This window comes from Gordionus sp. m RMFG-2023, chromosome 2, assembly GCF_954871325.1.
Source record: "Gordionus sp. m RMFG-2023 chromosome 2, tfGorSpeb1-WG-v2, whole genome shotgun sequence".
Taxonomy (NCBI): domain Eukaryota; kingdom Metazoa; phylum Nematomorpha; class Gordioida; order Chordodea; family Parachordodidae; genus Gordionus; species Gordionus sp. m RMFG-2023.
The window spans coordinates 34,169,210-34,233,042 of record NC_088776.1 but is presented as its reverse complement, the minus strand read 5'-3'; the positions used below and the strand labels follow the sequence as shown (position 1 = coordinate 34,233,042).

The 63,833-nt window shown below is 26.0% G+C and overlaps 1 protein-coding gene and 1 long non-coding RNA gene across 3 annotated transcripts; one reads left to right on the top strand and one right to left on the bottom strand.

Moving 5' to 3' along the window:
- Window positions 1-17,831: 17,831 nt before the first annotated feature.
- LOC135924939 (uncharacterized) lies at window positions 17,832-18,489 on the top strand. The gene is made up of 3 exons (XR_010571455.1): window positions 17,832-17,942; window positions 17,988-18,108; window positions 18,153-18,489. It is a non-coding gene; the product is annotated as an uncharacterized LOC135924939 (long non-coding RNA).
- An 884-nt stretch (window positions 18,490-19,373) lies between these two features.
- LOC135924937 (E3 ubiquitin-protein ligase ARIH1-like) lies at window positions 19,374-59,544 on the bottom strand. Of its 2 annotated transcripts, none has more exons than XM_065460078.1 (14): window positions 59,223-59,544; window positions 59,112-59,179; window positions 58,991-59,066; window positions 58,838-58,939; window positions 55,240-55,332; window positions 51,538-51,593; window positions 51,058-51,124; window positions 50,559-50,665; window positions 46,732-46,846; window positions 46,137-46,325; window positions 38,617-38,700; window positions 25,058-25,237; window positions 23,252-23,364; window positions 19,374-19,865 (listed from the first exon to the last, which is right to left on the bottom strand). In XM_065460078.1, exons 1-14 carry the CDS (start codon window positions 59,430-59,432, stop codon window positions 19,784-19,786), a joined length of 1,542 nt encoding a protein of 513 aa, XP_065316150.1. In that variant the 5' UTR covers window positions 59,433-59,544; the 3' UTR covers window positions 19,374-19,783. The 2 variants fall into 2 exon arrangements, with proteins under 2 accessions (XP_065316150.1, XP_065316151.1); XM_065460079.1 differs by having other exon boundaries at window positions 59,358-59,541.
- Between the last annotated feature and the right edge of the window lie 4,289 nt (window positions 59,545-63,833).

Genomic DNA, 63,833 nt, shown 5'->3' with positions numbered 1-63,833 from the left:
ATCTCAATAACATGCCCTTATATTAATCAGCACGATTATATTTAATCAGCATGAATAATTATTATTTATTTATCACCAAACAATTAAACTATGCATATACCATTTTCCTAATTCAGACAATCATTCATAAGTTCAATATTTTTATTTTCCCCATTCAGATTTCTTTTTTCATTAACATATAAATATATTGCAATCAAATAAAACATTTATACAAATAGTATTAATCATATATATTATGAGAACAATATTACAATGATCATTATATAAAATCCATAAAAGCAGCCATCATTCTAGAACTTTACTTCATCTCCGAAAACCAGATAATCCAGATTGTAGATTCTTCGATATCCACCTCCGTGTTCGGTAGCTAATCACTACAGTTTGCCTACTTTATTTTTATTATTTTGAACAAAACAGGGAAATCTAGATGCTGATTGCCCTTCTTCATATTCATTTGACCAATCTCTCTTATCATATAGATATTTTTCTCTGGGTTTTAAATTATGCGAATGCTATTTTTTTAGAAATTTTTTATTTTTATTTTTTAAGAATTATTTTATAAATTAACTAGAAATTTAGGGGTTGCCATGCCATGAATTTTTGATGAATAGCTTCATGATTCTCCAACCTCCCATAAGTTCTATTGGAAGACTTTGAGCTCGCCATTTGCAGGTCTTTACCTGAAATGCATTTTTTAAAAGATAATTTTGGTTTACACTTTAAAAAGGTTCTTAAAAATTTTAGTTATAATTAAAGATCTGCACAAGTAGGCCAGGCCTAATTTTTTTAAAAAAAATTTGGTTCGGGTTGGGTCGGGTGTAACATATTTTTTTAAAAATCGGGCCGTTGAAAAAATTTTAAAATATAATTATTCAGGAGCAAATATTTTTTTTGTAAAATAAAATATTTTACTTTATTTGGGGAAACTAAAAGCCATATCATGTATCATTTATTTTGTGTATAATATTTTTCAATTTATTTTTTCTAAGAAACAGGGCGCTAACATTTTTATTTGGAAAATAAAAACATTTAATTTTATTTATTTGGAAACTAGCGCCATCTGACATATACCTTTTATTTTGGGTATAAAAATGAAAAAATAAATAATAATTTTTTTATAAAATCTAAATTATAATTTTTTTTATATAATTTAAAATATAATATATAAATTAAAAAATTAATGGATAAAATTTTTTTTTAAAAATCACACAAAGAATGGGACATATAATTATATGCCCCATTTAGGATGAAGCAAAATATGGGAAAATTTTGAAGATATTTTTAATGATAAAAATAAAAAATTTGACTATGTTAAATGTAAAAAATGTAAAGTATATTACAATATAAAAGTATATTTGGTAATTATTACTTAAGATATCACGAGTAAGAATGACGATTCATCAATTCCTAAAATAACATAGTATATTTAAAAGAAAACTATAGATTTATGATCTACTATTTAGCCAAGGACATATGTGCTATTGACTCGATAACCGGAGATGGCAAGCTCAACATTTTATTCTAATTGGCTCTATTTATGGTAATACTAGCGAGATTATTCCCCATCCAACTACTTTATCAAGAAATGCGATAGTTATGACAGATCAAATTAGAATAAATTTGGTGAATAAAATAAATGGTCAATCACTTTATAAAAACTGGTCTGCTACCATTGATATCTGAACAAATTCCTTCAAAAAGTTTCCTATTTGACCGTTTCTATTCATTATATCGAAGGTGAAACTTTATATAAACATGTTTTATTTACTAATAAGTTTAAAGAAGAGAAAAATACGGCTGAGAACATACATAGCTATGAATTTTTCCGCAATTGGAATAATTCTCGATCAAGTGAAAAATATAATATTTATATCTGATCAAGGAGCTAACTAATATAATTGAGCCCTAGAAAAATATACCAGATTAAATAACAGCACACATCTGTTAAGTACAGCTCATCAAAATAACTTTAAGGAACAATCCTTGGAAATTATTGCTCTTAATATATATTAAACCCTAATTTCTACTAAAAAATCAACCAAAACAAAGCGGCTTGAATCAATTTTTGGAAAAAACATTACAGATGGAATTCGATACTATATATGTTGAAATCTATTTATAAATATGATAAAATCGTCAATTTTTTCTCATCCGATATTATTTATAAAATATAAAAATTGGAGAATATTTTTTTTTAAATTTGATTGATATTTTATACTTTTGATAAAGTTATTAAAGACTAGAAGGAGATACTAAGCCTATTTTATATAAAGTACTGTTATGCTTTAATAATATTCTTCACGAGGATTTAAATGATATTTTTTAATAAAACAGTGAAATAAAACAAATAAAAACCAATTTAAAATTTTTTTTATTATCTATAGCTAAAATTTTTACTCGTGTGTTTTTATTGATTGTTTTGACTAGCTATAAAAATGGGTTTGTACATTAGTAATCACATTCTCAATGACCAAAGCGGAATTCGATTCGGTATATATCATTGTTAGGGCAGGGCAGCGTCTACATGACAGGATTTTCACTGGATGCAAACCCCCTTCAAAAACCTTTGCCTACCCCCCTAAAAAATTCCCGCCGCCTATCATTATTTTCACCTATTTATTTATTGATACTCTTTTCAAAGAATTTATAAAGGATAACTTAAATTAATCTATCTCTACTACCAACTATTGATATTTTGTGAATATAAAGAATTTATTTCTTAGATAATAAATTCAATTAAAACCTCCATTATTTACAATGAATTAGTTATTATGCCATTATGAGCTTGCTGAAATATCTAAACCTTTTAAATTACATTTAAAAGGATAGTTTATTTGGAAAACAATGTGTATGATTGTTTGCAATATATAGATTTGGTCGATGAATTGTATTATAATAATACTATAATAAAAGTATTAATTTTTACAGCAATAAATTTTGTCCTATTTCATCTCAAAATTTAATAGATAACCCCCCAAAAAAATTATCCTACCCCCTCAAAAAAATAGGATGCAAACTGTTCCTACCCCTCCCGCTCATGTAGACGCTGGGGCAGAGTCATGGAACGGCGTTCCATGAGTGAATATATGGAACGGAACCGGAACGTGTATTCCGGAACCATCCCAGAAGGGTCCCGGAGTTCCTAAAATACATATAAATTTTTTATTAATTTCTATAATTAAAGAAATAAATTTTTTTATTCCAACTAATAGGTACATATATTAAATCCTTTTTATTTTCTTTTACAATTTTTTTTTTATAATAATAAATATTCATTAATCATAATACTTATGAACGACGAGAAGAATAGGCGGCATGGGAACACATTAAAAAATTCAAGGATGAAGATTTAAATATAATAAGTAATTCGGATAAATCTTCTGAAGAAGGACATGAATATGATGAATTAGAAATGTTTCTTAGGCCCGAATAAAAGAAAAAAAATTACAAAATTAGTTATTCCACGTGTAAAATGTAGCCTCTTTAAAGCTAAGTACATTTGCCGTATGTGGATCTTGGGCAAGTCATTTATATTGATAGGTCTAATATATCTGCTGTCTACACTTGAATTCTACCGTTTATATAAAAATGTCAACAGAAGTTTGATCTAGGTGAGTTAGTTCCCATTTATTGTGTATTAGTAAAAATAAGCGTTAATAATATCAGTTGTCGTGTTATATGTCTCTAATTGTATATACATTTTTAGTATTCCTACACCATTTTTAGATTATGGTATTGTCTATCAGTCTAACATTACCTGGTTTTTCCTCAGATGAGACTTCCATCATAGTATACATTATATACCTACTATCATTTTTCCTCTGTTACATAGGCAAAAGATTTTACCACATATTGTTAATTGTTCCAATCAAATGACCAAATATATTTTCCCGGTTGTAACGAATTGTATTCTAAGTTTCCTTTTGTTTATGCTGATATAGAAAGTGAATGTTAAAGCTTGCATACATTACTACTAGCTTGCTATAAATCTTTTGAAATAACAGGATTTGTTTTGAGTTTAAATGGAATCTACAGATCTCTGTTATCTATTTCGTTTATACAAGCTTGTATAATTTGGTCTAATACTGCGTGGTATCTGTTTAAGACTTTTATAAAGATGCGGTCCATAAATAATTGACTATTATTATTTTTGATATTTTCCAAATCCTTGACCAAGTGAAATCATATATTACGATAAATTTTATTTGACCAACTATGTGGCGCATCCTCATTGCTAAATGTGATGTTAGTATCTATTTATGTATCAAATATATTATTGCATATAATAAGAAGATATATATCCATTTCTTTTACAAAATCGTTTATTTATTCAATCTATTGCAATAAATTGTTGCCTAAAACCAAATTAACAAAATACAATTACATTACATATCCCACTCCGGAAGTTTAGTGGGTATAATAATCTTGGTGATGAGAAAGGACCGATACTATTAGATGATAAGATTAATGTGGACTTAACCCGGGTGATCAGATTGTTAGGATTCCTATTCATTCAGACTGATAGATTACAAAATGTTCATTCTAATTTTATAATCTCGCTATACACTTCCTTTTGTGAGGCATGGAGGAAAAATTCTGAAAAATGCTAGAATATTTGAAAATAAAATAAAGTACATAATGATCCTATATTGCCTCAGGATCAGCCAGTTCAAACCCTAACTCCAATGCTATAGTCATTTCTCATTGCCAAAACCTCACCTTGTATCTCGCATACCCAAAGGTGCAGTAGCATGGTAAAGGGTCCCTATTTGAAATTAAAATAATCTTTGAAATAATTAGCATTTCTGATATTGTTATCAGGGGCGTCGCTAGCCTTTACAATCTCAGGGGGCTCAACTAAAAAGCCCCCCCCTCCCCATACCCCCAATTCGCTTTTACCCGGCTTTCGGCCGGGTTTTATATTAATATATTATACTTTTTTAAAATTTGCTAACTCTAAACAATTATTCTGAATTTCATATTTTGTCATTTATTATATTTTGCATACAAAATAAACTAACATATAAATAATTAAAACAATTCAAGACATATCTAAAAATAATATTTTTTAATACAAAATCTATTTATTATAGTATAAAATATTTTCGATGGTTGATATAAAAAAAATTTGTGTTTATCTAAAGAATTACAAGTGATAAAAAAGGTTAATTAATTCATACATATGCCTTAATTAATAATGGTTTTTAAAAACCACATAAGGCTATATAATTCTTAGCAACTTGCATTGACAAAAGGTAATGAAATTAATATAACTCTCTGTTACCATTTTAGACAATGTTTTATAGAATGGACTAATAAGAAAAAATTTATAGGCCTTACCCAATTAAAAATTCTCGAAGAGAATATAAACGATCAATCCAAATCATAAAACTATATGGTAGTTAGAGCTTCCTCTTAGATGACATGATGGAAGCTAGATAAGTAATCGAGAAAATTATTGTGAGATATTAAGTTTCTAAAAGATTATCTTCCATTTTTAATGATATATAAACGACTAGACAATTGACAATTATTGCATATCTAAAATATGCAATCCTCTCAGCAGCTGTAGTAATAATCTTAAAATACATAGTCACACAAATAATAGATGCTGGTTAATTTACAGTCATAGCCATGACACCGATGGTAGCCCATATCAGAATTTATTATGTTAGAATTGATAACACAAAATCATTAAAAAGCTTTAGAAGAAATTGTGCAAATATATTGAAGCCTTGAGTTATTTCAAAGCAAGGATGACATATTAGAAATGAAACATTTTGTAACTATAAAATAAGAACCAGAGTGATATTATGAAAGCAATTAAAATTTTATATATTGGTATATTATATCTTAAAATAATAGTAGTTTGTAATAATATCTAAAATATATTCGTATTAAAAATTTAACTCAAAACTGTTTTTCAAAGAAGAAAAAAATAGCTTTCCTAAATACACGTAAAAAAGAAAAGAAAAGATATCTAATTTATTACATCCATTGTGGGATGAATTATAAGATGTTAATTATAATAATATTTTAAATAAATAGATGGCGTTAAATAGTTAAATGCAAATTGTTACTTATATTTATTATCAAAACATTGATTAGTAAAATTTTAAAAGTATTAACTGTAATATATTATATAACTGTCAAATACGTCTGCAAAAGTGGCATTTTACCTAATATTTTATAAATAATTATATACTTGTAGAAAGCCTGTTAAAAATGACGGGGTATGAGATTTTTATTCATTTTTTACGATAAATGTCTTGCCAGGTCCAAGCCATTATTAGGAAGCATCCAAAATCTCATAATTATAAAAAAGTTTATCAAGCCTAGCTTAACCCTTAATAATTTGTAAAAGATATTCCCAAGTCAGGTGCAAGCTAATATTAATTTTGAGGTTCCAAGCCCAGTCGTATCCAATATAATTTTGAAAATTTTTTCCCACTGGAGATAGTTAAATTTTTAATTGATTTATCAAGGGGAAATATCTGATTTACCAATTAGTCTAAGATGTAAAAAAAAACATGTGAATTCCCGTATTAAGGGAAACTGGGAAGGCCTGGGAAAACAACTTATTAGAGAATCATGATAAATAAAATAAAAATAACCGACTCTTATACTTTTTAGTAATATGATCAAAAATTATTTCTAAAAAATAAATTGTTGTTTATTATATAGGGTTATTGTTGCTTTTTAGATAAATTTAATGTAGGTCTTGCATTACCGAAATTATTTATCTATTTTTATGTTAAGTAAAAAAAAAATGATATCTATTTAAATTACAAAAATGCCATTAAACACTAATGAAACTTATATGCATATTATTTATATAATATTAAGAAAATATTTTTTATTGACATATAAATTTAGGCTATTTTTTTTAAAAAATAATGAGGAATGATTATTATTTTGTGTATTTGATAAAATTAAAAGCAAATCCTTGTTGAAATTTTAATTTTTGATGGAAAAAGCGACTAAATAAATCTGGGCGGTCGTCGGGAGAGGAAACAATTAATGTATAATTTCATATCATTTAGGGTTGTAGATGAAAGTAATGACGGATTACCAAAGCAGTGTACAAAACACATTACGTCCTGATAAAGATGATGCATATGCCTATGCCTTGGGATACTGGTAGAAGAAGAACGCAAAATTGATATTTCTGTCAATGTCAGCATTGGTATCCCTCTCTAAAATAGCATCATGAACGACAATGTTAACTCAACCATAAAAAGGTAGTAAGAATTGTTATAAAGGCCATGACAGAACTACTGCATATTTTTCTATTAATAAAGTTGATGAAATTGGCCGTACTGCACATTCAAGTTTGAACATTCCTCTAAATATTCAAAGTTTCTCAGAGAATCGGATAAAGTAATATTTATATTAACTCCTAGTGAAGTGAATGATAGTACGGAATTGAATGCTTATATTTGTTAAAAAATAGGCAGAGGTGGCATAGGGATTGTGGTAGTGGTGATAGAAATATCATTTGGAGGCAACTGGGTGAAAATAAAATAAACATATAGATATAAAACATAAGATAAAAAAAACAAAATAAACCTCCAGAGGAGTTCATTTCAAGCATAGTTCTTTATTATTTTGGCTACCAGTAACTCTATAACGGACAAGGCGTTTGTTTAATTGTCATTATTTTCTTTACTTATCATGTTTTATAGCAATGTGAGGGATTAAGGTTGGGTTAGCCTAGACAAATAAAGAAATCAGGCAAAACCATTATATGGGTCAATATTAGATGCAAATATCTAGTAGTTGGAGGGCTATCATCAAAAAAGTTTTTGGGGGGACTTATCTAGCCTATTATGATATTCCAAAGGTTTATTTTGCATTTGTTCATTATTAATGGCTGATATATCAATATTTGAACAATTATAAAGAGGAATAAGATGGGGATAGTTTTCTATAAAAAAAAATTCTCTAGTTAATTTTATAAGGTAGGAATAAAATAAAATACCATTCCGAGAGACCAATTGGCAAACTTAAAAAATAATAGGATCCTTGTGAATAGGTATAGAATAATTTAAATAATATATAAATACCGTAATATGTATTTTTTTTGGAATAAATATAAAATCCTAAAAATAGAAAATCCCGTTTAGTATTTTTTATTGAAAGAATAAAAAGGAGTATTGTTAAAAAAGGTAGCAACCTTAAGTATATATATATAATTTTAATTGAATTAAAATAAATATTGTAATATATATTAATTTTTTAGAATAGTTATAAAATCCATTTATAATTAAAATAATGTACTATGTATATTTTTTTAGCATTATACAAAATATTCAGCAGGGATAATAGAGCAATGGTGGATCCGACAAAATGGTAAGCTTTTAAAAAATTAGGACCCTTAAAAATTGTTATATTAATTTAGTTAAATATTAAAAATGTACTTTGTATATTTTTCAGTTAGTAAGATAAAATATTCATCAGAGATAAAAGGGCATATTGAGCGACCCGACAAAATGGATAGGCTTAAAAATACGTAGTTAAAATAATATAATTTATTTAAATTATTTATTTTGCGTTGTTAGTATATTATTTTGGGATTCACGATCCATGTAGAGTTTCTTTTGTTGATTGACCTTCCATCTTTTTCTTTTATTAATGACGGATAAATCACCACCTGCACAATCAATAAGTGAAGTTAAGGCAGCGCTAGTTTACTAAAATAAAAACAAAAGAATAATTTAAAAAATATAAATGCATTGAACCTGAAGAGGAGTCAATATTAGGTTCAACTCCCTAGAAATAGTGGGAACATCATCAGAAGCTAAAATAGATGTATTCTATAATATAAAAAAGTATAAAAAGAACATTTATACATTTTTAATATATATAGAAGGATAACTTTATTTTGTATTGTTAGTAGATTTGGTAGGGCCTCACGATCCCTGTAGCGTTTCTTTTGTTGATTGAACTGCCATCTTTTTATTTTATTAATGACAGATAAATCATCACTTGTACAATCATTAAGTGAAGTTAGGACAGGGCTTGTTATCTAAAATAAAAGAATAGTTAAAAAAAATATATTAATGTATTAAACCTGAAGAGGAGTCAATATTAGGTTAATCTCTCTAGAAATAGTGAGAATATCATCAGAAGCTTATTTTAAAATGAAAAGTATATTTTTAGTATATATAGATGAATAACTTTATTTTGCATTTGGTAGATTTTATTGGGCTTCACGTCATATGACCCAGTATAATTTTTTTTCTTGAATATGAGTTCAATTAAGAATTGAATGATAATAATTTTTTGATAAGCCCAGCTTTCAGCTGGAGTGTGTAGCCTGAGGTAGGGAAATAAGAGAAAATTAAATGGAAAGAAAATAGAGAAATTAAAAGGGAAAGGAGGGTAAAGATAAAGAAAAAGGAAATTAAAAAGTGAAGATGGGAAAGGGAAATGATGAGAAAGGGGAAGATAATAAAATAAATTAAAAGGGAAAGAAAGGAAAAGAGAATTTTAGTTTTTTTTTAAATTTTGATTTTTCCCATATTATTTGAGACTGTTGTTAAAATAATGAATATTAGTGATATCTTCAGTAGGGATACATATGTTGTCGGCATAGCATTTTTTGAGTTATATATATCTTTATAAAAATATTAACATAAGACTAACATTTAACATTAAAAAATCCCAATCTAGGTTCAAGCCTACAATATTTGGAAAAAATTTCCAAGAATCCAAGATTTTAATAATTTAAAAAGATTTTCTCAAGCCCATTTCAACTCCTAATAATTTTGAAAACCAAGCCAATATTAATTTTAAGAAATATTTTTTAAGTCCAGTCCAACCCATAATAATTTTGAAAAAAATTTTCCCAAACCTAGAGATATTAAATTTATAATTAATGAATGAGAAATATCTGATTTACCAATTAATCTATGAGTTAACTCCTAGTTAAATATACAAAAAAAACATGTGAATTCGTAATAAGGGAAACTGAGAAAGCCTGGGCAAACCACTTATTAAAGAATCATGACAAAATAAGGTCTGCCCTATATTATAAGAAATAAAAAAATATTACTCGTATAATTGGAGATAACTCCAAAAATAAAGTTTTGGAGAAAAAATATCTGACGTACTAGTTAAATTAAATTTCTATAAAAAATATTAATACTTTGTAAATAATGTATTACTTTGACATCGATTATTGGAGATAACTCCAAAAATAAAGTTATGGAGAAAAAATATCTGGCGTACAAGTTAAATTGAATTTCTATATAAAATATTAATAATTTGTAATATTTTGTAAATAATGTATTACTTTGACAGGTCTCCTACATTTGCTTAGAAAACTTAAGTAATAGGATCATCTGTTTATATAAAATAAATAAATAAAATCAACAAATAAAAAAATAAAAATAAATACGTACCGATGACATGATGTAGCGATGACATGACGTAGCGATGACATGACGTAGCGATGACATGACGTCACGATGACGTAGTGAGGACATCGGAAAATTATAATATAGATAATAGAGGATTATAAATTATATGTCTACTTACTTTTTATAAATAAATCTCTTATACTTATTTGGATTTGGACCTTAATAATAATTTTAGAAATAGACATGATAATTAAATTTAAAAATCAATAATATAGTTGATTAATGATGTTAAACTTGGCTAATTACAATTAAATTTGTTAATTACAATTAAATTTGTTAATTACAATTAAATTTGTTAATTTTCAATTAATAAATGATTATATTAATTTAATTAGGGTTATATAATAATTTAAATAATAAAAGTCAATTAAGATTCAACTGTTAATGCTAAATTAATATTTAGTGAGTGATATTGATATATTTTTAACACAGAATTTGATCACAAGCTGGCATAGTGTAAATATAATTTATATGTATTGATCTAATCTAATAATTAAAATAGTATTCATTTAATAAAAATTTAGATAGTCTTATTAATTTTTAAATAATAAAATTAAATCTATATATTACTCAATAGAATTATAAAAGAAATTGTTCAGGGAGCAATTAAAACAATTTATTTTTAGTTCATGAGGATATTAAGGAATCATTAAAAAAATATTTTTGCTTCAGGGGGCTTGAGCCCCTGCGTGCACCCCCCCCCCCCCCTGACGCTACTGATTGTTATTAGTTCCTTAATGTCCCATAATCTGAAATTCATTGACCACATAATATAAGTGAAATTGGCTCTAGTATGGTAAGTAAATAAAAAATATGAGTTCTCGAGCGTTGCCAACTATCAGTCAATCAATCATATATTAACAACTGTTAAAAAAATATATCGAAATATAAGCAATCAAGTCATAGACATAGCAAAATATAATAGGTCTAGAATAAGTTGACTTAAAAACCTGCAATCAAATTTACGGGGAAAAAACCAACCTAATAGTGATATCCCCCTTAGTAAAATTCGGACTACGCCTATGGATAGAAGATTTATTAGAAATACATTAAGATACTTCGTGTTCGTACTATTCCAACAGGTAAAGTTACAAATAATCTAAATCTTATTAAATATTTTAAATGTAACAAATGTTTTTTTTTATTTAAATTTCTAAATTGTAGAAAAAAAGTGAATATCATGCTGTTATAAAGCCACGTTTATAACCTTGAAAACTTATTTACCAAATATTATTCATTTTTTTAAATTATTCAAATTTATTGGCAAAGAATTATATTAACAAAAAATTAAATTTAAAATATAAATTTTATTATAAATTTTATTGATAATAGCTTGATATCTCATGAAATAACCAATCTTAGTAAAAATTTAATGTAATTAAAGATACTAATTCAACCAGGATTTTGAATATTCATAACTTTTTAATCATTATTAATTGATGTGGGAAGTGAACTCGTATCGAATTTAATTTTTAAATGTTCCAAATTTACATAAAAGATTTATTTTTTAAGAAATTATAACGCCGCAATATGAACGTTTTTGTATGATCCATATATATTTATTGAAAGTATTTATTTACAACTTAAATATTGACCTATAAATATTTTGCACTGAGATTTGTTGCGATAAGCTCATTGATAAGAGTGAATATGTTTAACATTAAATAATTAATTAATATGAAGGTAGACAATTTCTACAAATAATTTGGATTTATTTTTAAATCTATGTGCCTTAACAATTAAGCTAGAGGTTTGAAGATTGTATATTATTTAATCAAACCCAATTCTTAAAAAAGGTGTAAATATTTATAAATAAAATATATAAGGGAAAACAAACCATATTCATTTTGAACCTTTTATTTTCAAAGTTTAGCATTTTTACTTTAGAATTGATAGATTTTTATATTCTGTGATACAATAAAACCTTGTTATAATTAATCTCCAAAAAGACAGAAAATTTAATTATTTATAGCGAAAATCAATCTAGACGTGATACAGTTTAACTTTATTAACTGTTCCAAATATAGTTATTATTATTAACTTTTATATCGGGTGCAGAGAAAAATATTCTCTTAATTATTTTATTAATTAATAAATTAAAAAAAAAATTGTTTTAAACGAAAATAATAAATAAAAAGCCCTTTACTCTCAACCCTTTACTCTCAAAAATATAACTTATCAATCCAAAATAATCCTTTCTAATAATATTAAATAAATATAATAAACATTACTACAAGTCATCTTTATTCATATTAAATCTTCCCCAATCAATCCCGTCTTCAATATCTCCACTCCAAATCCAAACAAAGAATGTTCTTTTTTAACAACAACCCATGTGATAATCTCGTTTTCCCTCCATCCACCAGGAAAACTTAATTCCCCTGTCAGAAAATAACTGACATTTGATGTATTATATTAAATTTATATATACTTTTTTTCAACAGCTACAACAAAATTCTATCACAAATCATATTTATATAAGTGTAAATTAAGAAAAATAATATTATAATATAAATTTTTTTACCTATAAAAAAATATTATGAGATAGATAAAGATAACAAAATTTAATAAACTATATCGATAAGTTAACTATAAACAAATATTTAATATTATGCCAAATAGGCTTCTGATCAAATCTATATTATAATTTTCCGATGTCCTCACTACATCATTGTGACGTAATGTCATCGCTACGTCATGTCATCGCTACGTATTTATTTATTTTTATTAATTAATTTATTTTTTACAAAAGCAAGACTCGGTATAGTCTGATATGATAGATTTTCGGTAATATTTTTTGATGGAATAATTAAATGAATAAATAAAATATATATTTTTTTCCATACATATATCAATAACACTAATATCTCCCCATTTATTTTTCTCCCTACTTATTCTTTACTACTATCATTTCAGTGGATCCCAACTTATCCACGAGAGGTACCATCAATCCTCTTTAATTAAATGGGCCCTGTCAGTAGGGTAAATTACTGTCAAAATTTTTTTTAGTGGATCTTTACTTATTCACGAGAGGTACCATCATTCCTCTTTAATTAATTGGACCCTGACAGTAGGGTAAATTACTGCCAAACAGTGGATATAAATCCACTGCACTGGATACGCCCTCTTTTGGGTGGGGGAAGCCACTTAATTGTGTGTTTCCCCAGTGAAGGACAAGACAAGCAAGACTCAAATAAAAAGCAACTATTATATCCTGGTAAATAATATTTATAATTTATAAAATTTTTTATTTATTTACTTTTTTTATAGGTGAAATATTTTGAGAAAAAAATCCAAGAAAGCATGACTCAAATAAAAAGCAACTATAATCCTGGTAAATAATATTTTTAATTTATGATATCAAAAATTAAATATCATTCAATTATTAATTCAACCCATATTCATTTTGAGAAGAAAGGGTAAATAGTATTTTTTATTTATAAAAATGAGTTTTTACTAATCAAACAATCATACACCCTTATTTTCCAAAAAATGAGTTTTAACAAGGGCTAATATCAAAAAATAAATATCATTCAATTCTTTCAAGTAAATTAAATTATAAATGCTTATATTTTTTAATACATCAATTTTAGCTTCTGATGATATTCCCACTCTTTCTAGAGAGTTGATCCTAATATTGATTCCCATACGCGTACGCAGGAATTTGGTCTGGGGGGGGATAATAAAATTTTTTAAGAAATATTATTGTTTTTTAAAAATATCAAGCATAAATTTATTAGGACTAATAACTATTTCTAATACACAATTTTAAATTAATGTGAATTATAAAAAAATTATATGTAAAGAATCACTTAAATGACCCAAAATAGAAACTTGAATTTTTTGAGCTTTAAAATTTATATATAAAGTATAAAAAATTTAAATGTTAGAAATATAAATTAATACACAAAAAACTTAGGGAATAATTGTATTTTGTATGTTATATATTTACAATGTAAAATCCAATCTTCGTTGGGATTGAGCTAATTTTTCAATTATCTCATCCTTGCTTGTTGTCAAATGCCTATGAATATTCAAAAGATCCAAACCTTTCAATCTACTTTCAAAAGTTGTACTTCTTGGTATGTTTTTCGGCCCGGCCCCCGGGCCGGACTGTATGGCCGGGCCCGAAATTTTTAAAAAAAACACCCGGGCTGAGCCTGAATTTAAAAAAAAACATCTAGGCCGGGCCTGAAATTTTTTTTTAAAAAAATATCCGGGCCGGACTGTATATTTTAAAAAAGCATATATTTGAAATCATTATTATTAGCTATAAAAATCAAAAATAAATATATTTTATTTTAAAAAAATCCGGGTCGGGCCTGAAAATTTTATTTTAAAAAAGGCAGAGCCGGGCCTGAAAATTGAGCTTATCCGCAAAAATCTTAAAAAAAATCCGGATAGTGCCCTGCAAATGGTATCTCTGCAGGGCTCTGTTATTCTTCTTAAAAAAGAGAATGTTCTCTCATTAGTTTACTATTGGGAAGAGTTGCTAATATATACAAACCCTTTTAATATATTGGGAATATAATCTAAAATATGTTTGAAATAATGCAGAGCATCCATAGCATTTTTGGGACTGTATCAACCATAGTTAATCTTATAAACATAGTTATTCAGCTAATAAGGTATCATAAGATACTTTAACATCTTCATGATAAAAATCCAACAAATATTTTTTTCTATCATCATCTGAAAAAGGTTAAGAAGGCTTTTATGGAAATAATATTTGCAGATTGGTAAGTGCTGCATAATGAATTAAAAACCATTCATTTATTTGGTTTATAAATGTATTTGTATCTAAGATATACTCTTCTACTGATCCTATATTAATGTTTTAACTATGAGCTTGCCTTGCTGCAATTCGAGTGAGACAAATATTAAACACGTATGGCTCTGCTTTTGACTTAACAATAAGATATAAAACATGAAATTCTTCATAAACATTAGCCCTAATTTCCTTGAATTCTAATAAAATGCTCTCCGCTATTCTCATCTTCTTAATCAAGTCATCATGTTTTTGAAAAGTAATACATAAAATAGTTGTAAATTCTAATGAGAAAAAAAATTTGGAATAAGCATTGAATCCAATAATTTTCTTGCTTCTAAGGAAAAATTTCTTTCAGGCCATTGTGATATGTCAGTAAAAGCAAATAATGGGCTCTTCTAACTCCATAAAAGCTGTTACTGCTTGATGGCGTAGACTCTATCTCATAGGACAAGGTTGTAATTTTTTTCTCCCTGATGGACAATTTCCGAATAATTATTATTTGACTAGAAATTTAAAAATGGTAGATAAATATTACGCCACTAAAAATTTGAAAATAATAAGATAATATTATGCCGGAAAACTTGAAATCGAAATTAGTTGATAAACTTAGTTATGAATGTGATAATAAATGTAATTAAATATATATTTAATATGAGATAGGAATAAATATTAACAAATATAAATTAATATGTACTGTGTAAATTTAATTCAAAACATTTCCATATTTATTAATTTATTTGAAAATAAAATTATTTGACTTGTAAAAAGTTGTTAAAATAACATATTTATATATTCTTATCAATTTTTACAAGTTAAAATTTTTATTTACAAACGAATTAAAAAATATGGAAATGTTTAAATTAAATCTGCACAACACTTTAAACAAAAATATTTTTGAAAAATATATCCGGCATCTTGTTGATTCCTCTTCAAGTTTAATACATTAATATTTTTAAAATTATTCTTATGTTTTTATTTTAGATAACAAGCCCTGTCTTAACCTCTCTTAATGATTGTACAGATGCTGATTAAGCAACTATTATCATGGTAAATTATTATTTTTTATTTATTAAAATGAGTTTTTACAAGGGTTGATATCAAAAAATAAATATCATTCAATTAATAATTCAGCCCATATTTATTTTGAGAAGAAAAGCAAGATAAGGGTAAATAATATTTTTAATTTATAAAAATGAGTTTTTACAAATCAAACAATCATCATACACCCTTAGTTTACAAAAAGTATGACATCAATAATTTAAACTTTCCCATTCCAGCTACACACATTCAAAATTATTATAAATATTTATGAAAATAGTTTCAAAACACAAAAGATTAACTCTACCATTTTTTAAACAAAAATGTGGTATAAAACAAGGATGTGCCACCCCCCATTTTCAATCTACTAATTAGTGACATCACAAATACCAGTAACCTACAAAATGTAATGCTACGCCGACAACATATATATTATTATTGAAGATGCCACTAACATTAATTATTTTAACAATAGTCTTAAATAATATGTGAAAAATCAGCCTGATAAAAAATTAAAAAAAAAACTATTCTATTTTCCTTTCCTTTCCTTCCCTTTTAATTTCTTTTATTATCTTCACCTTTCTCAAACTTTTTAATTTCCTATTTCTTTCTCTTTAGCTTCCTTTCCATTTACAATATTTAGTATGATATTTTTTATAATTTAAATAAATTTACATATCTATTTTAAGCATACTACGTATTTTTAAAGCTATCCATTTTGTCGGGCCGCACAATATGCCCTTTTATCTCTGATGAATATTTTGTTTAACTAACAGAAAAATATCCAAAGTACATTATTTTTAGTATTTAACTAAATTAATATATCAATTTTTAAGGATCTTACTTTTTTAAAAGCTTGCCTTTTGTCAGATCCACAATTGCTCTATTCTCCATGCTGATTATTTTGTATAACTCACCAAAAAATAAGTACATTTTTATTATAAATAATTTTATAGAGGATTTTATATCTATTCAAAAATCAATATATATATTACAATATTTTTATATTCAATTAAAATTATATATTTATTCTTTATGATCCTACCTTTTTAACAATACCCCTTTTTATTCTTACTAATTTTTTTGTATAACTCAATAAAAAAGACAAAACGGGGTTTTCTATTTTTGGATTTTATATTTATTCCAAAACAAAATACATACTACGGTATTTATATTATTTAAATTATTCTATATCTATTCACAAGGTTCCTATTTTTTTTTAATTTGCCAATTGGACTCTCCGAATGGTATTTTATTTTAATCCTACCATAAAATTAACTTGAGAATTGTTTTGTTTTTACTTTAGTTAACTATACCCATCTTATTTCCTCTTTATAATTGTTCAAATATTGATATATCAGCCATTAATAATGAACAAATGCAAAATAAACCTTTGGAATATCATAATAGGCTAGATAAGTACCCCCAAAAACTTTTTTGATGATAGCCCTCCAACTACTAGATATTTGCATCTAATATTGACCCATCTAATGGTTTAAATTATTTTCATGTTTGTTTAATTAGTTTATTTATATTTTTGCCTGATTTCTTTATTTGTCTAGGCTAACCCAATCTTAATCCCTCACATTGTTACAAAACATGATGAATCTATTATTAAAGATAAGCTAACAAAAAAATGGCGATTCAACAAAAGCCTTACCCGTTCTAGAGTTACTGGTGGCCAAGATAATGAAGAACTGTGAACTGAGGTTTATTTTGTTTTTTATCTATATGTTTATTTTATATTAACCCAGTTGCCTCCAAATGTATTTCTATCACCACTACCACAATCCCTATGCCACCTCTGCCTAATTTTTAACAAATATAAGCATTTAATTTCACTATTATTCACCTCACTAGGAGTTAATATAAAAAGTACTTTATCCGATTCCCTGATAAACTTTCATGAATATTTAAAGGGATGTTCAAACGTGAATGTGTAGTGCGGCCAATTTCATTAACATTATTAATGGGAAAATATGCGGTAGTTTTATCATGGCCTTTATAACAATACTTACGACCGTTTTATGGTTGAGTTGACAATGTCGTTCATGATTCTATTTTAAAACTGACACTTTGGCAGAAATATCATTATGCGTTCTTCTTTTACCAGTAGCCCAAGGCCTCAGCTTTATCAGGACGAATGGGTGTTGTACACCGCCGGTAATCCGTCATTATTCATTACTTTCACCTACAACCCTAAAAGGGATATTATACATTAATTATTTCCTCTGCAGACGACTTCCCAGATTTATTTTGTCGCTTTTTCCATCAAAAATAAAATGTCATAAAGGATTTGCTCTTAATTTTATCAGACACACAAAATAATAATTAATCCTCATCATTTTTTTAAAAAATTACCTAAATTTATATGGCAAGAAAAACAAATTTCTTAAAAAATATATAAATAAATTGCATATAAGTTTCATTAGTATTGAATGGCATTTTTGTAATTTAAACAGATAGCATTTTTTTGTACTTAACATAAAGATATAGATAGCCCTTATCAAATTTTTTGATAAAAGGAGTTAACCCACTATTTGGTAAATCCGAGATTTCCCCTTCATGTGATGATAAATTATTTAGAAATTTAACTATCTCCGGGTTTGGGAAAAAGTTTTGAAAATTAATATGGGTTGGATTGGGCTTGGAAAATATTCCTCAAGATTAATATTTGCTTGCACCTGACTTGGGAATATCTTTTACAAATTATTATGGGCCGGGCTAGGAAAAAATTTTTAAAATTATTATGGGTTGAGCTAGGCTTGAGAAATTTTTTTAAAAATTATAAGGTCTTGGACGCTTGGAAATTTTTTCCAAACCTGTTGAAATTTTTTAATGTTAATGTTAGTCTTATGTAATTAGTAATATATTTACAAATAATTTTAATATTGGGTAAAAGCTGATTTAAATATATTTTGACTCAAAAAATAGTTTCCACTCTTAGTCCTAATTGGTTGGACTCAATGACATTGGTTGGACTTAACCTAAATGGGGAGGGGGTTTCATTTTATATCTTTAAAATTCATTAACAATTTAAAGGATCATTTTATAAGTTTAAAATTGCAATGTTGGATTTTTTAAAATGTTTTATAATCTTACTTTTTTGATATAAAATATCATCAGAAGGCATAGGTTATTTTATTAATACTTTTATTGTGTAGTATAAAGAACGAGATATGGTAAATAAAATACTAATGAAATAAAATTCAAGTTTTTTAGAATTAAATAGATTTAAGAGGGGAGAAGATTACAGAATTTATTCTCCTTGTATTTTAAAAAGACTTAGATATATATATTTATTTAAATTATAAATCGAGCCTAATAGATGATAATAATAAATAATTTTTTTTTAAACATTTTTGTTACATAATAATATCATAAAAACCAATATCATACAAAATCGCGAAAAACATTAAATTTATATAGTATATTTCATTATATTTTTTTTAAAAAATTGAAATCTATATTCAAATAAACACATGGGCAATAAGGGGTTGTTTGTTAATGTTAATTACAATTTGCGAATGTCAAGCGTTTAAAAAGGCATTTATTCGTTGTAATCCCACAAATCTTTTTCATAACCTTCATGCACGTGTTGAAGTAAAACTTTTCTTCTGCCTTCGCAATACCTTTTATAAAAAATTCAAAATATTTTTGCATAAAGTTTTATGATCAAATATTTTATTAAATTACAAAATTTTTAAGTGATTTGCTTTTATCTTAAAATACAAAAATATTTTTTATCCATCTAAAACATTTCCAAAATTAAGACAACCTCCTTTCATTTACCAGCAACACCCTCCACGTCCCCTTAAAGAAATTAATTGAACTTACGAAGAAAAAAACATTAATACAATTTTTGAAATCTATCCATCAAATTTCAAATCTACTTCTATCCTGCATAAAACGTTCCTTTCAATAAATGTCTAAACCTAACTTATCTCAAATAAAATAAACAATTTTTACATTAATTAACAACCTCTGAAAACACTCGCAATAAATGATAAAATTATGATCGATTTCTTTCTACAAAAACCTTTTTCCTCATTAATTTCCAAACATGATCAAACTATTTGTTAATACTATCCAATTCGTCAGAAAAGACTGATATACAGGATAAGGGTCATATCCATACCAGCCATATCTTGTTTATCAATTTTGAGAAATTATTAAACATCTTAAAAAAAAATAACATCCCTACTCAAATTCTCCCAATCATGTATGGCGCTAGATCTTATGGATAATTATTCAAAAAAAATCCCGAATCAGAGAAATCTTCTACCAATTTCAACTCATCAAATAGGTTTCTGTATTCACGAAGGCTCCAAATAATGCGCCAAATTGTTCGACTAGGCTTATGGGACACAAAAGGTGATAATTTTTTAAAATGAATTCAACATCATTAAAATAAATTTACACCTTCTTCTCTGAGTATATCTATTATATTTTTATAACTACAGTAGGTTATTTTATAAAATTTAAAGATCACTCTTATCATCCAGGAGGGTATTAACAGGGTGGCCTTCTAGGGTCCACTGTGCCAGAATCCATTATTTGATTTTCGGAATCAAAACAAGTGAAACGATAGTTGGACGATGTTATCATTTCAGGTATCTCAACCATGTTCATTTCAAAATTAATCGAAGATCTGTCCTTGACAATCAACAGGTCCATCTTTCTCTTCCATTCATTCCAAACAATACCCATAGACTATTTAACTCCCTTGTGAACACCCATAGGAGGAAGGAAGCCAGTTAAAACGCCTATATCTAACTCTGTGAACATCTAAACACTCCTGTTATTCACTACACCATTTCATTTTTAAACAGTCATAAAATACTGTGGATGTGAATTCCCTCCTATTCTTAAAAACGAAAATTTCCTGGCATGAACTTAAAATAAAATATCTACTGGAATCTCCTTTATATTTATAACCCTTAAATTTTGCGGTTCAAAGCTATCCTGCTATGTGAATCCAGCGAGATTGGCATTTAATCTTTCCTCTCATTAAATTTTCAACTTCCCAGGGTGATTCTAAATTAGTGCAAAAACAGTCCTACATCTTGAAATAAATTAGTTTTTCATGACTAGAGACTAGGATGGAATGTTCACTTCGTTGCCTGTTCTATTGGTTAACATTTTCGAATGATCAACTCGATTTAAACTTTAACTCAATCCTTTTAAAAACTAAAACTAGCTATGTAGATTTAAGTTTTGTCTCAGCCAAATCATTTAGAATTTTCAACGCCCTCCGTCTCGGCTGTTAATAACATCACCTGTGTTGACTAAAGCGAAACAATTGGCACCACTACTTGCTACAATGTAGGGTAGCAAACCTGCCATAATTTCATAAATATCAACAATCTTATTTTACAAGCTTTTACAAGAAGCCAGAATTCGCTCCTTCCCTCTAACTTTTTAATGTATTCTAGGTAGGCCTACAAAAAAACGAATCGAATAATTGCGCTATTCGTATTCGTACGAATAATAAAATCATTATTCGTTTCGATTCGAAAATTTTTCTAAAGCTTATAAAATATTTTACAGATGTTTAAAGATGACACTTTTAAGAATTCTCTAAACTAATTGTCATTACAATATAAAAATTTATAGAAAATAAAACCCAATGATTTCATATAACGTTAACCAAACAAATTGACCAAAATATCCGAATTTTAGAATTAGAATTGCTTATAAAAAAATATTTAAACTATTTCTTCAATCTAATATTAAAATTTTCTAAAAATGTACAATAATCTCATTTTATAAAAATAGAAAATAATACACAAAAATATAAAATTATAGTAAATCCAAATTTGATAATATCCAATTTTTTAAGCATAAAGTCTTTCTAATAGTTTCCTCCTTCAAAGACATTCTATTTTTCATTATCATATTTGTTCCTATTGAGATCAGCCGCTCACATGAAGCCGAAGATCCCTGAATTGACAATATATCAGTTGCCATTTTCGACAACACAGGAAAACGATCCCCATGCAATCTCCACCATTCTAAGGGACTCTTATTTGAATTCTTATTTCGTTAAGATATGTCTCCACCTCACATACTGATGCGATGTTATTTTGTTTAAAAATTCTATCCATGTTCGACTGTACTATTGGGTTAACTGATGTTGATTTGATATTATATTTTGTAATCATTATATACATCTTTAAATTTTTCTTATAGATTTGTCGTGTCTATGTTATATATAGTTGGTAGTTGCTCAAAGAATTCCATTTTTAGTCTAGGATCCAGTATTGTTGATATTATAGTGTGAATATTTGTTAAGTTATAATAAGTTTCTATTTTCTCAATCGCACTGATAGAGTTTATAAAATGGAGATTTATTTTACTTGCAATAAAATATTTGCGAATAATTACGAATATTTATATACAAATAATTTCGAATAATTTTCCTCATTATTCATATTCGATTCGAAATTTCGAATCGAATAATTGTGTTATTCATATTCGTAAAATACGAATCGAATATCAAATAATTCGTTTTAGGCCTAATTCTAGGCCATACAGTATAATCCTAATACTCTAATCTAACTCTTCTCCTAGTTGGGAATTTACCTACAATGATTTCATAGACAAGTAAAATAATACACCAATCTTAAAAATTACTTCGACTTTAAAAATGTATTCTTCATACCCATAATCAACACCTATGGAATCTTCGGGGACGAGGCTGTGGAAAATAACATTAGATACTAATGTTTCCAATGAGGAGTTTTACCTCAGTCAGAGGATTTTCTTAGAGATCTGTCTTTAATTTCAAGAGCATCCACTTACTGCGATAAACCTTATTATTTTTACATTTAGTCTGCCTATATGTTTTACCCCCATTCATTTAACAATATAAAAATTTTATATAGTTCCCACTCATAATATTTATTTAAATACCGTGATGTTTTTTAAACGTGCCAAATAGATATTTAAAATAAATAAATTAACTAAAGATTAAATATGGATTTTAAAAATCTTTTACATCATCCTCATTTTTAACCTGTATTTATCCTGAACTTTTTGTTTGATTTCGGCTTGATCTTCTTGCGTAATGTTTCTTTCGAGGTATTCAGAGAGTTTTTCAGTTGCACTTTCCAAATCCTTTTGATTTTCCTGCAAATTGATATAAATATTCCATAAATAATAAAATGAGACAAAAAATCCTTCAATCTTTGAATGATCGTGAATAGGCTTAATAGATTTCGTCCCTACGATTTTAACATTAAAAAATTGATGCAGCATTATTGAAAAAATATTTTATTAAAAAACGGGCTCTTTCTTATTTAAAATCGTATTAGTTATTTTATATCCTATTTATCTAAAAATCAATGGTATACATTTTTAACATCTTTTAGTTTATGATCAAATATTATGTATTTTTATCGAAACCAAATCTTATTCCCAGTCTAAACTAAACCCATTTACTGATTAAATATTAAAAAAATTTCCCAGGAGTTATATAAATTGGCACAACATTTCAAACAACTCTCAAAGATTTTGTTATGCTCATCTACTACCCAAAACTTTTATCCAGCCCAAAACCAAGTTATCTAAAATTTTTCATTTTCCCTCGCAGAACAAATAAAATTAGAACTATAAATTTTAAACTGCTTCCAACGGATTTTTCCCACCAAAACTTTATACTCGGTTCAAAAACTAGTTGTTTAATAAAAAATCATTCTTTTCCCTTGTGGAGTAAAAAAGATTCGCACTATCGTTAAAATATTTCCAAAAATATGAACTTTGTAATTATCCTTTCTAAATTTAATAGAATTCCTTTAATAAAATATTTTTTCAATAAAGCTAAAATAGTTTTCGATGTTAAATTAATTTTTAGAGGTATTTTTTTTGAAAAAAGTAAAATGTTGAGTAAATATTTAATTTCATTACCGGGCCTTTCCATTTCAAATTGATCAAAAAAATATCACTTTTACAAAATAATTGCTTATATTCATTTTTTTTAGTAAATCCTTAATTGAATAACGATCGATAAGCGTAAAAAGGTCATTTTTTATACTTTGACCCTTGATATCTTCAAAATTATAAAAACTAGAATACTAAAATTTGAAAATTGCTTTAGTTTTTATAAAAAATTTCCCCCAAATTCCAATGGGCCGGAAAATGGTAATCTATTTTTAATTTTGGAAATTAATAATTTATAAACTGTCCAACAAACTTAAGACAAAATTTTATATTTGATGAAATTTCAAAGAATTTACTAGAATTAACTTAATATTATATATAAGGAAATATAAATTTGTTAGTTCTGCATAATATTCATCTATATTTAAAGGCTATATTGATAAATTTTTTTGAAATTACATCAAAAAACTGTTTATTACTAATTTTATAAGAAACATCGAAGGATACGAAATGAAGGTAGTAAGGGAAAGACTAATATTTTGAATGGAATGCTTATTTTAGTTGGAAAGGGTGGGGTGGTAACTAGTGTTGTTAAAAAGCCCGATTAGGGTCGATTTTTCAAAACGGCCCGATTAAGATTATAGCTAAATAATATTATGTAAGCATCGAGATTTGGCAAATAGATGTCCAAGCATTTCTGCTAGCTATGTGCAAAATCTTTAGGATTTTATAATGTTATTTTGTTTATAATCTAAATCGGGCCATTTATTAAAATCGATCAGAATCGAGATTTTTAACAACACTAATGTGAATAGTAATGTTGGAACCCACTCCCTTTGAGCATCTATTGTGGCAGAGTTTGAAAAAAGGACATAAAATAGAATAAAGGCATGGAAAAGATGGTAAGGAAAATTTAAAAAAAGAGAAGAAAAAATAAATTTACCTCAAAAATAAGGGATTGATTATTGCGCTTTAAGTAGTAAGCAAACACGTAAGTGTACATGAGTGTTTGACGGCATTGGCAAAGGACGTCGACAGCCTTTTTGAGGAATTGTACCTCTATCCAGCTCATATTGAGCGTTTGTTGCATCTCTTCCATCTTGCTTTGGATGGCGCAGTAGAGCTGAAGTACATTTTTTTAAAGTAACCTTATTATTATTAATGTTTTAGCTTCTTTGCTTTCTAATAATTTGTATGTATGTAAGTTAAGGTTAGTCCTATAATGAGAGTTCCATGTTTAGTATAAACAACTACATTTACAAAGTTAATTATTAAGGCAAAGAGGAAAAAAGAGAAAAAACGAATGTTTGGTTGCCGTTAACTAAATTTCGCAATTTCCAAGTATGGATGATATTCTTAAATGGGTCATTCCATGACAAATCAACCACGATTCGGCCGACCCCCTTCGATTTTTTTAAAATTTGGTAAGCAAAGAAAGGTCAATGTAACTAAGAAATAGCCAAAATTTTAGCCTCGTAACATTTATATTTTTGGAGATATTAGGGTTCAAAGTGGCAAAAATGTCGTATTTTTACCATTATCTGCCTTCATTCAATTAAGCATATCTTAAAAACTATCTAATTGTAAATAACAAATTTAATATCAAAATTACTTACAAAGATTCTACTTTTAGATAAAAAAAAATTTTTTTTTTTCAATTTCCGGCCATTTTATTAAATATATAAGGACTAAAAACAATTTTTAGAAATTATACGACCTTCAATTTTTTTAAAAAATTTAGTAGACAACACTGAACTCTTCCTTTATAGTTATAAAAAAAAATTGGTCTGGGACGAGGCCATCTTCATTCTCAAAATCGATAAAAATGTTTAGAAAAGTGTATAAATATTTTCCCGAAAGGGGGCGTCTTTGCATAAATTTATATTTAAATCAGTTTTTAATGGTTTTTCTTGGACTATTTGATATAATTTAAAGGATTATTCATCTTGTAAATATAAATTATAATATTTTCTTCACTTATGGGGCTTTCATTCAAGTATAGAAATTATCTATCGATAAAAGAAACTCAATTTATTACATTATTATTTATAATTATTATATATTTGCCCATATAACATATATTTAACGAATATTAATAAAATATGATCCACCAAATATCGATCAATTTTTTAAAATAATGTGATCGTCGCAAAAAAAATAAATTTTTCAAAGTCAAGATATATCATATTTTTTTTGTGTCTCCATATTATGTACATTGTATTTATTGTTTTGTTTTTACCAAAAAAAAATAATATCTGAAGAATTATAATTCTTCCATTGACGTGGAAAAGCTAATAAAATATTACAAATATTAATTTATTATTATTATAAAATTATATACAAAATAAAAGTATCATCAATAACCCAAACAATATAAATATTGGATCGGATTTTCTAAAATCGGCATAGCTTTACTTGTAAATAAGAATAAATGAGTGTTTCAATCAATAAAATAAAGAAAAATTGAAAATTGATTAATCATTCAATAACACATGCTCACTATATTAATTCATTTTTTAATTAATTTCTTGGTATTTTAAAAAAACTATAATAAATTCTAATTATTCTTATAATAAATTCTAATTATTCTTATAATATCAAAGGTAAAAAAATTATTTAATTGAAGCGATAAATTTTATAAAAAACTAAATGAAAATAATTAATAATGTCTTATAAGGATATTTTTGGTTTTAAAACTAAATCAATAATTTTTTCAAAAATTAACCAGTTACTTTCTACATCAAAATAGGGTTTTTGGAACAAAAAATGATTATACCATATTTTTACTAAATTTTATATAGAATTTTACATGAATAAATAGTCCTGAAATACTAGGTTAATTTAAATTATAATTATTTGTTTTATATGATAAAATATATAATATGTAGAGCGAGCAAAATCAGATTAGTGATATCGGTTATTTGGCCGATATCAATATAATATCTGCAATATCGTATCGGATTAACCCCCTAATCGGTACACCTGTAATTATTAGATATTCGGTGATATTTTTATAAATTAATTTGTTTTATCATATAGAATTTCAATAAAATGAACAAAAATCTTATTCGAAAAACTAGATGCTGTAACCCTTTTAAAATACTAAAACATAATAATGTAACTACAAATCTTAGAAATGTACAATCTTGGATGTCACTTCACTCAGATGATAAGATATGTGATAAATGTCGAAGAAAACTCGGAACAGCTAGTAAGTCAAATGACGCATTTAAAGACCCTGATATTCATCATATCGAAGAGAACCTGGCTTATGAATCAATTAATACATCATTGATAGAAATTGGAGAATCTCCAATAAAAAAGAAAAGGTTGAGAGAAAAAAGATATCCAATTAAAAAAATTACCAAAATAAAAAAGGCTATAGAAACTCATTTAGATATAAATGCGATTGAGCCAGCTACTATCGATAAAGATGATGGTATTCTAAGCAATATTAAAAAAAATTTTTCACTCTTATCTAAAACTGATAAATATAAAATTTTGACGATATTACCAAAGAATTGGACAGTGTCCAAAATAATGAATGAATTTAATACAACAAAATACATGGCAAGACAAGCTAAATTATTGATAGCGGAAAAGGGATTTTTATCAACCCCTAACCCCAAGCCTGGAAATACTATAGACGAATGTACAGTTAAAATTGTACAAGAATTTTATTGTACGGACGAAATAAGCAGAATCATGCCAGGCAAGAAAGATTGCCTTTCAATTTTGACCGAAGACGGAAAAAAGAATACAATACAAAAGAGATTAATTTTAGATAATTTGAAAGAAATTTATATATTTTTTAAAGAAATGAGGCCTGATGTTAAAATCGGTTTTTCGAAATTTGCAAGCATTAGCCCAAAAAATTGTATACTCGTAGGAGGTAGTGGTACACATAATGTTTGTGTTTGCAGCTACCACCAAAATTTTAAATTAATGATCATTGGATCAAATTTACCCAATTTAACCAAAGATGATATGTTGCCCATTAAAACATATAAACATATTTTACCCTTAATAATTTGTAATCCGCCTCAACCATCCTGTTATTTGGGCAAATGTGATAATTGTCCAGGGTCAACAAATTTACGCCACCAAATAGAAATATTGTTTCGTTCTAAGGACATCGAATTTATAACATACAAACAATGGCTATCCGTAGATAGAACCACTCTTGAAACAATAACCAAGCCAGTAGATGAATTTATCAATGCCTTTTTTGAAAAAATGGAATCTTTATTACCCCATTCTTTTATTTCAACGCAACAATCATTGTATCAAAAAAATCTAAAATTGAACTTAGACAAAGGCCAATATTTAATTTTATGTGATTTTTCAGAAAACTATAGCTTTATACTTCAGGATGAAGTACAAAGTTATCATTGGAATAGAGCTCAATCCACTGTTCACCCTTTTGTTATATATTATAAAGATAATTTAGCCAATATTTGTTGCCTAAATTATGTAATGATATCCGAATCTTTGCAACACAATACAATAGCAGTACATTATTTCCCAAAAACATTGGTAAATTTTTTAATTAATAAAATTTGTATGCCAAATAAAATTTTTTATTTTTCCGATGGATCTGCTGCACAGTATAAAAATCGTAAAAATTTTATTAATATTTGCCATCATGAGATGGATTTCGGGATACAGGCGGAATGGCATTTTTCTGCTACAGCACATGGGAAAAGTGTTTGTAATGGGATTGGTGGCACTGTTAAAAGATTAGCCGCTAGAGCTAGTTTACAAAGACCTTACTCAAAGCAAATAACCACATCATATGAATTGTACGAGTTCGCTAAAGAAAATATTAATGGCATATATTTTGAATATATGACCCAAGAAAATTATGATCACGAAGAAATATTACTCAGGGAAAGGTTTTCAAAAACGAGACCTATACCTGGAACACAGAAAATTCACACGGTGATTCCCACAGGTCTACATCAATTTAAGAGTAAAATTTATTCCAATTCAATAGAAAGTAATATAGAATATTTATCATATAATGATGAAAGTATCATTTTTGGAGAGATATCAGGGTATATAACATGTGTTTATGATTCTAATTGGTGGTTAGCCTTAGTTTTAGGGAAAAATCAAAAGGAGGAAGAAATATATATAAAGTTTTTACACCCATCCGGACCTTCTAATTCCTTTACATTTCCAAGTATAGACGACACTCTACTTGCCAAAATGTCATATCTTAACATTAGTTTCACCGTTAACTGCTACTGGCCGTAGTTACACATTGTCGTCACAAGAAAGTAAATGCGCTACCGAAAAATTAGAATCTTTTAAAAGTGAGTTATATATTAGATTTTAAAATTTATATTATATCAATTATTTTTAATATTTAGGGCGCCATATATGAAATGCTAAAGATTCTGATTCATATATTCAAGAAGTATAAATTTGGTTGAATATATTTTATTAATATTAATATATGTTATATTAGCAAAAAATTATAAATAAAGTAATAAATTGAATTTCTTTTATCGATAGGCAATTTCTATAATTGAATGAAAGCCCCGGTATGACTAAATACTGAATTGCTAAAAAGCAATTAATCATAATCAATCAAAATTTTATTATGTATATTTTATTTAATGAAAATTTTTAAAACTTTTTTTAAAATATACTTAAATTATTTTTTTATTAAATGAAGGATACAGATTAAATATCATATAATATATAATTTTATTTTGAGTTAACCCGTTACTGGTTAACGGTGCATATATGCACCACCTCCTATATACCTTATTTTAACATAGTAGTTTTTATTTTAAAAAATAATAAAAAAGATTTTTATATAGTTCAGACATTGTACTTCATAACTGGAAAAGAAAAATATGAAAAAATATTTTTTTATGTCCCTAAGAAACCCTCAAACTTTGCGAATTTATGAGGTCTAAAATGCAAAATTTTTTAAGTGATCTCACAAGCATATTATAAAATTATTTCGATGAAAACTAGTGTGTATATATTCTTTATAGATATATCAATATTTATCAATCATTTTTGAATTTTTAAATAATTAAAATTTAATAGGTAACCACATAAAGTTGACTGGTGCATATATGCACCGTTAACCATCTAGCAGTATAAATTATTTAAAAAATTCAAACAAATGAAATTTAACATAATGAATTATAATTTTTTATATTAAAACCACTACCGTCACTAAGGGTGGGGGGAGGAGGGGTGGGTGGCTCGAGCCCCCTAAGAATTTTTTTAAAAAAATTTTATACCCAAAAAAAGACCTTTTGAAAATAATTTAAAAATTTTTTTTAGCCCCCTGAGATTAAATCGAATAATATATTGTTCCTATTATAATTTTTTATCCCGATCAAATTATATGAAATTATTAGGTTCATAAATATTCAAAAGTTTAAAATTATTTTTAGCCTCTTCCTTTCTGAAGATTTTATTTTATTTATATAAAATATTATGCACCTGTTTTGTCAATTCAATCAAAATAATAGATGACTAATAAAAAAATCAAGATTCTACGAAAATAATTTGTCTAGATATTTAATTTTTAATAAATTTTTTTAATGAAACGTTTTCTAACAATTGAACAAACGCTTGCTCAACTTTTTGAAGAGGAACCAATTGAAGAAAGAGATATGGTTATAATTCCGCCAAACCCCTCTGCAGTTAGTGATGAAGAAGATTTCGATGAAAATGACTTAACAAATGTCGGAGTTTTGCCTTCAGATACAGCTGGAGAATTGGAGATTCATAATTCAGTTGATGACGACCTTCCAGAACCATATTCTACAAGAAGCTATTCTCGAATTTCTCACAATTTAAAATGGAGAAAAACGGATGCAATATATTCTTCAAGTCCTTTCAATGGATAAAAGGAAGATGTAATAAAACTTGAAAATGATTTACATGGTAAAAGTCCATCAGATATATTTTCTTTAATTTTCGACGAAGACTTATATTCACTAATTGTAAAACAAAGTAATATTTATGCTAAACAAATGAATAGACCTAACATATGCATAACCATCCAAGATATTCAGAGATTTATTGGAATTCTATTATTTACTGGATATCATTCTCTCCCACAAGAAAGAATGTACTGGTCTAATGATAGCGATATTTCTATTCCAATAATCCGGGATACAATGACCCAATTACAATTTCGAAATTTGAAATATAATATCCATTTGGCAGACAATACTAAAATAGATATACATGATAGATTTTATAAAGTTAGGCCTTACATTAATATATTGAATAATAAATTTCAGCAATTCGGAATTTTCAAACATCATTTATCAATAGATGAACAGATGATACCATATCGAGGAAGACATTCTTGCAAAATGTTCATAAAAGGAAAACCAATTAGATTCGGATACAAGTCTTGGATATTGGCTTCTTCCGACGGTTGCGTATTCTCATTTGATATATATCAAGGAAAAAGCGAAAATAAATATGAATATGGATTAGGTGGAAATGTAATCATAAAATTATTAAATTGCAAAAACCAAATTATCATAAAATATATTTTGATAATTTCTTTACATCATTTAAACTCTTGTCATACTTAAAACAAATGGGATATTTTGCAACTGGAACTGTGAGGGACAATAGAATAGAGCATTGCCCAGTTGAATCTATAAAGGTTGTAGCAAAAAAAGAAAGAGGATATTATGATTATAGGTTTGAAAAATTAAACGAAATATTTGTAGTTCGTTGGAATGATAATTCGGTGGTGACCGTTGCATCGACATGCCACACTATCTCTTTGCTTTCTAATGTTTCAAGGTATTCTAAGAAAATATCTTCTAAAATAAAAATTCCTCAGCCAAATATGGTAACTGCTTATAACAAACACATGGGTGGAGTTGATCTATGTGATAATCTAATATCTACATATAGAATAAAAATAAAAGGAAAAAAATGGTGGTGGCCAATATTCACCAATTTTATTGATGTAGCTTTGGTAAATTCATGGAAAATCTGGAAATTCGCGAATCGAGATGACAAGAAGAGTTTCTTGCATTTAGATGAGAAGTTACTAATTACCTCCTTCGATCGCCAGTAAAATAGAAAATAATTCAAGTACAGGTCACGCCAGCCAGTTTGCATTACAGTGTGAAAACCCTATTGATTCATCTGGACATTATTTATCCAAAATTATAGATGGAAAAAGACGAAGATGCAGATATTGTTATACGCACTCAAGATATATGTGCCAAACATGTCAAATCGCACTCCATATGTTTCAAGGATTTTCATAATATATAAACATTTTCTCGTTTTTATTATAAATTACAAAAAAAGAATAAAGATATTTGTTGTTTTTTGATCTTATAGTATTTTATATAATTTTTATCTTTTTTAACCTCTTAATGGTTAACGGTGCATATATGCACCAGGCTAGATTTTCTATTGATTATTTTTTTTGGCTGATTTTTTTAGAATATCATATTTGAGCATTAATCAATATAATTTGAAAAAATTGAGCATTTTTATCCACTAGAAAAATCTTGACCATTAATGGGTTAATATTATTATAAAAGAAATATTTTCATAGCTTATTAAAACATAAATAAATTATTTTAAATTTTAAAAATTAACAAATATATATCCGTAAGAGGGCGTTATATGCGTAAATATGTAAGTATCATTTTAGGAAACCGGAATCATGATTGGATAGCGCTTTTTTTATATTTGGGTATATATACATATGAAAAACCTAAAAATTAAAAAAAAAATTTAGGTTTCTTTGATGTTTAATTTATGAGTAGGTTTAGAATAGTAAAATAATGGAAATTTTCTAAGGTAAATATTGCTGGCGTTATTTATCAAAATCTCTTAATTTTTGTTTTATATGTGTATATTTACGTGCTAAGCATTATCCTAAAAAATTTTTTGAAAATATTATGATTTGACCGAATGCCGAGCTTAAAACCGACCACTTACTAAATATTCGATTGACCAAATTTACTAGTAATACAATTTGAAAAATGTTGATTTTCGTTTTATATATCTATAAATACGTATAAAACATAATCCCAAAAAATATTTTAAAAATATCGCTATTTGGCGGATAACCAACTCGTAGCCCACCCAATGACTAAATAATGAATTGCTGGCTTTTTAAATCAAAATATCTTAATTTTTGTTTTATACGTGTATATTTACGTGCTAAGCATTATCCTAAAAAATCTTTTGAAAATAATTTGATTTGACCGATTGTCGAGCTTAAAACCGACTACTTACTAAATATTCGATTGACCAAATTTACTAGTAATACAATTTGAAAAATGTTGATTTTCGTTTTGTATATCTATAAATACGTATAAAACATAATCCCAAAAAATATTTTAAAAATATCGCTATTTGGCGGATAACCGACTCGTAACCGACCCAATGACTAAATACTGAATTGCTGGCGTTTTAAATCAAAATATCTTAATTTTTGTTTTATATGTGTATATTTACGTGCTAAGCATTATCCTAAAAATTTTTTGAAAATATTATGATTTGACCGAATGCCGAGCTTAAAACCGACCACTTACTAAATATTCGATTGACCAAATTTACTAGTAATACAATTTGAAAAATGTTGATTTTCGTTTTATATATCTATAAATACGTATAAAACATAATCCCAAAAAATATTTTAAAAATATCGCTATTTGGCGGATAACCGACTCGTAACCGACCCAATGACTAAATACTGAATTGCTGGCGTTTTAAATCAAAATATCTTAATTTTTGTTTTATATGTGTATATTTACGTGCTAAGCATTATCCTAAAAAAATTTTTGAAAATAATTTGATTTGACCGATTGCCGAGCTCAAAACCGACCACTTACTAAATATTCGATTGACCAAATTTACTAGTAATATAATTTGAAAAATGTTGATTTTCGTATTATATGTCTATAAATACGTGTAAAACATAATTCTAAAAAATATTTTTAAAATATCTCTATTTGGCGGATAACCAACTCGTAGCCCACCCAATGACTAAATAATGAATTGCTGGCGTTTTAAATCAAAATATCTTAATTTTTGTTTTATACGTGTATATTTACGTGCTAAGCATTATCCTAAAAAATCTTTTGAAAATAATTTGATTTGACCGATTGCCGAGCTTAAAACCGACTACTTACTAAATATTCGATTGACCAAATTTACTAGTAATATAATTTGAAAAATGTTGATTTTCGTTTTATATATCTATAAATACGTGTAAAACATAATCCCAAAAAATATTTTTAAAATATCGCTATTTGGCGGATAAACGTTTCCTTTAACCTATAATAAAATTTTAAAATATATTATTAAATATATATTTTACCAAAATAAAAACTTTGAGAACAGATCAGACATTTTAATAGCAAAAATATGATTTATAATTATAAAACAATTTTAAATTTTAACGGCTATTATTTAAAAGTATTTATTTATTTGTTTATTATTTTTTATATACTTCTAACTCAAATTTTTTTATTTTTAAAATAATGCCAAATATTTTTAAAATATTCAGGAAAATATATTAATTTCGAATATAAATAATAAAGGAAAATAAAAAAATATTAGAAAGAATATAATCATGGGGAGGGGGTTTAAACGCCCCTTTTTTGAATCTCAATTGCTTATCTCTTAGACAATTAAAATTATCTGAAATATTTGCACATAACACATTTTTAGAGAGTATTATAGATTTTATTTATTATATAAAAATAAAAATACTTTAGCATATAGTATTGCATAAATTTTAAGTGTTAATACAAAAATTATATAAATTTATAACTAAGAATTTATAGTAAATTTGGTCAATCGAATATTTAGTAAGTAGTCGGTTTTAAGCTCGGCAATCAGTCAAATCAAATTATTTTCAAAAAATTTTTTAGGATAATGCTTAGCACGTAAATATACACGTATAAAACAAAAATTAAGATATTTTGATTTAAAACGCCAGCAATTCAGTATTTAGTCATTGGGTCGGTTATCCGCCAAATAGCGATATTTTAAAAATATTTTTTGGGATTATGTTTTATACGTATTTATAGATATACAAAACGAAAATCAACATTTTTCAAATTGTATTACTAGTAAATTTGGTCAATCGAATATTTAGTAAGTAGTCGGTTTTAAGCTCGACAATCGGTCAAATCAAATTATTTTCAAAAGATTTTTTAGGATAATGCTTAGCACGTAAATATACACGTATAAAACAAAAATTAAGATATTTTGATTTAAAAAGCCAGCAATTCATTATTTAGTCATTGGGTGGGCTACGAGTTGGTTATCCGCCAAATAGAGATATTTTAAAAATATTTTTTAGAATTATGTTTTACACGTATTTATAGACATATAATACGAAAATCAACATTTTTCAAATTATATTACTAGTAAATTTGGTCAATCGAATATTTAGTAAGTGGTCGGTTTTGAGCTCGGCAATCGGTCAAATCAAATTATTTTCAAAAAATTTTTTAGGATAATGCTTAGCACGTAAATATACACATATAAAACAAAAATTAAGATATTTTGATTTAAAACGCCAGCAATTCAGTATTTAGTCATTGGGTCGGTTACGAGTCGGTTATCCGCCAAATAGCGATATTTTTAAAATATTTTTTGGGATTATGTTTTATACGTATTTATAGATATATAAAACGAAAATCAACATTTTTCAAATTGTATTACTAGTAAATTTGGTCAATCGAATATTTAGTAAGTGGTCGGTTTTAAGCTCGGCATTCGGTCAAATCATAATATTTTCAAAAAATTTTTTAGGATAATGCTTAGCACGTAAATATACACATATAAAACAAAAATTAAGATATTTTGATTTAAAACGCCAGCAATTCAGTATTTAGTCATTGGGTCGGTTACGAGTCGGTTATCCGCCAAATAGCGATATTTTTAAAATATTTTTTTGGGATTATGTTTTATACGTATTTATAGATATATAAAACGAAAATCAACATTTTTCAAATTGTATTACTAGTAAATTTGGTCAATCGAATATTTAGTAAGTGGTCGGTTTTAAGCTCGGCATTCGGTCAAATCATAATATTTTCAAAAAATTTTTTAGGATAATGCTTAGCACGTAAATATACACATATAAAACAAAAATTAAGAGATTTTGATAAATAACGCCAGCAATATTTACCTTAGAAAATTTCCATTATTTTACTATTCTAAACCTACTCATAAATTAAACATCAAAGAAACCTAAATTTTTTTTTTAATTTTTAGGTTTTTCATATGTATATATACCCAAATATAAAAAAAGCGCTATCCAATCATGATTCCGGTTTCCTAAAATGATACTTACATATTTACGCATATAACGCCCTCTTACGGATATATATTTGTTAATTTTTAAAATTTAAAATAATTTATTTATGTTTTAATAAGCTATGAAAATATTTCTTTTATAATAATATTAACTCAAAATAAAATATATATTATATGATATTTAATCTGTATCCTTCATTTAATAAAAAAATAATTTAAGTATATTTTAAAAAAAGTTTTAAAAATTTTCATTAAATAAAATATACATAATAAAATTTTGATTGATTATGATTAATTGCTTTTTAGCAATTCATTTTAGCAATTCAGTATTTAGTCATACCCTGAAAGCCCCATTTATTGTTTTTTTCACTTACAAGATAAATACTCCTTTAAATTATATCAAATAGTCTAAGAAAAACCATTAAAAACAGATTTAAATATAAATTTATGCAAAGACGCCCCCTTTCGCGAAAATATTTATACACTTTTCTAAACATTTTTATCGATTTTGAGAATGAAGATGGCCACGTCCCAGACCAATTTTTTTTTATAAATATAAAGGAAGAGTTCAGTGTTGTCTACTAAATTTTTTAAAAAAATTGAAGGTCGTATAATTTCTAAAAAATCGTTTTTAGTCCTTATATATTTAATAAAATGGCCGGAAATTGAAAAAAAAAATTTTTTTTTTATATCTAAAAGTAGAATCTTTGTATGTAATTTTGATATTAAATTTGTTATTTACAATTAGATAGTTTTTAAGATATGCTTAATTGAATGAAGGCAGATAATGGTAAAAATACGTCATTTTTGCCACTTTGAACCCTAATATCTCCAAAAATATAAATGTTACGAGGCTAAAATTTTGGCTATTTCTTAACTACATTAACCATTCTTTGCTTACTAAATTTTAAAAAAATCGAAGGGGATCGGCCGAAAATCTCATTTTTTTTGCTCATTTGACATGGAATGACCCATACCAGATAATATTATCAAAACGATGTAATGGCCTACTCGAAAAATCATTCGTTATTCGTAGTGTTGTTAAATGGCTCGATTTGAGCCGAATTTTAAAAACGGCTAACTCAATGTTTTATCCTGAAGAATATTATACAAGCCTAAGGATTTTACTCATATATGGCTCATATATTGGAGATCTATTAGAGAAATCTCTAGGTTTATGCAATATTTATCTGGCTATAATATTGACTTAGCCGTTTTTAAAAATCGGCTAAAATCGAGTCGCTTAACAACACTAGTAATTCGCGATAAAAATTTACGAAATTTGTATATGAATAAAATAACTAATGAATAATAACTTTATATTTTTCGTAAATATTCTGTTTTATCAAAATTTTAAATTATTAGGCAGGCCATTAATAATCAAATATTTTAATTTTGTTGACAGTGTTAAATTGTTGATAATGCCTGAATTAACTTATTTTATTTCCAACATCAAATCAAAACATTTGGAAGTTATAGAAATCTTAAATCGGAACAAAACGAAAGTGAGACGCTAATATACATATCGTACATATTTAGGAAAATATAAATATTTACTAATTATTTAAAATTAACTATAAAAAGAAAGGGATTAATTGTTTATATTTATTAATTTCTCTCATCTTAATTATATCTTATTTTGTGTTATGCTATAACTAAAATAATAACAATCCTAAAATAAATCTAATCAAATTCGTACGATTACTAAATTAACGAATATTTTATTATTCAATTCGTTTTATTGGAGGCCCAATTTAAATATTATATAGCGTTAAAATAAGTAAAGATTCAAATATTTTGCACATTACCTGCTAGTCGAATTCCCTTCTCTCTCTTAAAACAACAGATATGGCAGAAAATAGACATGAAACAAAAAAAAAATTGATCGAATTGTCTCAAATAGGGGAATGCTTGAAACCAACTACACATCGACTTTTTACAAAGAACCAATACCAATATCAATTTTAAAGATATATGAAATTGGACATTTCGGCGTAGGTGAATGCAGGGCTTCACAACAACCCATTCGTGTCTGCTCGAGAAGATTGACATTGGTTCTATGTATAAAGTAGCTATAAGGTTTGTCTTAATATGTACAATTAAAAAAAATTTATTAATGAGATAATATCAACTAGATCTACCTCTAAAAATTTGTCTCGATTCCATCTCTCATTTACATAAAAGAAAAATTGTATATTATACCTTGTGTTCGAATTTCAAGCTCTGCATGTGATTCATATATCGATTGCAATAAAAGAGGTATCGTTGGAGAGCGGCCCTAGACTTCTAAACAAATGAGGTAAATTTTAAAAAAATATTGATATTTTATTTTGAAGATAAAATGTTTGTACAAGAAGAATGTCGAACCTTTGATATTTAGGTTTGGTTCAGGTTCTAGAAAGAAAGAATTATAGGGTCATTCCATTTAAAATCAAACATGTTACAAGCCGACCCTCTCAGAGATATAATTTTGCATATAGGTAAATGAAGTGTAATTGGTGAATCCAAAATTTTGGCCTATTGGAGATATAGGATTCAAAGTGGCTCTGCTTGGTCATTTTTCGCTTTTCATTAACTTTACTATTATAAACACTATGTATATTATAGATCATTTTATAACCAAAACTATTGCAAGCATTTTGAATAAAATTTATTCCTAAATTAAAAATAATATTTTTCTATTTATTTTCAAATTAAAAATATGTAGTAAATTAATTAGCTAAAATTATATTTTTTGACAATATAAAGTCAATAAAGTTTTTTTTTATTCCATAATATATTATTTATTGAATATAGTAAAATTATAATATAGATATTAAAAATAACTTTATAGAAATTTCCTAGAATTCATGAGTTAAATTATAGTGGCTGTGAATGGGTTGACGATAGTTAGATTTTTTTGGAATAATAATATCCGGTATTGATGATATTAAAAGGACTAAAAAGGTTGTTTAAGATGTAAAAAGATTACCTTTACTTCATCAGCACTTTTAATCGCTAGAATTTTATAAATTAATGTCTACTAAATTTTTATAAAAATTTAAGGTGATATTATTTCCAAAAAATTGTTTTTAGTTCTTATATATTATATAAAATGGCCGGATATTTGAAAAATCAAAAATAAATTTTTTTTATCAAAGTATATACATTGTACGTCATCTTTGATATCCAATTTGTAATTTACAATTGTGTAGTTTTTCAGATGTTTAATTGAATGAAGGCAGATAATGGCAAGAATATTTGACACTTCGAACCCTAATATATCCACAAATATAAAATGTTAGGAGGCTAAATTTGGATATTTCTTTACATTCATCTTACATTACTTACCAAATTTTAAAAAATTGAAAGGGGTCGGCTGAATCGTGGTTGATTTGTCATGGAATGACCCAGTCATACAAATTTTATGAAAATGAATATATGTTGATTATTCTGTTTATTGTTCCATATATGTTTTTGATTAAATTTATTAATTTACTATATATATTCAAAATTATAACTATTTATAATTTATATTGATTTCAAAGTTCTAATGTAATGTAATTTCTTAAATATATCTATTATAAATGTAAATGCTCTATAAATCTAGGAATTAAGTATTATATCAAAAAAATAGTTGATCAGGATGAAAAATTTAATTCTGGTAGCGACAATATAAGAATACTTTTTTTTTGAAATAATGTTTTGCAAAAGGTACATTTTTATTTCAAGGTATGCCAAGTCAATTAAGTGTTGGATGAAAGAATTTGTATAACTTCAAGAAAATTTTTAGCATAACTTGAAATTTTTTAACATGAATTTTTAATGTTGGCATAACAATTTATATTGAATCCTGCCATTTTATTTCATACTTTCCTTAAAAATGGAACATTTATATTTATAAAATGTTCATTTTTCATATTTATAAGAGTAGCTGCAAATGGCAAAATTCTAAGATTCAGCCTGAAAATTTGATTGCCTTGTCCAGCCTAGTTTTAATTTTTCACTAAGGTTTCCCAATCCTGTTTTTATTTATTTTTTTAAATACAAGGCCTTAACCAAATTATATGTTGTTAAACACAAAAAACAACTACAGGTAAGGATTGAAGTTCTCTAGTGTATATTAATATCAGTTGTTAAAGGATCGAATCAAAATATAGCCAATCCTGGATTCGAATAAATTTATCAATTTTCCCGGATTTATGATCAAAATCCGAGTTCATTTTTTTTAATATTCGATCCGATCCTTTTAAAAATTAATTTTTTACTTAAAAAGGAATAAATAAAATAAAATTTTGAAAATTAAATATAAATATAATTTTTTTAAAAAAATATCTATCTACATCATATTTTATCAACTTCCATTCCACCATATTCTATATTTCAGCAATTTTCTAAATTTTATCTAGAACGAAATTTAGAGCCTACAAGTTTTATTTATTTAATTTTTAGAAAAATTTTTATTATTAAAGGCTAATTTTAATTTAAATAAATATATTCTAATTGTTATCATCTTATATTATTCAATTACAATAAATTTATACCATATTTAATTAATTTCGCATCGATCAGTAATTTCCTACAGAAATATTAATAAGAAAAGAATCGTGATCGCGATCCTTTTTTAAAAAAGGTCGATCCTGAATTTCGATCCTCTTTTTTTGAAGATGTGAATCGATCTTTTTAAAAGGATCGATTAATAGTTTATATTTAAAAAGATTTATAGGAAATAATATTAATGCTTATAAATGAATATAATTTTGTTTTATGTATTACAGCTATATCAGAGACCTGCAGACCCAGCCCTAAGCCCAGGTACACGAGGCAAGCTGTATTTTTTAAAAATATATCCAGACTGGGGTTAAATTATTTTTTAAATAGCAGGGTTGGGCATTAAATTTTTCAAAAAATACTTTTTCTTAAATAATCGGATTGGATCTAAAAAAAATTTCCGAAAATACCCACGCCAGTCCTAAATTTTTTTTAAATACCCGGCTCGGGTTAAATATATAAAATATTTACCATCTATTTATTATTATAAATACAATCAGTTGTTACAGGATCGGCGATCCTGGAATCGATCCTAATTTTGGCATTTTACTCGGATTTATGATTTTATCTTAAATTAAGGATTGAGATCGAGATCATTTTATTATAATACTAATTTATATAAATATTTTTTTACTTAAAAAGTATATAAATAAAATAAAAATTTTTAAAATAAAATGTTATTTTTTTAAAAAATTTTATCTCCATCATATTCTAGCATCCTATGCTATATTAAATATTTTTCTCGTAAATTTTATCAAGACAACATTTACGAATTTGATTTACAACCTACAAGTTTTATTAATTGAATTAAAAATAAAATACATTATTTTTAGAAATTTACTAATTTCTATTATAGATCTAGAAGAAAATACAGATACAGTTATTGAAGTGACAAATATAAATGAGAACCGTTTACCTTTTTATCAGCTGGTATAGTAATGTTAATTAACATTCCTTAAAATATAGATTTCCTTCACTGTGCTAGGACAGTAGCATAAAGAGCAATATTCACCCAAAATTTAAGCTTATATTAATCCACCAAAAAATCTGTTGAGAAAAAAAGGCTAATTACCCATTGAAAACTACCACATGCAGATGCTTATTCAAATGATTGTATCGATAAAACTGATACTGTCTTTGGAAGAAATTCTTCGAAAAATACGCTTACCCCTGATATTTTTTTTATAATGATAATTCAAATAATATTTGAATACTGATTTAAATTCAAAAAAATGTAACACCTTTGCTTTCAAGCGCTCCTGTGGAATTTAAAGCTAAATATGTTGTTAATAAAAACCGCGGATGCTTGAATGATGAAAATTTAGAATTTTTTATATTTAAAGGCTAATTTTGATTATAATAAATATATTAATATTGTTAAACTATTCTATTACAATAAATTTACACTATTTAGTTTATTTTTATGTAAATTAATTTTGCATCGAGTATAGATTTTCTTCAGAAACTTATCTAAAATAAGAAAAGGATCATAATCCTTTTTTAAAAATAAGGTCGATCCTGGATTTGGATCCCTTTTTTTGAAAAGGTAGTGATCGGGATTCGATCCTTTTAAAGGATTAATTAACAAGCGAATGGAATATATTATAATAGCTGATAACCCGTCAAATGATGGGGAAACAGAATATGGATGAATCAGAAATTTTCCCATATCACGAGGTTTGAGAAATTTATTTTTATTTTTATGAGAGGGGCTTAATTAAAATTTTTCAGTATTTTTATAAAGTTAATGAAAGATATATTTAGTATCTTCAATTTGTGTGCACAATAAAAAATCTTTTAAACTAAATTTTTGTATTTGTAAATTTATAATCTAAAAAATATATCCTTGATAGATGGGGGGGGGGATATTAATTTGAGAATGAGTTATACAAAACTCTCATCTAGCAAGAATATATTTTTTAGGTTTAATTACAAAAACAAATGAATAAAAATTTCATTAATAAGATTTTTTATTGTGTAGATAAATTAAAGGTACTAAATATATACTTCATTAATCTATTTTTTAAAAATAATGGAAAATTTTAGAATCTTCAACAAAATAAATATAAATTTTTGAATACATCTCAAAGAAAAATTTCTGATCCACCCATCATCAAATAAAGGTAGAAATTATTATTCAACCATCATCGAATAAAGGAGAAAATTCTGATTCCCTGTTATTATTGACGGGCTATCATCTAGTTTAAATATAAACTCGTATAAAAAAATTAAGAATATATTAAATGAGGTTCAATAACAAATAATACATCTAAATAACTATTTAAAATAATTTGTTTCTCGTTTAATTCTTATCTTGATTCTATACATTTTACTTAAATGGTATATAATTATTAACCCTTTCGCGCCCAGCGAGATCATTTGTCATCAAAATTTTTAATCAATTAATTTTTATATTTAAAAAACGAATGGTCGCTATTTAGACGCATTAATTTACAAAACAATATTTATTCTTTCATATTTTATCATTAACCTGTCAAAATTATTATTTTATTATATCAGAATATAAGTTCAAAGTTAGGTATTTTAGGCGCCAAAATTTTTACACTATTACATCGATTATCATTCTGTATAAATATATATAAATCAAAGGTAAATAATATTTATAGGATAGATTATTAATAGTATTTCATGTTTAGTAAAAAAAAATTAACAATAACTATTTTTTATATGATTTTTAAAAGAAAATCCAAATTGGTAACATTGGGATTTTCTTATGTAATTTTTTCCATAAATTTTTTAAAATTAAATATTGAAAATATGATATAGTGAGAATTGAATATAGGCTATTTTCCATTTAGCAAGCCACTATAATATTTGCAAAAAGTTAAGAAAGTGAAAATTTTATTTTATATTTTTTTAAAAATTTTATAAATAATTTTTAGATGACCCCAACATGTATTATACCAGAGGGAGATATATCTGATGTAGATATTGAGAAGGATGATGACTTTGAAAATGCCACAGTAGTTGATCTAAATATGACCTATGATATTTTACCAGATATTGGGTTGGAACTGGAAAATTATGATAATGATATTATCCCAAGTAATAGGAAAACCCTATGGCGAAATAAGGATTTATATAAATATAATAGAATTTAAACAAAAATTTTTGCTTCCACCTGATAAGGAAATTTCGCCTTACAAATATTTTAAAAAATTTATAGACGATGATATTATTAAATTTAGTAGAGCAAACGAATATTTATTCTTTTCAATTATCTGGCAAATCAACAAATACAAATAGTAGTGAAATTGAAAAATTTCTCGGAATTCACCTTTATACGGGCATTGTTAAATTGCCATCAATAAGGCAATATTGGGCTATAGAGAGAGTGATTCCTCAAATTTCTCAATGCATGACAAGAAACAGATTCTTGGAATTGAGAAAATACTTTCATATTAATGATAATAATAATATAATCCTTAGGGGCCAGCCTAATTACGATAAACTTTTCAAACTAAGACCAGAAAGATTCAATTAGAGGTAAAATTATCAATTGATGAAATGATAGTCCCCTTCAAAGGGCGATGTGAATTTAAACAATATATTAGCTCAAAACCGCATAAATGGGGAATTAAAATTTTCGCTTTATGTGGATCATCTGGAATGCTATATGATTTCGAAATATATTTAGGAAAATGCACAAATATAAAAAAAACTTTGATGGGAATTAGCGGAGATATTGTTATACGACTATTAGAAACTGTTCCCCCACATAAAAATCATATGGATAACTTTTTTTCTTCATATAATTTAGCAGTTGCGCTCAAAGATAATGGCTTTATCATGTCGGGGACCATTAGATCTAATCGATTATTAGGATGCCATCTGGTCGATGATAAAATCTTAAAGAAAAAAGGAAGAGGGTCCCTTGATTATAAAGTGGATTCTAATAATAATATTATAATTTGCAAATGGTTTGATAACAAATCGGTTATCACGTTATCATCATTTATGGGTATAAATCCCACATCACGAACGAAAAGATGGTCGGTATCTGAAAAATCTTTTATTAATGTCGAAATTCCGGCTATAATTCAAGATTATAATGCTGGTATGGGCGGAGTGGATCTCCATGATATGTTAATTGAACTATACAGAATTGACATAAAATGGAAGCGCTTTTACATGCGAATTTTCTTTCATTTATTAGATTCCTGTGTGGTGAATTCGTGGTTACTCTATAGACGCCACATCAAACTGAAAGATGATAAATATATATCTCTTTTAGCGTTTAAAGCTCGGATAACTAAAGGATTAATGATGGCTGGAAAGGAAAATTATGGAAAAGAAGGTAAAATTAATTTGAAGATTGAAAAAAAGAAAGAAATTAAATTTTTCATCCAATCCCAGATATTAGATTCGATAAAATAGGGCATTGGCCCTCGGCGGCTCACAGACAAAGATGCAAGAATTGCAAAAATGGTTATACCAGATTTGAATGTTTAAAATGTAAAATATCTTTATGTTTAAATAAAAATCGCAATTGTTTTATTTCTTATCATTCAAAATAAATTGTATATTTTTTTACATATGAATATCCCAATGATGACAATTGGTAACATTTTATAATTAATATATATATACATTTTTTAAAATAAAAAACGTTTAAAATGTGTTATTTGCGTCTTATTTAACTCAGTTTTAGAAAAAAAAATTTTTTGTTCACGTGAAATATGTCGGGCGCGAAAGGGTTAATTGCAAGATATATATAACATTTTTCCAAAAGATATAATATAAAAATAATTAACTATTGTTTAAATCATGTTTTTTGGCAGGAATGAGAAAGAATGCCCTTGCTCTGGGTCCCCAATTAAAACTTTAAAACCTTAGAATTCATTCTAATTTTTTATATTGTAGAGAACTAAGATGAACTTATATAAAAAAAATTCAAGGAAAAAAATACTGCCTTTCATTTTATACTTTTTCCTGTTGATTTGTTGTGGAATTATTTAGTCATATATTTATAAAGTAAACGTATAGAGGGTAAATTTTTACGGCATGAAATTTTAAAAAATTTACATTTCTAAAATGGATTCAACCAAGATTTTTCATTTTAATTCCCTCTCATTAGTATTAGCACATTGGAGGATGATAGTATCAAAAGATATTGATAAATATAAAAATAATATGGCATATAAAAGAATAGGTAAATAGATATTATTAACTTCTTGGGAATCCCTGGCCCGGCGGGCATCGTCTTCATCATAGCGATTACAAGCGTACCAAGAAGAGCCGTGGGGTTCCCAGGGACCGAGGCAAACCCAGCAAAAATCGGCCTTGCAGCTCTTGTTTTTGCACACCATGTGATTGCAACCGCCATCCTTCTCTATAGTCACGTTGCATTTTGGGCATTCCTACATATAGATATTTTTCAAGTATTATTATAAGTGTTGTATTCCTTGGTTTTTGTTTCTCGGTGGTGCAATAAATGTGTGTATATAATTTATTTGCACAATCAAATAGCTTTTCAGAGATAAAAATAGCTTATATAAAAATTTGTTATAGTAATTTATAAAATCTATATTTTGCATATATATTTTTCCTATTTTTAGTTTTTTTTTGTTAAGAGGTAAAGGGCAATATGGATTTTTAAAATTAATTATCTTTCTATCTTTTATTATTTATTAGAAATGATTTTAAAGTGATCTAGTATTTTTAGAGGCATTATTTTTGCAAACTGATGTACTCTTTTTTTTATTGATTAATAAAAGTTTCTTTCCTTTTTTAAACTTACTTTTTTTTTAATTTTCGTTTTTAAACCTTGGTATTAGCAGCAATCCAATTAGAGGTTTCACTGTCATCGTCGCATTTCTTAATCCATCTCCTAAGCCAATTGCACTTGACGGGGTCATGCCAATTTTCACAGCAATTAAAACTGGTTGGGGGAAGAGGGAAATTTTAAAAAAAATAAATATATTTGCCGTTAACAAAATTTTAATTTTAAAATATATTTAGCAGTGTCGAACCGATGTGATAACGGTTTAACATTCCGATTCTTAGTTTAAAAATTTAAAAGGGATGGTTCTGTTCTAGATATTTTTAAATAAATTTATATTCGTTCGTTCTGGCTTGGATATTCATATCGGTTCGATTTATATAATAACTATAGTAAATTACAGAACCTGGAACTATACGAACTAATCCAACTACTTATCCTCTAACTACATTAACAATCATACAACTTACTACATAACTGAGACAACTGGAACCACACTAACTTACAGAACGACTAGAACTGCACCTAATTACGATAACTAGAACTGTACCAACTTACGGAATAAAGAACTCCTCCAACCACTTATCCTCTAACCACAACTTACTACAGAACCGAGACAACTAAAATTACACCAACTCACAGTACCATTAGAAATATACAAACTACTCCAACCATTTATCCACTAACGACAACTGACGATTATACAAATTACTACAGAACTGAGATGACTGGAACTAAACTAACTCCTCAGACAACTAGAAGAAAACATTTACTCTAACCACAATTGACACTTATTATGTGCTATTTTAATTAAACTAACTATTACACATATACCCATATATAATATTTGAATAATGTCCTTAGTAACACAATAAATTGTGTTTATTCTATATTTTCCTTGTAATAATTTACTTATACTGATTGATTTTGAATAAAATAGATATATATATTATAAAAAAAATTTTTCTAAATGAGCTATTAATAAAAGTATTTTAAAAAATTCAAAATTTCGATATTATTTTTTTTTATAAAACTTGAATAAACATACTAAGTAACATAACATAATCACTAGTATTGTTAAAGTAGCTTAGTTACAATTGCTGGGATGCGACAAAATAAACTTGTTACTTTTCAAAATATATTATATTTCATTTATTACCTTTATATAGACCTGTGGGTGGTTGACCGGCCGCCGATATTTTTGGCCACGCCTAAAACGCCGCCGTTTATGGACACGCCGGATATCGGCGGCGCATGACCGGCGCAAAATTTTTCTCACTATTGTAAATTTTTTTTAACAATCAGGATTTTGATTAATTCTTATTTTATACCAACATCAACATCATAATTATTTTGACATCATTTTCGGATTCGATCCATCAAAAATTCCAAAGAATGTCAGAAATGGTGTTTGATTAGGTGAATATGAACACCACATATTATTGGGTCATAGTTTATATAATCTGGTTACAATGAATGGTATTAAATGCGTTGAAAATCTTATCAAAAGAATAAGAGAAATTAATACTGCTCTAAGTTATAAAACTGCAGAGACTGAATTTGAGTTTGAGGCAGATCAAAGATGCCTAAGTACAATAGATTTAACATCAGATATGCTAGATATAGATAGCATTAATCTATACCTTGATGACCGTTTCAAATTGGAGATTTCAAAGATGATAATAACAATAAAGGTACACATATAAAAGCGTTAAAATTAAATGTCCCAACATATAATATTAATTATGTTTGAAAGCATATCTGAAAAAAATACAAATCGTTTTGAAAAGAATTGGAAAACACTATCTAAAACTATGAATCAGATCTAGTGGAAGAACTACTAGCTTTTCTTTCAAAATTTAAAGAAACAGATGAATTTCTATCTGTATAAAAAAAGCCTACCTTAAACTTGGCATCACTCTTTAAAAGTGATATAGAAATAAATTTAATAGTATATGGTAATGATAGCTCAGAAATCATGTTCCTAAAGGAAAATATGCTAAAAAAACTTGCATTACGATTTGAATATATAAGGATATTCATTTATTTAATTCAGTTTTTATTTAAAAAATAATCTATGTGTCTCTTCTAGACCGTGTCAAAGTCTATAATAGAAAAAAATTATTCAGCCTCAGAATATATTATAAAACATCTCAAACGTATGGAGTATGATGATATTAGGGTAGTAAATATAGCCATTGAGAATCAAGAGGAAATATTAAATTCAAATTATTTAACAAAATTAGCAATTCAACAAGTACAAAGTATGATTCCACTTTAATTGATTTAGAACATGATGCCATATTCTATTCGAAAATCGCTATTCACAAAATTTAATTGTTCTAAATTTTTGGAGAGAAAAGGAATCGAACTTCCTAATCTTTCAATGCTAACTAAAAAAATTCCTTGTGTTCCGACAACTAACATACTTAATGAAAAAGTTTTCTCTACCTCTCTTGACGTTGAAATCAAGGAGATCATCATTATGTCCGAAAATTTGAATGAAATTATTTTTATACATGATATATAAAATTACAAAATCGATTTTGAATTTATAATGAGTTTTATCTAAAAATATGCGAGATATCTGCAATATTTTTTTTAAAAAAATTAATTAGCTAAAAAAATATATGTTATAAAAATTTATAAGGCCGTCGATTAGAATGAAACTCGCGTCGGCAGCTGATAGTTTCGTTAAGAGCACAGGTCTACCTTTATATGATTATTTCTCAAAGTCATCATTATTTTATTTATTAAATCTCATTTACATAAAGAACTCCCGTAGAACGTTCATTTAATCTAGGGAAGCTTATTTTTGGAAAAATATTAGCACACCTTTATACGCAAATTTTGAAAATAGTTTATTGTTCGAGTCAGATTAAAATTTATTAAGCTCAAATTCTTCTAAAAAATAAATATTATAACTGTCTTTATATATTTTTTTTCAATGGAAATATGGTGGCCGACATATGTTTCGTTTTCACAAGTTGTGGTTTCGCAGAGTTTCCCATTCTCGTAGGCGGATGAGGAGGGCCTAAGAGTACTTAGGGCTGTACCCCACCCATATTTCGTTGTAATCATAAGGAGATTTTGGAGTGTTTGCTTTTACGATCGAATGCCAATCTTGATATCAACCCCTTTGTGACTTTATACCCAGTCGAGGAAAACGGTGATCAAATTCTACCCCAGACCCCAGGATCCTTTAAACCTTCATTAGCTGGGTAAAGATGTTGCCACTCCCCGCCACGTTGAAGCAGAAGGTAGGATTATTTTTTTAATGCAAATAATTATGAGGTAAATTTTTGTGCACTTGATTAAAATTTGTAAAATTTTATATAATAAAAAAAATGAAGTTACATAAATTATTTATAAAGCAACTAGCAGTGTAACTAGCTACTTTTGGAATTAATTGTAATTAGTAACTATTATGTAACTGGTAAACTGTTATTCACAAATAAAATGTTATGAACCGTTTCATAAGTATTTATAGAGATTGGTGAGTTCCCTCAATTTGATATATTTGTTTATGATATTATAGTTTGGAAGAAAAGGTTCAATACGATTTACGGTTGACTCGACACTCTAATATTCAAATCACATTTAATAAATCATCAAAAATCGACGGAATTATTTTACTGACTAGGATTCAATATATTATTTGTAACAATTAATTATTTAAAAAATTACAAAATGATTCATTAGCTCTTCTGATATTTTCGATTTCTTTTATAGCCTAAATTATTTTATAAAACTAAATTTTTCGATATACCTATATTCCTTAATTATTTTTAATATAATTTTATAAATCAAGTTTATAAAAGTATTCTTTTTATAAGTAACATTATAACAATATAAATAATATAAAATAAACCAAAACACGTGTCCGCAAATGCACTTAACGGGCCTAGTGTCGACATATTGGACCTTCATAGCAAATTGACAATCTGGCGATGGGCACCATCTCATCAATCTATTACACTTTAGATATTGTGTTATTTATATAATTATAAATAAAATAATTATTTCGTGAAAATTATTTATAGATATCCTATTCCTCTCTGAGTTGATAAATTATTTATTTTTTTTAAATATCGTTAATTATATTGCATATAGAACAACTAAGATTTATATAATATATTTTAGATTGACTCCTAGTATGTTTGAATTTTTGAAGTCTAAACTTGACTTTTTTGTATATTTTAACATGGGACCCCAATCATTTACTTTCCAAAAGTAAAAATTGTCATAATATTAATAAGGAGATATAAAAAGTTAAATTTTGACTTAAAAACAAAATAACTCTAAGAATAGCCTCACATTGAGTAAATACCCAAAATAATGAATGTATAAATATTATTATAGGCCTATACCTCTACAAAACTATTGGTAATGATATGCTGGTATTTGTAGCGGACTTGTGGGGTTTTAACTAGACTCCTTATATTCGAGAGAAAAAAACAAAAGAAAATTTAAAAAAATAGCAAAAATAATAACAAAGATTATAAAAGTAATCTTCAAGATTTGATATTAAATGTAACAAAAATTTAGATTAGTAAATATCAGGTATCAAAATTAATAAAACCTATAAATTAATAATATGCTATATTGGCTTAAAAAAAGTGGCTAATACAATTTTTTAAAATGAAGAAGATAATTTAACTATATCAATCCATGCCAATGGTTAAGGTTTATTGCAACAGATATAATTAATATAATTTAAATAAAGATTAATGAATTAAATGTGTTTATTAATAAAATCCGACTGGAATGTCGTCGAGAACAAAAATCCTTTAGATAAATCAATAATTTAGACTTGAAAATAAAATAATTTTGAGTTAAAGAAAGCATACATGACAGTGGCATCATCCACTAGGGTATCGCATTTATGGGCGGCGCATGATATCGTCTAAATTGAAAAGATAAATATTTTTAAATAAAATTAACTCTCGTCGCGGTTTAGTGCAAAGATGGGGACCAAAAAGTTCCATCTTTTAACCTATAGATAGAACACAAAATTGGAAGAATATATGATTCCATCGTTTCTAGCTTTCCGTTTATAAACTTAAAAAATGAGTAGTTGAGCGAAAAGTAAAAAGTACCCCCAAATCCTAAAAAAGGTCGATGTAATTCTTGTCCAAGAATGATGGCTATTAAATTGAATTTTCAAAAATGGGTTATTCTAAATCATATTTATGATAAAATTTTACAAGTTTCATTGATGAAAAAGACATTTTATTGATAATCATGACATATTGACGAAATAAATATTTCTTATTATCCCACTTTGGAGGCCGATCCGATATCAAATTGATATCGGACGATTAATGATCCGAAATCATATCTGATTTCGTATTCTGTAAACACACTAATCGTTTTAATTTTTAATGCAAACCTCATCTCATAAACCGTACAAACATCAATAAGTCGAGTTTTTATGTCAAATCACCACAAAATTTCTTCATTTTTATTTTAAATTTTCGTTGTTAAATTTACAGTCAAGATAGTTAATTTAATATTATAATTTATTTTATAAAGTATATTATGTTAATTAACATATCTTCTTATGAAGATGATTTAAACTGGTCTAGCTCCAATATGAAACATTTTTTACATCAAAAAATTTGCAAAATTGTGGCCCAACTCAAATATTTCCTCAATTGTGGGATAAAGAGAGACAGTTTCAAAACTGTGCAGCCATTTTTAAGGAAAAAAGGGAAGATATCTTATTGAACTGGTTATAACAAGATGAAACTCTTTTTATAACTCCGTGAAATTAATAGACTTATTAAGGAAAATGACCAATTTAATAATTTTTTGATAAATCCGAATTATAGAGATTTTCAGATAATGACAAGTCGTTCATAGATATTTTGTATTGTTGGTTAGTGTTAATTAACAAATATATGTATATATATAATTTATAGGTATGGAACCTGTTGCTCAGTTCTTTCGATTTTAGAACATTTGGGATATCTCACCCCCACGCTATTATAATATTAAAACTTAAAAAATAGCTTCAAATAATTTCAAGTTTAAGCCACTTATTAATACAATCCTGCAAGATATAGATAAAAAGTATAAGTTGAAATATTGTTTACAATTTATATTTTGATTATATTTCTTTTCAATAGATTCGAACACATCTATAAAGATGAATATATATAATCAGCAATAATTCACCCGCTGTTTAAATTGAATTGACCCTGAAATTATAGGTCAACAAAGTAGAAAGTTTGAACTTATTTCCAGTTTGAGAAAATATCTTGACGAATAAAAATCTGACTTTGATTTCTTTAAAAAAACAACCCACATACCAGATTATTTTCTGATAAAGATAAAAAAATTTTGATAAGGATCTGAATTAAGATTCTTTTGAAGATAATCTATTGTAAGGATATTTTTTAATTTTTAATTAATTCCCCCAATTAAAATTTTTGTTCATTAACATCCTCTGCGCCAGTTGAACGTGGTTAGCACGGCTAAAGATGGGTTGAGCAATATCTGTTCAAAATTTTGAAAATCAATTGTTAAAAATAAATTAAAAATTTTTATAAAAATATTTTATCATATATTATTTTTGTATAATTTTATTTGTACTGTATATAGGGAAAAAAATTATTTTAAAAGATCTTGTAAAAGGCTTGGCTGAATCTAAATATAAAAAAATGATAGATAGAATAATTAAGGATATAAAGTTTGAAACAAAAATGTAATAACATGGTTTCCTTTATTCATCTCCATCAAATATAAAATAATAAATTATAAAGTAAAAATATATTAAATTAACATTATAAAAAGATTATAGTAAAAAACTATGAAATATTAAAGTTAAAAATAAAAAAAAATTCTTTCCAAAAAAATGAAAAGTGAATTATATCCATAAGATCTCAACTATAGATCTTTCCTTTAAAATTTACATAGTCTATATTATGAAATTAAGTAATATTGTAATAATTCTTCTAATTTGAATGACATTTTTTGTCTAAAATATTCATCTGAATATTAAAATAGAGCACATCTTATAATAAATTATTGTGTGGGAATTTTTGTATATAATATTAAATTTATCAAGTAACGAGTTACTTTTTAAATAGGCAGTAACGTGAGTTCCATTTTTCAAAAGGTAACGAGTAACGCGTTACTTTTTTGAAGTAACGTTTATAGCATTATATTAAATTATCATTTATAATAAGGAGAATAACCAATTTGACATATCTTGTGATAAATTCGAATTGCAGAGATTTTCACATAATGACAAATCGTTCATATAGATATTGTATGGTTAGTAGTGTTATTTAAAAAACATGATATATAATATATGATTTTATGTAATGGAACCTGTTGCCTACACTCTTTTAATTTCAGAACATTTGGAATATCTCACTCCCACGATAACTATTATTATATTAAAACTTTAAAAATTTGCTTGAAATAATTCCAAATTTTGTAAGCCACTTATTAATGTAATCCTGTAAGACATAGATAAAAGGTATACAGTTGAAATATTGTTTATAATTTATATTTTGATCACATTTATTTTCAATAGATTCGAACACAACTATCAGCAATAATTCACCTGCTACTTAAATAGATTAGTACTAGATAAAATTTTTACGTTAACGAAGGTAGAAAGCTTGAACTTACTTCCAGTTTGAGAAAATATCTTAACAAAGAAAAAGCAGATTTTGATTCCTTTAAAAAACAACACACATACCATATTATTTTCTGATATAGATGAAAAAATTTTTTGATGAATATCTGAATGAAGTTGAAGATGATTTATTAAGCTTTTTCCAAAATAAGTATTCTTTAATTTTTAATAAATTCCCTCAATTAATTTTTATTTATTAAATGTAATACAACCCTCCCATTCTTTGTGCCAGTTGAACGTGTGTTTAGCAAGGCAAAAGATGTGTTGAGCACACTCTTGTTTATCAGATCAAAATTTTAAAAATCAATTGTTAAAAATAAATAATGATCATAAAAATATTTTATCTTATGAATAAGAAAAAAATTATTCTAAAAAGATCTCATCTTATAATATATTATTTTTGTATATTTTATTTATATTTATAGGAATTTTTGGTATATTTTAAATAGCCTGTAACGATCGTTCCTATTTTCAAAAGGTAACGAGTAATGGTAACGTGTTTCTTTTTTTGATTAACGCGTTTCTTTTTTGAAGTAACGTTTAGAGCACAATAAGTAATAAACAAATATATTATGAAATTTGAAATAAATTTTTTAAAATTTTAACGCCATTTTATCGGATCGGATTAGAAAATTATAATATCGGCCAATAACCGATATTTTAAAAATAAAAATGATTAAATATCGGCCTGATCCGATAATAAAAAATGTTGGATTAATTTTAATTCATTTATCCTAATTCAGAATATTAGATTTCAATCTGCACGAATATTTTAGACACATCATTTTAATTGGGCTAAAAAACACTTATTACTCGTCTTAATCATTTTACTTCAGCCTCAACTCTCAAGAGCTTTTATCTCCCATTTTTTATTTTTCTTAACAATATTGTTATATATTACCAGTCCCATTCCTTCGTGTATGATTTTCGTGGACAAATATTCGGACCAACAGGAAATGCAAAATTTGTGTCCACAGTCGAGGCCCGTCATTTGCTAATATATATTTGTTTAAAAAAATAAATTATAAAATAGGAAACTAAGATATTCCCCACCACATTTAATTCCAATATATAATATTCTTTTTAAAACAGAAGTGGGGATGAGAGAACTAAATATGATTTTAGTCCGATTCAGCATGAAACTGACTACTTTGGTAAATGTTAAATTTACTATAGATCAGAAAAATGGGATATAAAACCCCAGGTCTCCACGTTCGTGGGACTAATGCCTGACCACATAGAGGCGGGACGGCCTAGAGGTATGCAATGAAAGGGTTTTATCCTCAAAGCCTACCCGCCTATTGTTTTCTAAAAAAATTACCCCCTCCCACCAATTTATCTAAAAAATGTGATTAAAAATTATTTGATTGGTATTTTATATAAATGTATTTTTACTTAAATGTATAAAATATGAAAAAATAATTTTTAATAAATTAACCTACCCCGCCTATTTGTCCACCCAATATTTAAATTTTTAACCTGCCCGCCCACAGTGGGGGGTGAGCGAGCTAAAACTAGCCAGAATCAAGAAGCTGCTTAAGGGAAATTAATTTTAAAGAAACTGATTATTTTACATGATCTAATTTCGCTGTATATTAAGCCAATGAATATAAGGTACAACCATTTTTAATGATTATCAACAAATTATCAGTCATCATTAAATAACTAGACAAAAGAACTGTATGTATAATGCTTTTTCATCCTTAATTAAAAGATCTTAGCCTGGCTTCTATGCTTGAGTGTTGTAATGAACTATTTAGCGAATGTGATGAAGAATGAAATAAGACAAAATTAATAGACATGCCTTTTTTTAAACAAGGGTTCCCATTTTAAAGAATGGTGTATATAGTTGACCCTGATACTCAAGTGTCGATTGCTTTCATTTTAATTCATTTCGCGTATTACTAATATCAATAAAATTCTTTCCTAAATATCTTGGCTTTGGTTTTTTAAACCCTTTTTCTTGCAATAAGTCTGCTTTCCTCCAGCATAATTACTGAAAGAAATAATTTTTTCTGTAAAATAATTTTTTAAATTTATTTATTGATTTTATTTTTTACACTGTATTGTTATTTTATGACTAGATAACACATATATTTATAAATTATATATAAAGATATAGATATTTATTTTTTTAGAAAACCGAATAAAATAATCACAATTAGATCAATATAATTTAAGCATTGATATAAGGTCGCTACTTTATGATTTTACTTAGAACAAGAGAGCGATTTTAAAAAACATGCCACCTGGGTTAATTACGTAAAAAGGTCATTTAAAAATCAATTGAGGGTGTGTTTAAATAAATATAAATACTTACGATTTGTTTACTTTGGCCATAAAGTATGACACATGAGTTACTGAGTGACATCTACTACTTGAAAATAATGATTTTATTTGTATTATATTAATTATAATCATTTGTCGTAGTGTCGATTCAAGCAATAAAAATGTAAAAAAACTTCTTCGTTCAAACAGCAAAATATTATACGGCGATTTTCAATATCAACAGATGAAAAAGTCTTTGATGCCAAAACTAAAATTAAGATATTGTTACAAAAATATGCACAGCAAAAAATCTTTTTATTTTATTAGCCAAAAAAAAATGATAGATATTATTTTTGATAAGTAACTATTAAAAATAATAGAATGATTAAAAATATGCAATATTAAATAAAGTTGCAGCAGAACTTTGAAGAGCAATTCTATCATCTATGACATATCCAGGATATTTGTAGAGAGGGATATAGACTTTCGGCGCCATAAATTTTATTGGATATTTTTAGGTCCCCTTTTTGAGGAACTTTGGCCAGATATAATGTTGGTTTTTCATATTTCTGGAAAAAAATGTTTATATTGGTTATTATTTAAAAAAAATTATAACTTATACTTATAGAAGGTAATTTTGAAGAAAAATTTTTTTGAGCCCCCTGAGATTGAAAAGGCTAGTGACTGTTAAACGGCTAATTTTGAGCCGATTTTTAAAAACGGCTAACTCAATATTTCCAGACAAAATATTATGCAAGCCTGAAGATTTTACCAACAATTTCGATATCAAAAACTGATAAATTAGCGACGGTTAGGACATTTTTAGATTATGGTTGAAAATTGCAACAATTTGGGATATTCAAAAAACATTTAAGTCTGGATGAACAAATGATACCCTATTATGGAAACCAAACCATGAAGATCTACATGCAAAAAAAGCCAGTAAAATTTGGTGTAAAAGTTTGGTTTAATCTTCATCTTGTGAATATATCATTTTACTTTTGATATTTATACTGGGAAGGGTAACAATAAGCTAGTGCTCTTGGTTAAAGTCATGAGAAATTAATAGATATTATTCTAGCATTCAAGAACATGCCCTATTCCAAATTATTATTTAACACGAATTTATGCAGAATGCTAAGAGAAAGGTTTAGGTTGTACAGGAAGCATCTGCCTTACCTCAATTCATGAAGTAAATAAAATACTCCAAAATATAGCATATTTTGTATACTTTGCCATAAATTTCTGCTAACTGTGTATACAGGGTAACTTGTCATTAACAGTTAGCAGTAATTCATGGTGGAGAATACAAAAATACAGAGTATTTTGCATAATTCACACAAAATTGCACTAACTATGAATGAGGAGTAAATTGAACTGAAACATGGTTGTATCAAAAACTAATAAAAAATGTCCTAATAAATCATTATAAAATAAATGTCTTGAAAAAACTGGAAAAAAATATAAATTTTTTAAGCATTTAAAATAAGATATATAAATTTAAATTATATTAAAAAAATGTTGGAAATAGATTAAAGCACAAAAATATTCTTAAAAATGATTGCATGTGTATATATAAACTTACAAAGTATTGATGAAAAAAATATGGTATATAAAATATAATTAAGAAGTATATTATAAATTTATAATGTAAGATTTCATTTTCTTAGGGAATAAACTAGTTTTTTAATGATTTCAATTGTGACTCCTTTTTCTAAAAATTTCAATTTGTCACTAATATAAAAAATTATCAATTTTTACTAATTTTTCATTCAAAATTTTCTTTATAGTAATATAATGTAAGTTTTTTGGTGGAGAGAAGGGTAGAAATGTGTAAGGGAGGAAATTTTATTAAATTAAAATGATATTTAATAGAATAGGCAAATTTGGGATGAACTAGGGAACCTTACTGGTAAGTGTTTATCTTATAAAACAAAAGATGACAATCTTTAATCTAATTTAACTCAAATTATTATATTTTATATTTGGCAAAAATATTTATATAAGAATCCCTCATTGGGAGAAATTTTAGTATATTCATATACAACCATTATATTATTTAAAAAAAACCTCAAATCAAAGATTATACAACTAATTAATGATATAATAATAAATAAAACAGAAAAAATATCTTTATTTATATCTCAACTAATAAGGAAAAAAATTGAATAGTAGATATAAAAAAATTATATATAAATAATATATTATTCATTTATATATATATAATATACTTTAATTGGAATTTGTAAAAGGCATATTTCACATAATGCAGTTTGGGGTTCATAAATATTATTATGGTAATTATTTGAATGATAATCAATAATATTTGATTTCTATATAATATAAAAAAAATACATTTATTTATATCTTATAGTTAATAAAACTTGAGATTTATTCTTATTTAAAGGGTTTGAAAGGTGAGCCTCAGCAAAAAGTTTATCAGGATTACCATCATAATATCTTAACAAATATAAAATAACAAAAATGTCACTAATCTAGATAGACCTCTCTAAAAGTTTTTCTTTATCCCATTTGAAATGATGCAGTAATAAACGCGTTGCAGTAGTAGGAAGCTTTTAAAGGAAAATAATATTTTTTATAAACAAAATATATTACTTGAAATATAATGTTGACTTCTTTAATAATCTCAATCATATGTTTAACTACTTTATCTGGACTTAAAACTTCATATTGAAATTCTTCCTCAAAAGAGTCTTTAAAAGCAGATGATGCTGTATTAGAATCTATAACCTCCATTGGAATATCAATCATTTCATCTTCTGTACCATCACCTTCTGATAAATCATACATCTCATTATATTCCATCAATTTAACTTTTTGAATAAACTTAATTAAGCTAGTTTGAACATAGATTTAGATTAGCTACATCATTAAAATTATTTAGAGAATTAATCACTTATAAAAAAAAATTATTTATGTTCATTTGAAAGAAATTAATAGGTGCAGAAGAGTTAGGGATAAATGTAAATATATTATATTTTGGAAAGTTTTCTAATATAGTTAATTTAGTACGTCTTATATCATGCTTGATCATCTAAAAATTAATTATAAAAAAATATCCTTTTTAAATATTTCTATAGTAATATAATTTGTTTGTCCAATATTTAACTATACCAAGGTTGGACAGTAATTACATATGTAATTTATTACATAATTACAATTCATTTTTTGTACTAGGCCGTATTTTAGTTTTTAAAAAAAAATCCGGACCGGGCTATATATTTTAAAACCAAATATTTGAAATCGCCATTATTAGCTATAAAGATCAAAAATAAATATAATATATTTTGAAAAAATCCGGGCAGCTGTAATTTTTTAAAAAAAAAGCCATGCAAACCCTGGCCGAGCAAATTATGCCTCTGCAGGTCACTTGTGAGGGTAATTAATTATATTAGAAAAAGAATTAGTAATTATAAAAAATTACAGTTCTTAAGACTCTTAATTATAAATTAGTAATTTTAGTTATAATTACATTAATAATTACTTTTTTCTTAGAAATAATAAATTATTATGAAAAATGCTCAATAATTGTAAAAATTCATTTATATTTTTAAAAATCCAAATTTTAATAATTTCGAAGGTACATTTTTATTATATATATATTTTTTTGTTATATATATATATATATATAATCTATATTTTTTTAAAAAAAATCTACCACGGGTATTTTCAAAATATATATAATTAAAATTAATAAAAATTGTGCATTGAATTTAAAAAAAAAATCCAAAAAAAATAAAAAGTTTAAAAAAGTGATTTAGAAAAAATTACGTAATTTTTTAGATTATGGCTGGTATTGAACCATAAATAGACACTAAATTTTATTTGCATATAGCTCTTGGGATTGCTGCTTTGATAAAACATTCATTTTGATCTCGGGATTTAGACGAGTTTTACAAATTAAAACTTTTAAAAATTTAATGGCTGCGGGGCTAAAATACGCTAAAGTTATCGTTAGCAACGGAATAAAAATAATATCAGTAGTGTTTAATTTCTGCTGTGAATGTTTCAAATAAATGTAAATTGGAATGTATATGCTGTAAGATGTAGGAATTCGTAATATATTTGGAAAATACTTTAGCCAAAATCTAAATTTTTTGTCTTTGACGGAAAGGGGCAATGCGTACGCGTCGGCTTGAATAAAATTGAGATAAATATTAATTTTTTAATATCAAGATTTAATATATCCTCATTAGGATTTCTAGATAATAGTATTTATAAATTAGAAAGGCCATTTGAAGAATCACAAATCATTTATTGATTTAAGTCCAAAAATGTATCCAATAGTGGAATAAAAATGATTATTTATAGTAATCCTCAATTGAGTCCTATTCGCCATTCTCATAACTTGGGCCAAATCATATTATCTTTTTGAAAAATATATTTTTGCTATGTAATTAAATAAATTACTAATACATTCCATTGCAAAAAAAATCCGCTCTCTTATTGATCTAATAATGAATTAGCTTCACATTAAATATCTGGTTCAGGCCTAACCACTATTTCTCGAAGATCACTCATAAGATCCTTGAGATTTAAAATTGCTATGAGAGCTTGATATCGAAGGTTCAATCTTGTCGGCTATGCCTTTTGCAGTTTTTTCTTGTAGCATAAGAATTCTCATAAATAATTATATTCAGGAAATTTCGTCTCTTTGGATATTTGAACATTTTCCTACACTCTTGAAATTTGCTTAATCATATAGTTTTTAGTAGAGATAAATAAATTATATTTTTTTAGATTGGTAAAATTTTCTTATATCCATGTTTAAGGTTTAAAAAAATGTAAAATATATAATTTAACTTTTTAGGAAATAAAATATTTATCCACAAGAAATAATATTTAAATTAATTTTAACTTTTGCTAAATTTAAAATTTTCCATCTGAAATAGAATACGTTGTAATTAGTGTTGCGTAATCGGCTAAAAACTACGCCTAAGCCTAATAAGGCTAAGCCTAAAAATCGGCTAAGCCTAATTAGGTAAGCCTAAAAATCGGCTAAAACTAAAAATCGGCTAAGCCTAATTAGGTTAAGCCTAAAAATCGGCTAAGCCTATATAAATCTGCTAAAAATTAGTCAAAATTCTGCATCGATGCTTAGTATTAATTATTATTTATTTATTTTAGTAAAATAATTTATTTTATTTATATTTAATGTAAATATTTTATTATTATCAACAAATAAATATGATATGATTTAATATTTTTTATTTATATTATTATATTTTCAAATGAAAATAAATTTATTTATTTGATGTTATTTTAATAAAAAAAATAATATGCTGCGTAATATTCTTTTTAATATAATTTATTAGTGATTTTCACAATCTTCTTTATAAATACATCTTTTATTGAGGAATTATATTGTAAATTTTATTAGATAAATAAACAATCTTTTAGGTGAAATCTTTTATAATTTTTTTATGATTTTTTTTAAATTATCTTTTTTATTAAATGAGGTGGATTTTATGAAACTTTTTTGATGATTTTATATGATCTTTTTAAGGATAATATTTTAATGTGACAATTGTCATAAACGTTATTTTATAAGTTTTTTGAATTTTTTTGAAGAAAATAGGTTAAAATAAGTATTAATAACATGTGTAAATATAAATTTAGTGAAGATGTACCAAAGAAATGTGACAATTGTCATAATCGTTATTTTTAAAGTTTTTTGAATTTTTTTGACGACAATATGTTAAAATAAGTATTAATAACATGTTTAAATAAAAATTTAGTGAAGATGTACCATAGAAAATTGACAATTGTCATAATCGTTATTTTTAAAGTTTTTTGAAGAAAATATGTTAAAATAAGTATTAAAAACATGTTTAAATAAAAATTTAGTGAAGATGTACCATAGAAAAGTGACAATTGTCATAATCGTTATTTTATACGTTTTTGGAATTTTTTTGAAGAAAATATGTTAAAATAGTATTAAAAACATGTGTTTAAATAAAAATTTAGTGAAGATGTACCATAGAAAAGTGACAATTGTCATAATCGTTATTTTATAAGTTTTTTGAATTTATTTGAAGGAAATAGGTTAAAATAAGTATTAATAACATGTGTAAATATAAATTTAGTGAAGATGTACCAATGAAAAGTGACATTTGTCATAAACGTTATTTTTAAAGTTTTTTGAATTTTTTTGAAGAAAATATGTTAAAATAAGTAGTAAAAATATGTTTAAATAAAAACTTAGTGAAGATGTACCATAGAAAAGTGACAATTATCATAATCGTTATTTTATAAGTTTTTGGAATTTTTTTGAAGAAAATATGTTAAAATAGTATTAAAAACATGTGTTTAAATAAAAATTTAGTGAAGATGTACCATAGAAAAGTGACAATTGTCATAATCGTTATTTTATAAGTTTTTTGAATTTTTTTGAAGAAAATATGTTAAAATGAGTAATAATAACATGTTTAAATAAAAATTTAGTGAAGATGTACTATAGAAAAGTGACAATTGTCATAATCGTTATTTTTAAAATTTCTTTGATGTAAATGGGTAAAAATATAGATTGTAAAATTAAAATTTCCTGAGTATATGCCATAGAAAAATATATGGTAATAATAGATTCTTCCCCAAAAACATTAGCAAATTGGCATTTTATTACATTTGTTCATCGGGTCAGAAATTAATATGCAAAATTTATATCATAATATCTAATCCTAAGTTAGAAATTATTATTTTTTTACCAATTTTCACCAGACAATCTTGTTTAAAATTTGGGTAAACTTTTTTTTCTATTTTAAAATCAATATCGATGCAAGTTAACTATTTTCGTCAAAAAAAATCAAAAAACTTTAAAAATAACGATTATGACAATTGTCGCTTATCTAGAGTACATCTTCACTAAATTTTTATTTAAATATGTTATCAATACTTATTTTAAAATATCTTTGTCAATAAAATTCAAAAAACTTTAAAAATAACGATTATGACAATTGTCACTTTTCATTGGTACATCTTCACTAAATTTATATTTACACATGTTATTAATACTTATTTAAGCATATTTTCGTCAAAAAAATTTAAAAAATAACGAATATGACAATTGTCACTTTTCATTGTCTTCACTAAATTTATATTTACACATGTTATTAATACTTATTTTAACATATTTTCGTCAAAAAACTTTAAAAATAACCATTATGACAATGTCAATTTTCTATGGTACATCTTCACTAAATTTTAATT

Bases quoted from the DNA above. Each gene is read 5' to 3' on its own strand.
- LOC135924937 (XM_065460078.1), bottom strand. From the start codon at position 59,432: ATGGAATATAATGAGATGTATGATTTATCAGAAGGTGATGGTACAGAA. The intron at 46,326-46,731 runs GTTTAAAAACGA...ATCTATATGTAG, and splicing joins GGATTGCTGCTAATACCAAG to GAATGCCCAAAATGCAACGT. The intron at 38,701-46,136 runs GTTAATAATATC...TCATTTGTTTAG, and splicing joins GGGCCAGGGATTCCCAAGAA to AAGTCTAGGGCCGCTCTCCA.